General features: G+C 43.7%; 2 protein-coding genes and 1 non-coding gene across 5 annotated transcripts in view; 1 reads left to right on the forward strand and 2 right to left on the reverse strand.

Annotated features, from left to right (window-relative positions):
* Positions 1–22,625: 22,625 nt before the first annotated feature.
* gpc2 (glypican 2) lies at positions 22,626–37,340 on the reverse strand. Its single transcript, XM_031899532.1, has 10 exons — positions 37,061–37,340; positions 31,775–31,933; positions 30,666–30,979; positions 28,131–28,211; positions 27,127–27,292; positions 26,820–26,950; positions 26,590–26,724; positions 26,373–26,509; positions 25,106–25,281; positions 22,626–24,720 (listed from the first exon to the last, which is right to left on the reverse strand). The coding sequence occupies exons 1-10, from the start codon at positions 37,215–37,217 to the stop codon at positions 24,473–24,475; spliced, it is 1,704 nt and encodes a 567-aa protein (XP_031755392.1). The 5' UTR covers positions 37,218–37,340; the 3' UTR covers positions 22,626–24,472.
* Positions 37,341–39,986: 2,646 nt separating this feature from the next.
* The window catches only part of stag3 (stromal antigen 3), a 39,692-nt gene continuing 7,589 nt past the window's right edge, over positions 39,987–72,089 (forward strand). The window contains exons 1-24 of one of the 3 annotated variants that reach the window (XM_012953358.3): positions 39,987–40,103; positions 43,154–43,357; positions 43,586–43,688; positions 43,821–43,907; positions 44,299–44,395; positions 45,224–45,300; positions 45,725–45,929; positions 54,424–54,575; positions 55,445–55,518; positions 56,748–56,871; positions 59,870–59,968; positions 60,077–60,156; positions 61,494–61,601; positions 62,006–62,108; positions 63,130–63,235; positions 63,356–63,459; positions 63,678–63,764; positions 64,283–64,372; positions 64,804–65,004; positions 65,249–65,319; positions 68,985–69,072; positions 69,154–69,234; positions 70,248–70,340; positions 70,824–70,983. In XM_012953358.3, the coding sequence (XP_012808812.2) occupies positions 43,155–43,357; positions 43,586–43,688; positions 43,821–43,907; positions 44,299–44,395; positions 45,224–45,300; positions 45,725–45,929; positions 54,424–54,575; positions 55,445–55,518; positions 56,748–56,871; positions 59,870–59,968; positions 60,077–60,156; positions 61,494–61,601; positions 62,006–62,108; positions 63,130–63,235; positions 63,356–63,459; positions 63,678–63,764; positions 64,283–64,372; positions 64,804–65,004; positions 65,249–65,319; positions 68,985–69,072; positions 69,154–69,234; positions 70,248–70,340; positions 70,824–70,983 (2,593 nt within the window). In that variant the 5' untranslated portion in view covers positions 39,987–40,103; position 43,154. 3 annotated transcript variants of the gene reach the window in all.
* trnai-aau lies at positions 58,649–58,722 on the reverse strand. The gene has a single exon. It is a non-coding gene; the product is annotated as a tRNA-Ile (tRNA).

Consider the following 72,089-nt stretch of genomic DNA (forward strand, 5'->3'; position numbering starts at 1 on the left):
TGGGCACATAGGGGGAAATGGGGAGAGGGGAGATTGGCACAGGGAAGACAGGGCAAGTGGGCACATAGGGGGAAATGGGGAGAGGGGAGACTGGCACAGGGAAGACAGGGGAAGTGGGCACATAGGGGGAAATGGGGAGAGGGGAGACTGGCACAGGGAAGACAGGGCAAGTGGGCACATAGGGGGAAATGGGGAGAGGGGAGACTGGCACAGGGAAGACAGGGCAAGTGGGCACATAGGGGGAAATGGGGAGAGGGGAGATTGGCACAGGGAAGACAGGGCAAGTGGGCACATAGGGGGAAATGGGGAGAGGGAGACTGGCACAGGGAAGACAGGGCAAGTGGGCACATAGGGGGAAATGGGGAGAGGGGAGATTGGCACAGGGAAGACAGGGCAAGTGGGCACATAGGGGGAAATGGGGAGAGGGGAGACTGGCACAGGGAAGACAGGGCAAGTGGGCACATAGGGGGAAATGGGGAGAGGGGAGACTGGCACAGGGAAGACAGGGCAAGTGGGCACATAGGGGGAAATGGGGAGAGGGGAGACTGGCACAGGGAAGACAGGGCAAGTGGGCACATAGGGGGAAATGGGGAGAGGGGAGATTGGCACAGGGAAGACAGGGCAAGTGGGCACATAGGGGGAAATGGGGAGAGGGGAGACTGGCACAGGGAAGACAGGGCAAGTGGGGAAGACCAGAACATACAGAATATGAGGAGAAGGCGAGAGATTGGCAGATAGGGGGCTCGGTAGGATGTAGGGGTAACACCCTTGCATGCATTGAAGCCATTGTAGTTGAAAGCTTTAACCTTGTCTAAATCCAGTCATTTCCCGGCATGCTTGGGCTGTGCAAGTGTAAGCCATAATTATTATTGTTCTCAATGTCTTGGAGAAAGTCTAATTAATATAGACATAATATTGCTGGCTAATGGGGGGGGCTGGAGCAGCCGAGCAATTGCTTCATACGGTGATAACCCCCTGGGGTGGCTTGTCTGCTGGAACCTCACATCATAGGATCTATAGAATATTATTGTGTAAATGGCATTTGTGGTCCTGTTTGAAACTTCTGATATCAGTAGGTCTGGGTTCATTTGGGTCCAAGGGGATGGGATGATGAGAGGAAGAGTAATGAGAACCCTGGTTGGTCCAGTAAGGCCATTATTAATGAGCAATTTCATTATATCTCGGTACCATAGGTCAGTGTTTTGGAACCCTTTGCTGTGGGCCCAGTTACACCTAGTTATACCACTGATGAAATGACTGAGTAGAGATCATAGTAAGTCGTGATACCTACAAGGAAGGGCAGGGACAGTGGCATCGGAAATAAGTATTTTACTGCTGATAGACGTGCGGTTCCTTGGTAAGTTCTGTAAATATTAGCACTGATACAGCCGATCTAAAGAAACTGTTTGCTGAAGGGCTTAACGGGGGTTTAGGAAGGCAATTGTTGTGAATAAAGCTAATGTTACACGTGGCATATGGTCTGTAGCGTGTATTCTGCCTCCTGTCACTCAAAGCAATAACCCCCAACAAACAACGTCTATCATAAGACAGTAACCATAATAACCAATCAGACAACATCATTCGTTTCTGGAAAAAGGGGCGGTCGTTTATTAAAATTTTACTATAAATTCACCAAATATAAAATGCGGCCCCCCAAATCATTCCCATTTCAGGGAAAACCACCCGTTGTCATAGTAGACCTGGAAACAACACCAGTGCCAGTGAGCCCCTCAGTGTTTGCCACTCCGTTAAAATGGGCTCTGCTTGGTTTATCCCCGAGGCCAGAAAGCAAAATCTGTGCCAGGTGGGTTCCCAGCGGTTGCCCATATTGCCGCCTCTCTGCCTTTCAAAGTTTTTGAAGGCAGCTCTTTTGGGCAGGGCTCCCTTCACCTAAGCCCTCTTGTAGAGTGTAAGCTCTTTTGGGCAGGGCTCCCTTCCCCTAAGCTCTCTTGTAGATTGTAAGCTCTTTTGGGCAGGGCTCCCTTCACCTAAGCCCTCTTGTAGAGTGTAAGCTCTTTTGGGCAGGGCTCCCTTCCCCTAAGCTCTCTTGTAGATTGTAAGCTCTTTTGGGCAGGGCTCCCTTCACCTAAGCCCTCTTGTAGAGTGTAAGCTCTTTTGGGCAGGGCTCCCTTCCCCTAAGCTCTCTTGTAGATTGTAAGCTCTTTTGGGCAGGGCTCCCTTCCCCTAAGCTCTCTTGTAGATTGTAAGCTCTTTTGGGCAGGGCTCCCTTCCCCTAAGCTCTCTTGTAGATTGTAAGCTCTTTTGGGCAGGGCTCCCTTCCCCTAAGCTCTCTTGTAGATTGTAAGCTCTTTTGGGCAGGGCTCTCTTCCCCTAAGCTCTCTTGTAGATTGTAAGCTCTTTTGGGCAGGGCTCCCTTCCCCTAAGCTCTCTTGTAGATTGTAAGCTCTTTTGGGCAGGGCTCTCTTCCCCTAAGCTCTCTTGTAGATTGTAAGCTCTTTTGGGCAGGGCTCTCTTCCCCTAAGCTCTCTTGTAGATTGTAAGCTCTTTTGGGCAGGGCTCCCTTCCCCTAAGCCCTCTTGTAGAGTGTAAGCTCTTTTGGGCAGGGCTCTCTTCCCCTAAGCTCTCTTGTAGATTGTAAGCTCTTTTGGGCAGGGCTCCCTTCCCCTAAGCTCTCTTGTAGATTGTAAGCTCTTTTGGGCAGGGCTCCCTTCCCCTAAGCTCTCTTGTAGATTGTAAGCTCTTTTGGGCAGGGCTCCCTTCCCCTAAGCTCTCTTGTAGATTGTAAGCTCTTTTGGGCAGGGCTCCCTTCCCCTAAGCCCTCTTGTAGAGTGTAAGCTCTTTTGGGCAGGGCTCCCTTCCCCTAAGCTCTCTTGTAGATTGTAAGCTCTTTTGGGCAGGGCTCCCTTACCCTAAGCTCTCTTGTAGAGTGTAAGCTCTTTTGGGCAGGGCTCCCTTCCCCTAAGCTCTCTTGTAGATTGTAAGCTCTTTTGGGCAGGGCTCCCTCCATCTAAGCTCTCTTGTAGATTGCAAGCTCTTTTGGGCAGGGCTCCCTTCCCCTAAGCTCTCTTGTAGATTGTAAGCTCTTTTGGGCAGGGCTCCCTTCATCTAAGCTCTCTTGTAGATTGCAAGCTCTTTTGGGCAGGGCTCCCTTCCCCTAAGCTCTCTTGTAGATTGTAAGCTCTTTTGGGCAGGGCTCTCTTCACCTAAGCTCTCTTGTAGATTGTAAGCTCTTTTGGGCAGGGCTCCCTTACCCTAAGCTCTCTTGTAGAGTGTAAGCTCTTTTGGGCAGGGCTCCCTTCCCCTAAGCTCTCTTGTAGATTGTAAGCTCTTTTGGGCAGGGCTCCCTTACCCTAAGCTCTCTTGTAGATTGTAAGCTCTTTTGGGCAGGGCTCCCTTACCCTAAGCTCTCTTGTAGATTGTAAGCTCTTTTGGGCAGGGCTCCCTTACCCTAAGCTCTCTTGTAGATTGTAAGCTCTTTTGGGCAGGGCTCCCTTCATCTAAGCTCTCTTGTAGATTGCAAGCTCTTTTGGGCAGGGCTCTCTTCCCCTAAGCTCTCTTGTAGATTGTAAGCTCTTTTGGGCAGGGCTCCCTTCCCCTAAGCTCTCTTGTAGATTGTAAGCTCTTTTGGGCAGGGCTCCCTTCATCTAAGCTCTCTTGTAGATTGTAAGCTCTTTTGGGCAGGGCTCCCTTCCCCTAAGCTCTCTTGTAGATTGTAAGCTCTTTTGGGCAGGGCTCCCTTCCCCTAAGCTCTCTTGTAGAGTGTAAGCTCTTTTGGGCAGGGCTCCCTTCCCCTAAACTCTCTTGTAGATTGTAAGCTCTTTTGGGCAGGGCTCCCTTCCCCTGAGCTCTCTTGTAGATTGTAAGCTCTTTTGGGCAGGGCTCCCTTCCCCTAAGCTCTCTTGTAGATTGTAAGCTCTTTTGGGCAGGGCTCTCTTCCCCTAAGCTCTCTTGTAGAGTGTAAGCTCTTTTGGGCAGGGCTCTCTTCCCCTAAGCTCTCTTGTAGATTGTAAGCTCTTTTGGGCAGGGCTCTCTTCCCCTAAGCTCTCTTGTAGATTGTAAGCTCTTTTGGGCAGGGCTCCCTTCCCCTAAGCTCTCTTGTAGAGTGTAAGCTCTTTTGGGCAGGGCTCCCTTCCCCTCCTGTATCGGTTACTGATTGCTTTATATGTTACTCTGTATGCCCAATGTATGTAACCCACTTATTGTACAGCGCTGCGGGATATGTTGGCGCTTTATAAATAAATGTTAATAATAATAATAATAATAATAATAAATCCCAAACAAACCCCCCAGACTGATTTCATCCGCCCTATTACCCACACAGCCCTAATGGGGCTTCTTTTGTATTCACTGCACTCAGCCTCTTCTCTTTCTCCTCCAGTGCAAAAACGCCACAGAATAAAATGACACTTCTGTCCTTCCCCACCGACATCTACTCCCATTAAATCCCGTGGCCTCTGCCCGTAAGTGCAGATTTTAGCCTAAAAATTCTGATCTGAAACCTCCAATGTGCCCAGCTGCCTCTGTATCCCAGGCACCCAGGTATCCCAGTGTTGGATTGGGTACCAGAGGCCCTCAAGAAAACAGTAGACCTCAGGCCTCACTCTTAGCTTCTCACTTCAATTATCTTCTTTATTCAGGGCCCCTTTTAGGCACCAAAGGGCTCTGGGCAAAATTTCATTGGTGGGCCCCCACTGCCCCAATAACCCCTCAGACACATGAAGTTCAATACAGTAAGGTAGGCAGAGAAGAAAAGGTGTTTGCTTACTGAAGTAGACATGATGCCCGGGGGTGCCGCCCTGGCCCAACCGCCCTGGGAGCAATGACAAAATGGTGAAGCCGCAAAGAAAAGGGCAAAGGCATGAAAATCATACTGTTCCAGGTGATTAAAATGAGGGGTCTGCCATCTTTGCAGGACGCTTCTGCCAGACGTTATCCCCCAATCAGTTGACCCATCTATCCAGGTGAGCCCTGGGCAAATGCCCCTTTTGCCCATTTATTCATGGTACCTTAACAGATGTGAAACCTGCCTACCTGATTCTTGCTTCCCAGGAAGTCCTTGTCTGTTTTCTTAACTGGGGGAGCAGGAGGGCCCACTAACGCTGCAGGAATCCCCTGATCTGTTTGTGTTAGAGTATGGTAGCCAATAGAGAGCTTTCCAATGGAGACCTTATCATTCTAATTCAATTGATAGCATCTGGTCCCTTTTTGGGAGAGGTTAAGCCTTAAAGAGCAAGTAAAGTCGAAAACCATTGCACGACTTAGCAAAACTTAGTTTACATCCTGTGCATTCTAACACTGCGATGTTCTAATTTAAGTCCCCTGTAAGGAAATATCTACTTTAAAATCAACCATGTACCTCCGCTTCCTTGTATGGCACTGCTCTCCCAGCCTCCTCCCAAGCAGCGCTGTCCTGGACAGTTTCTGAAACGAAGCATGCGCAGTATGCGCTCCTGCACTCAGCATGAAGGGTCACGGGTCATGATCACGGGGTCAGTGGGTGGACGCGATGCTGGAGCATACGCATTTTGACGCTCGTCGTGAAGCCAGAAGCAGGGGGAAATAAAGATGGCGGCGCGTACCAGCAGAGCGAGTGAGGATGCATAAAAGCGATTTTACAACGAACGGTACATATTTTGCTGGTTTTGATTTAGCGTCCTACTCTGTCTGGGGTCTGTATAAGTGCACAATAAAGGATTTTAATCTGCTTGCCTTGCTCTTTAAGATTTTTTTCAGAAGATATTTCTGCCCTAATCTTGAATCTGTGCCAGGGATATCTGGGAGCCTGGAACAAGATGATGTGCAAATGAAATGGGGGGCATATTGATCTCACAAGACCAAAACATGGAGACTCTGTAATAATAAAACAGTACCTGTACTTGATCCCAACTAAGATATAATTACCCCTTATTGGGGCAGAACAGCCCTATTGGGTTTATTTAATGGTTAAATGATTCCCTTTTCTCTGTAATAATAAAACAGTACCTGTACTTGATCCCAACTAAGATATAATTACCCCTTATTGGGGGCAGAACAGCCCTATTGGGTTTATTTCATGGTTAAATGATTCCCTTTTCTCTGTAATAATAAAACAGTACCTGTACTTGATCCCAACTAAGATATAATTACCCCTTATTGGGGCAGAACAGCCCTATTGGGTTTATTTCATGGTTAAATGATTCCCTTTTCTCTGTAATAATAAAACAGTACCTGTACTTGATCCCAACTAAGATATAATTACCCCTTATTGGGGCAGAACAGCCCTATTGGGTTTATTTCATGGTTAAATGATTCCCTTTTCTCTGTAATAATAAAACAGTACCTGTACTTGATCCCAACTAAGATATAATTACCCCTTATTGGGGGCAGAACAGCCCTATTGGGTTTATTTAATGGTTAAATGATTCCCTTTTCTCTGTAATAATAAAACAGTACCTGTACTTGATCCCAACTAAGATATAATTACCCCTTATTGGGGGCAGAACAGCCCTATTGGGTTTATTTAATGGTTAAATGATTCCCTTTTCTCTGTAATAATAAAACAGTACCTGTAATTGATCCCAACTAAGATATAATTACCCCTTATTGGGGCAGAACAGCCCGATTGGGTTTATTTCATGGTTAAATGATTCCCTTTTCTCTGTAATAATAAAACAGTACCTGTACTTGATCCCAACTAAGATATAATTACCCCTTATTGGGGCAGAACAGCCCTATTGGGTTTATTTCATGGTTAACCCTTTTACTGCCAGCCATTTTGGTCAAAGCGGAACTTGTATTGCCAGACAGTTTTTGAACATTTTGCACTGTTTCACTTTAGGGGCCTTTCCTCGGGGGGACTTTTAGTTTACCAAGGAAAACAATATATCGTTTTTTTCAGAACAACCTAAGCTTTCAAAATATGGTAGAATTTTTGTGTAATTCCAATTCTGTAACAAGATATAGGCTTCTAAATGTCTAAAAATGCAAAAAAAATCAAATTTTCCATAATATAATCACACATACTAGAAACAAAAATTATTTTATGCACGAATATACAACTGATTTGGAAAGTCCCATGTCTCCTGAACGTGCCAATACCAAATATATATAGTTTTATGGAGATTTCTCACTTGTATAGGTCAAAACTCCCAGCAGTACACTACCAAATTCCCAAAGCACTGCTCCAAAAAAACTGCATACTTTGGATTTCAAGGCCAAAATTCCACTAACAGAAGGTTTATCCCAGAAAATTGTACATTTTTGGAAAGAACAGATTCTGGGGAATACAGAATAGGCACAACTGTCTGTCTACTCCAAACTATCAAGTTGCAATGCTTTCCTAAAGTTATTGGTTTTTATCAAAATTTGTGATTTTTTTTAAAAATCGCTTCAAAGCTTCTAGTCTATAGTATCTTATCTCCTACAGGTCATAAAGTAACCAAATAAAACACCCTAAATATGAATGCCTGGGGTCCACTGAACAGTTTGATGCCCAATATGTATAGGTTTACCTAAGTATGTGGCATGTAGGGGCCCCAATGTGAACATACCCCCATATGAACTGTCATTTCTGTCATTTCAGCTTCTGCAAAATCAACACATTTACATCATTATATGTGGGATGAAGCTAGTAAAAGTACGCTCACCCCAGAAAGTCATATATTTTTGGAAAGTACACATTCCCCCGAATCTAAAATGGGTACCCATGTCTTTCTACTCCAAAGTACCAAGCCGCACAGCTTTTCTAAAGTTAGCAATTTTGATGACATTTCCAAAAATCCCCTCAAAGCTTCCACTTTGAAGCATCTTATCTCCCACATAGCATTAGGTACCAAGATAAAACACCCTGAATTTGAACGCCAGGGGTCCACTGAACAGTTTGATGCCCAATATGTATAGGTTTACCTAAGTATGTGGCATGTAGGGGCCCCAATGTGAACATACCCCCATATGAAATGTCATTTCTGTCATTTCAGCTCCTGCAAAATCAACACATTTACATTATTATATGTGTGATAAAGCTACAAAAAAGTACGCTCACCCCAGAAAGTCATATATTTTTGGAAAGTACACATTCCCCCGAATCTAAAATGGGTACCCATGTCTTTCTACTCCAAAGTACCAAGCCGCACAGCTTTTCTAAAGTTAGCAATTTTGATGACATTTCCAAAAATCCCCTCAAAGCTTCCATTTTGAAGCATCTTATCTCCCACATAGCATTAGGTACCAAGATAAAACACCCTGAATTTGAACACCAGGGGTCCACTGAACAGTTTGATGCCCAATATGTATAGGTTTACCCAAGTATGTGGCATGTAGGGGCCCGAATGTGAACATACCCCCATATGAACTGTCATTTCTGTCATTTCAGCTCCTGCAAAATCAACACATTTACATCATTATATGTGGGATAAAGCTACAAAAAAGTACGCTCACCCCAGAAAGTCATATATTTTTGGAAAGTACACATTCCCCCGAATCTAAAATGGGTACCCATGTCTTTCTACTCCAAAGTACCAAGCCGCACAGCTTTTCTAAAGTTAGCAATTTTGATGACATTTCCAAAAATCCCCTCAAAGCTTCCACTTTGAAGCATCTTATCTCCCACATAGCATTAGGTACCAAGATAAAACACCCTGAATTTGAACACCAGGGGTCCACTGAACAGTTTGATGCCCAATATGTATAGGTTTACCCAAGTATGTGGCATGTAGGGGCCCGAATGTGAACATACCCCCATATATACTGTCATTTCTGTCATTTCAGCTCCTGCAAAATCAACACATTTACATCATTATATGTGAGATAAAGCTACAAAAAAGTACGCTCACCCCAGAAAGCCATATATTTTTGGAAAGTACACATTCCCCCGAATCTAAAATGGGTACCCATGTCTTTCTACTCCAAAGTACCAAGCCGCACAGCTTTTCTAAAGTTAGCAATTTTGATGACATTTCCAAAAATCCCCTCAAAGCTTCCATTTTGAAGCATCTTATCTCCCACACAGCATTAGGTACCAAGATAAAACACCCTGAATTTGAACGCCAGGGGTCCACTGAACAGTTTGATGCCCAATATGTATAGGTTTACCTAAGTATGTGGCATGTAGGGGCCCCAATGTGAACATACCCCCATATATACTGTCATTTCTGTCATTTCAGCTCCTGCAAAATCAACACATTTACATCATTATATGTGGGATAAAGCTACAAAAAAGTACGCTCACCCCAGAAAGTCATATATTTTTGGAAAGTACACATTCCCCCGAATCTAAAATGGGTACCCATGTCTTTCTACTCCAAAGTACCAAGCCGCACAGCTTTTCTAAAGTTAGCAATTTTGATGACATTTCCAAAAATCCCCTCAAAGCTTCCACTTTGCAGCATTTTATCTCCCACATAGCATTAGGTACCAAGATAAAACACCCTGAATTTGAACACCAGGGGTCCACTGAACAGTTTGATGCCCAATATGTATAGGTTTACCCAAGTATGTGGCATGTAGGGGCCCGAATGTGAACATACCCCCATATATACTGTCATTTCTGTCATTTCAGCTCCTGCAAAATCAACACATTTACATCATTATATGTGAGATAAAGCTACAAAAAAGTACGCTCACCCCAGAAAGCCATATATTTTTGGAAAGTACACATTCCCCCGAATCTAAAATGGGTACCCATGTCTTTCTACTCCAAAGTACCAAGCCGCACAGCTTTTCTAAAGTTAGCAATTTTGATGACATTTCCAAAAATCCCCTCAAAGCTTCCATTTTGAAGCATCTTATCTCCCACATAGCATTAGGTACCAAGATAAAACACCCTGAATTTGAACGCCAGGGGTCCACTGAACAGTTTGATGCCCAATATGTATAGGTTTACCTAAGTATGTGGCATGTAGGGGCCCCAATGTGAACATACCCCCATATATACTGTCATTTCTGTCATTTCAGCTCATGCAAAATCAACACATTTACATCATTATATGTGGGATAAAGCTACAAAAAAGTACGCTCACCCCAGAAAGTCATATATTTTTGGAAAGTACACATTCCCCCGAATCTAAAATGGGTACCCATGTCTTTCTACTCCAAAGTACCAAGCCGCACAGCTTTTCTAAAGTTAGCAATTTTGATGACATTTCCAAAAATCCCCTCAAAGCTTCCACTTTGCAGCATCTTATCTCCCACATAGTGTTAGGTACCAAGATAAAACACCCTAAATTTGAACGCCAGGGGTCCACTGAACAGTTTGATGCCCAATATGTATAGGTTTACCTAAGTATGTGGCATGTAGGGGCCCCAATGGGAACATACCCCCATATGATCTATCATTTCAGCTCCTGCAAAATCAACACATTTACATCCTTTATGTGGGATAATGCTACAAAAAAAGTACATTCACCCCAGAAAGCCATATATTTTTGGAAAATACACATCCCCCCGAATCTATAATGGGTAAATATTTCTTATTGCTACAAAGTACCAAGCTGTAAAGCTTTCCTAAGTTTGCAGATTTATATGACATTTTCGAAAATCGCATAAAAATGTTGCAATTTGCCGCATTTATCTCTCACAATTTCTTGATAAAGATCAGATAAAGACAAATCACCCCAAATAGGAACACCAGAGGCCTACTGAACAGTTTGATGCCCAATATGCATAGATATACCAAAGTCTGCGGTATGTACTGAACCCTAAATGAAAATAGCGCATAAGGATTTCTCGCCTGCCAGCTCAGCTTTTGCACACAGAGCCCCCTGTCAGTGTATTATGTGCCAAAACTTCCCCTAACCATACAGTGACCCCCACAAAACCATATATTTTTGGAAAGTACACATTCTGACAAATCCAACAAGGGTAAAGAGTCCTTTCTACACCAAAGTACCAATCTGCAGAGCTTTCCTAAAGTTATTGGTTTTTATGACATTTCAGAAAATCGCCTAAAAATGTTGCAATTTGCCGCATTTATCTCACACAATTTCTTGCGTACAAAGGCAAGTCACCCCAAATAGGAACACCAGAGGCCTACTGAACAGTTTGACGCCCAATATGCATAGATATACCAAAGTCTGCGGTATGTACTGAACCCTAAATGAAAATAGCGCATAAGGATTTCTCGCCTGCCAGCTCAGCTTTTGCACACAGAGCCCCCTGTCAGTGTATTATGTGCCAAAACTTCCCCTAACTATACAGAGACCCCCACAAAACCATATATTTTTGGAAAGTACACATTCTGACAAATCCAACAAAGGTAAAGAGTCCTTTCTACACCAAAGTACCAAGCCGCAAAGCTTTCCTAAAGTTATCAGTTTTTATGACATTTCAGAAAATCGCCTAAAAATGTTGCAATTTGCCGCATTTATCTCACACAATTTCTTGCGTACAAAGGCAAGTCACCCCAAATAGGAACACCAGAGGCCTACTGAACAGTTTGATGCCCAATATGCATAGATATACCAAAGTCTGCGGTATGTACTGAACCCTAAATGAAAATAGCGCATAAGGATTTCTCGCCTGCCAGCTCAGCTTTTGCACACAGAGCCCCCTGTCAGTGTATTATGTGCCAAAACTTCCCCTAACTATACAGATCCCCCACAAAACCATATATTTTTGGAAAGTACACATTCTGACATATCCAACAAGGGTAAAGAGTCCTTTCTACACCAAAGTACCAATCTGCAGAGCTTTCCTAAAGTTATTGGTTTTTATGACATTTCAGAAAATTGCCTAAAAATGTTGCAATTTGTCACATTTATCTCACACAATTTCTTGCGTACAAAGGCAAATCACCCCCAATAGGAACACCAGAGGCCTACTGAACAGTTTGATGCCCAATATGCATAGATATACCAAAGTCTGCGGTATGTACTGAACCCTAAATGAAAATAGCGCATAAGGATTTCTCGCCTGCCAGCTCAGCTTTTGCACACAGAGCCCCCTGTCAGTGTATTATGTGCCAAAACTTCCCCTAACTATAGAGATCCCCCACAAAACCATATATTTTTGGAAAGTACACATTCTGACAAATCCAACAAGGGTAAAGAGTCCTTTCTACACCAAAGTACCAATCTGCAGAGCTTTCCTAAAGTTATTGGTTTTTATGACATTTCAGAAAATTGCCTAAAAATGTTGCAATTTGTCGCATTTATCTCTCACAATTTCTTGCGTACAAAGTCAAGTCACCCCAAATAGGAACACCAGAGGCCTACTGAACAGTTTGATGCCCAATATGCATAGATATACCAAAGTCTGCAGTATGTACTGAACCCTAAATGAAAATAGCGCATAAGGATTTCTCGCCTGCCAGCTCAGCTTTTGCACACAGAGCCCCCTGTCAGTGTATTATGTGCCAAAACTTCCCCTAACTATACAGAGACCCCCACAAAACCATATATTTTTGGAAAGTACACATTCTGACAAATCCAACAAGGGTAAAGAGTCCTTTCTACACCAAAGTACCAAGCCGCAAAGCTTTCCTAAAGTTATCGGTTTTTATGAGATTTCAGAAAATCGCCTAAAAATGTTGCAATTTGCCGCATTTATCTCACACAATTTCTTGCGTACAAAGGCAAGTCACCCCAAATAGGAACACCAGAGGCCTACTGAACAGTTTGATGCCCAATATGCATAGATATACCAAAGTCTGCGGTATGTACTGAACCCAAAATGAAAATAGCGCATAAGGATTTCTCGCCTGCCAGCTCAGCTTTTGCACACAGAGCCCCCTGTCAGTGTATTATGTGCAGTAACCCCCCCTAACTATACAGTGACCCCCACAAAACCATATATTTTTGGAAAGTACACATTCTAATGAATTCAAAATAGGTAAAGTTATTTTTGTACACCAAAGTTACACCTGGCAAAGCTACGCTAAAAACAGATCAGGAATACTTATATAGGGATAAAATGTGATAAAACCACAAAAATTGTGCAAATCAGTGAAACAACAAAATAAGTTACATGACAGTGTAATTAGTGGCCAGAATATCTGATCCAATAGTTACGCTGTCAAAATAAACAGTTTTTAGGTAAAAGAAAATAAAACAAAGTGGTAAAATGAAAAAAAAAAAAAAAAAAAGCAAAACAAAAAAAACCAAAGTGTTTGTGTATACATGTGTGTACATGTGTAAAAGTTGTGTGATAGTGTGTAAGTGTGTATATGAGTGTAAATAAGTGTATAAAAGTGTGAAAAATGAAAAAAAAAAAAATAAAAAAAAAAAATAAAAAAATGCTAAAATGTGTGCTGTAAGTGTGTGTAAATGTATGTAAGTGTGTATAAATGTATGTAAATGTGTGTATAAGTGTGTAAATGCAATAAAAAAAAAAGTCCTTACCTGTTCCTGAAGACCGATCGCCTCCTTCGTCATTTGGGCCGGCGCTGGGGGAGAGGGAGGAAGCAGGAAGCAGCAGATGCGATGCGATCGCATCTGCTGCTTCCTGGAGGGTCCTGCGAGCGATCGGCTCGCAGGACCCTGATGACAGCCCCCCTGGCACATTGCCCAGGGGGGCTGTCATTGTTAGAAGCCCTCTGCAGCGGCGGCACATGCCGCCGCTGCAGAGGGCAGCGCTTAAACGCCAACGACGTATGAGACACGTCGTTGGCGTTTAAGCCCTTTTACTGCCAGCACGTATGCCATACGTGCTTGGCAGTAAAAGAGTTAAATGATTCCCTTTTCTCTGTAATAATAAAACAGTACCTGTACTTGATCCCAACTAAGATATAATTACCCCTTATTGGGGGCAGAACAGTCCTATTGGGTTTATTTCATGGTTAAATGATTCCCTTTTCTCTGTAATAATAAAACAGTACCTGTACTTGATCCCAACTAAGATATAATTACCCCTTATTGGGGCAGAACAGCCCTATTGGGTTTAATTACTGTTTAAATAATGTTTTTAGCAGACTTTAGGTAGGAGACTTGAATTACGGAAAGACCCCTTATCCATAAAACCCCAGGTCCCGAGCATTCTGGATAATGAGTCCAATACCTGTAAAATTCTATGGTTCCATCAGCTCTATTATCTCTACTATGGGTTTGTTTGCATAGCAACGTATGGCAGCAACTTATTTGCTCTGGAACTAAGGTCTGTAGGTCGGTGGAAAGACAAGCGGCTGACAGATTGTGTGCTGTGTGGCAGTTGAGTGACTTAGGCCCCAATGTACACATCCTACTCCCAACCCAACAATATCCGCCCAATGCTTCCTGGAACTCATATCAATGATCAAGCAAACCTAATATACTATGGAATATCCCATTATCTGCAACACAGTCATGAAATATGCCCCGTGGGATTGTGGGATTTAATCACAGTGACAGCCCCGCCCCCTTGAGAATACCCAACAGTAGGAAATAGGCAAAGCAAACCAGGCCTGGGCTGGGAATAAAAAAATTGGTTAAAGAGCCCCACACAGCACACAAACCCCCAATATCCCTATCCCTGTAATCTGTTCCTTCAGACAGTAGGAATAAATCCCATTTGTATATGCTGAAATCCAGCTGCAAAACAGTTTCCGGGCAGGGGAGGAGGGACTAAAACACTGATGTTACAAATTGTAACAACTTCCCCACAGCTTACAGACAGCATGCAGGGACTACATAACCCACAATGCATTGCACTGGAATGTTCCTTTCCTTATTGATATCACGTGGGCAGCAGGGGATTGTGGGATTGGGAGAATGCAGGCTGAGGGCAAACTGAGGACCGTTGGTAGGTTCTCCATTGGATATCAGTAGGAGTTACTTCAATTCAAGTTTAGTGATGGATCAATTCAAAGTCTTTGTGGTACGGCCCTTGGCAACCCTCGCTTCCAGTTTATGTACCTTACTATTACGACTAGGAATGATCTTTGTGATCTAACTGCTGATTGGTTGCTATGGGCAACATCACCGGTGATGGGGACTTTTTATGATTTTTTAGCCCCTGACTAAGACCCAATAAGTGGGTTGAAACATGTTGGGCTTAAGTATTTATTTGTTCTATGATTTTTTTGTGCTTAATAAACTTTTTTTTACCTTTACTAGTGGAGTGTGCAGTTACCTTGATTTATCTGAATACTCCTGGAGTAACTAAGAGGGTTGACTCCATGACCTAGCACCTCCATAGGGGCCAGTGGCATAACGAACAACAGATGTCAGACTTACAAGCCTATACCCACTAGGTTAAGACCATAATCCCTTTCTAGGCTGATGGCCCACAACCACCCCGCCCCCGTGGGCCATCAGCCTAGAAAGGGATTATGGTCTTAACCTAGTGGGTATAGGCTTGTAAGTCTGACATCTGCTGTAGGAAATAATGATGAATGGGCTGGCCCGAATCTTAATGGACCTGCAGATCTGGCAGGTTCGGGCTGATAAATGGGTCTGCAATTATTTACTAATTACCCTTTACATTGTGTGTATATCATATATGGGGGTGTGGGGGGCCCCTGTTGTGGAACCTGCACACCCCAGTCTGACCCTGTCACTCAATGGCATATTATTCTCTAAGCTTGAATGTCTTGAAAAGGCTTGCAATGGCAGTAGCCCACCTAGCCTTCTTCAGGGTTAACCAAGCAATGTGGTCCATCCTTCTTCACTTACTTTTCTCTGAATGGAAGGAAAAATGCATAAATTAGACAAGCAACCAATGAACGTATGGGTGTGGCCCTTAAACTGGTCATGGTTTATTAAAAAGTTTGCCACCACCCAATACACTTACCCATTACCCATTTTTGGGGTTTTAAAAATACAGCTGCCCCATATGATCACTATATAAAAAGAGAACCATACTCTAGCACAGTGGTTCTCGACCTTCCTAATGCCGCGACCCGTTAATACAGTTCCACATGTTGTGGTGACCCCCAATCATAAAATTATTCCTAAGACCATCGGAAATATGTGTTTTCCAATGGTCTTAGGCGACCCCTGTGATAGGGTCGTTCCACCCCCAAATGGGTTCCCGAGCCACAGGTTGAGAACCGCTGGTTTAGACTCTTATTCCCCTATAGATATTTCCAGAACACAGGAGAGCGGAGAAGTTGTGGGCGTCTTAAGTTTATTGAATGAACTCTAAGTACAAGGTTGATCCAGGGACTGGTCCCATTTCCCCATTGGAATCAGGAAGGAATTTTTTCCCCCTTTCTAAAGCAACTGGAAGATGGAGTGAAATGAGGTTTTCTATGCTTCGTCTGGATAAGAAGTACAGGTAAGGTGGCATCTAAAGGGGTCAATTGTTTTGATGGACATATATGTTTAGGTGGCATCTAAAGGGGTCAATTGTTTTGATGGACATGTATGTTTAGGTGGCATCTAAAGGGGTCAATTGTTTTGATGGACATGTATGTTTAGGTGGCATCTAAAGGGGTCAGTTGTTTTGATGGACATGTATGTTTAGGTGGCATCTAAAGGGGTCAATTGTTTTGATGGACATGTATGTTTAGGTGGCATCTAAAGGGGTCAGTTGTTTTGATGGACATGTATGTTTAGGTGGCATCTAAAGGGGTCAATTGTTTTGATGGACATGTATGTTTTTTTATCATTCTCTACAACCTATAAAAAAGTAAATGAAATTTAAAAAGAATAATTGGAATTTGTATGTGCTGCTCATCTTATTCCCAGTTTGCTACCTGATATTTTTGATGGTTTAAAGGAGAACTAAAACTCAGCAAAGAATTAGTCTAGACAAGTTACATCATATGCTTTGGTCTTCGGTTTGAGTCCTAGTGGAACGCACGGCCATTTTTATTTTTTCACAGTAAGTAAGCAGCGCAGGAGCCGGTGGCTGGGGGCGGAGCAGGGAGTGGTGGTGGAACATTGAGTTGGGTACCCAGTGGGCCCCGGGGATCCCAGTCCGACTCTGCTGCCCAGAGTTGGACTGGGGTGGCAGGACACTGTAAAAAACACCTAGTGGGCCAACCCAGGACTGCTCCCGATGGACATTGTGGGCACTCCTCTGGCTCTTCACAGCCACAAGCAGGGTCGGACTGGGCCGCTGGGACACAGGGAAAAATCTAGGTGGGCCCCGGTGGCCCAGACCCGACCCTTGCCGGCGCTTCCCCTGCCCGACCGTTCCTCCCCTGATAGTTAAACTTACGCACGCTCAGGGGAGGACGTCAGGCGGGATGGGGTTAGGGGACGCGGCCGGAGGAGGACCCCCGGTGGGCCCTGCACCCCTCAGTCCGACCCTGGCCACAAGTTAAGGGTAAGGAAAAAGGTAAAAGGCACCACCTTGCCGAGGAAGGTTGCTGGGAGGAGGCCCTTGAAGTTGCAGCCCCGGTGGACCCTGGACCCCACAGTCCAATGCTGGTACCCCCTGTAAGTAGCCAGTTAGGGAACAGTTAGGGGGCACACCTATGCACCAACCCCCTCCCACCATGGTAAATGAGCCCTAACGACTAAAACGATTCAATAAACGTATTTCAAAAGTATTTCCCAATATCTTAAAAATCCCTAGAAAACCTAATCTAGGAAGTGCTCTGTTCTTTCCTTTTGTGCGTGGCACTCTCCCCCCTTCCAACCGCGCCCTACAATATCCGCCAATCAGTAATAAGTTGAGTAATAGGTGCAGCATATAATGGGTGCAGCGTATAATGGGTGCAGTGTATAACCGACACTTGATATATGGGCCCAGAGTTTGTTTATCTTGCTTGGAAAATGCGGAAAGTTCAAGTGTATTTCTTTTGTGTTTATATCTGAGTCAACAGGAATGCTGACAAGCGAAACGCGCAAGCTGACATTCTAGATAGGCTTCTATTGTGCTTATGCTTTCATATTAGTTCCAATTCCGTGGCAACATGTCACATGTTATGATTTAATGACACAACCCAGTTTAGTATTTCTTTCTGCCTTTGTAGCGTTGCCTGTTTTGACCGTTTTGATTGAAATGCGTTGGGTAAAATATTTCCATGGACTTCTGATGCCTGAGTGGCCTGCGTACCCTAGGTATTTGTGCCATATTCCCAGTAGTGATGTGAAGGCCGGCCCACAGCCCATGGGACACGAGGGTTTACCCGCGGAATGGGCAGATTCAAGCCGACAGTGCAACATCAAGTTGAGGGTGGGTGCTGGTCAGTCTTCTGCCCCCCTCCCCGCCCGCAACCTAACTGAGCCCCACTTCCTGGGCTGAGTAAACCAGAGCGCCCACTGACACCAGGGCCCACTAGGGGTTTTCCTGGTATCCCTTTGTGCCTCAAGATGATTCTGAAACCCATAAAAGTCTCAACACCTCATATATATAAATGTATGCCTTGGAACTCACTGTCTAGGAGTCACATTTGACTCTGCTCTCTCATTCATTCCCCACATTCTCTCTAAATCCTGTTGGTTTTACCTCAAAAACATCGCTCTCATTCGACCCTTCCTCACTCACGAGACTGACAAAATTCTCATTGACTCCCCTCTACGTCATTTCTAGTTTCGACTACTGTAACTCACTGGCTCTGTGAGCTTCCCTTGTCTAAACTGACCCCACTCCATTATGAACAGTGCCGCTGCACTCATACACCTCTCCTTCCGCTCCCCAAGTGCTGCCCCTCTCTGCCTGTCGTGTATAAGATTCAATTTAAGGTTCTTCACTCACCTACAAAGCACTCACAGGTGCCGCACCCCTTTCTATACCCACCCTAATCCCCAAGTGCACCCCCAGACGTAACCTTTGCTCTATACACAACCTCCTTCTCTCCTCCTCACTCATCACCTCCTATCACTCTCGCACCCATCCTGGAATCCTCTCTGCCCCATCCCATTAGACACTCTCAGAGTTTCCAGCCTTTTAAACGGTCTCTTAAAAACTCACCTTTTCATTCAAGCCTATAACCTAAACCCTCAGCAACTTGATAACCAACTGAGCGCCCCTACTCCGTGCTCACTCACTCACTAAGCACTGGTGCCACCTCTTACTCTGCTTTACAAACCAACATGAACTCTCCTGCCCCACTGGTTACCCTCACCTTATGTCTCAACTGCTCTCCCCCTTAGAATGTAAGCCCTTGCGAACAGTACCCCTGCTGATGCTCCTGTTAGGAGGAACCCGCACCGGCCCGGGGGTCGATGTGAATGAGCCACCCTCTTCCTTCTTCTTGGCGCTGTGATTGTGGAGGGGAGTACCCCCTGTACATAACTGAGGATGGATCTGGGGTTTCTTTTAGCCCCTTTAGACCTTTGTTGAGTTCCAAGTCTTTAGCTGCACCTTATGGGAGCTACAACTTTGGAAACACATCTTGCCCTTCTATATCATCCTGTTTCTCTGAAATGCCATTGGTGGGCCCAAGGTAGATGCCTTGACTAGCCCTTGGCTAAAGATAGATGGAGCTTCAAGCATGGGTGCTCTGGATAGGCAGAATACTGTTAGCAGGGCTATCATCCGTAATGATGGGTCCCCATACTACCAAGTCTACTGTGCCCTCCTCCTTGAGCCCCCCAATTATTAGCCATCGTCACCTGGGTGGTAGGCCCTTCCAACAAGTAAAATGGAGCCCTAATTAAAAAAAGCTCCATGTCCATTCCCCAATTATTTCAAAACTGCATTTTGATCCAACAAGATCAAGCCTACTCCATAAGACCCACCCCTTCTCTATATTGGAGGCTACCTCTGCTATGCAGACCAAGACTGCGGTACCTCCTCTCCCCCCTGACAACTTGTGATAGGAGATTAGCACTCCTGGGGTTCAGCCCATTAAATGCCCTTGAGTGTATGGCTAAAACCTTATAGCCCCCCCAAGATCCCCCTTTAGATAAAGGTTTTTCGTAAATGTTCCCAATGACAATTCACGCCGATACACAAATTAAGGCAACTTTATTCAAAATGGTTCAATGACATACAAAAGTTGAATATACCCAAGAAATACAATATGTCTTCTTTCGAAATGGAATATTTATAGAAAAGCCAAGATATAAAAGAAAAAAGAGCGGAAAAAACAGGCACCAAGGCTGGAGAAAAGACAAGTGGGCGGAGAAATTAGTGGAATAAAACAAAAGGGGAGGAACCAGCGCCCCATGACGTATGCTTTGTGCCACTCAATGGTCAATTTATAGCAAATCAGCCCCTTACTAACGACAACAATGGCCATCGGGAGTCAGGCAGACAGGGCGGCCCCACATTCCACGGCCCTTACACATTCCACTTGACTTGTCGAGCTGATTTTATGGTGAAATATAGAAAGAATGGAAGAGCGTTATGGCCTTTAGCAACCACACCTAAATGTAAATCATATGGAACAAGAGACAAATAAAAAAAAAATGCACTTTTGCCATTGGATTTATAGTGACCCTAGCCGTTTTTATTGAACCGCCTCCTTGGCAGCAGGGTGTCTGTCGGGCACAAGGCCATAATCTAAGGGTGTCTGTCGGGCACAAGGCCATAATCTAAGGGTGTCTGTTGGGTAAACGGCCATAATCTAAGGGTGTCGGTCAGACACAAGGCCATAATCTAAGGGTGTTTGTCGGGCACAAGGCCATAATCTAAGGGTGTCTGTCGGGCACAAGGCCATAATCTAAGGGTGTCTGTTGGGTAAACGGCCATAATCTAAGGGTGTCTGTTGGGTAAACGGCCATAATCTAAGGGTGTCTGTTGGTCTAACAGCAATAATCTAAGGGTGTCTGTTGGGTAAGCGTAAACCATTTCAAATAACCAGAAGCTTCACAATGAAGATTGCCTACCCCACAGCCACGTAGATAGGGCCATTCTAATAGCCTCAAATAACTATAAATTAGAAGTATCAAACTTCAAAAATGACAGTTTCATATTGAAAAAATCTAAACGATTCAAACCAGAGTCCATAAAGAAACGGTAGAAAGGAAATCATAATACATTCAACTCTTTCCGGTTAACAAATATATATATAATAATAATATAAATATGTAAACATAAGTCCATTTTTTCGAACTAAAGCCATCTCAAAAACATCAAAATTATTCAAAGTTGCGACAAAAATATGTCTTTGTCAGAATGCAGCTAGGAGGGGCTTTCCATGCCACGCCTTAATACTTTCTTGGAAGATCATTTGTAGTTTGGATAGCTGGGCAGCCATAATGAGCCTACGGTGGCCATACTGGCACGTACACCATATAACTATGAGCAGAACATGTCCTGGGCAGCCATTACAAGCCTACGGTGGCCATACTGGCATGTACACCATATAACTATCAGCAGAACATAGGTGGTTATGGGTTTGAAGGAACATATCTGGATGGAGAGGACCTCAGCAGAAGAACTTACATCAAAACTGAAGTTCTTCTACACAATACACAAAAGGGGCAGTAATTCGGGATGCACCAAATCCAGGTTTTGGAATTCTAAAGGGTATATTCATCAAAAATCCTTGTATGTCCCTCAATCTTGAACTTTCTCAAATCTGACTGTATTTAGATGGTCTTCATCTCAACTGCGATTGATCAAAAAATAGACCCTCGAACGTTCGCAGTTGTTTTCTCAAATCCCAGCATTCAATCCAGTATCCGGCCATTTAAAGAGAAACCAAAGATCAATTATCCAAGTACCAAAGTTAGAATGTCCAGTTCTTGGTCATTTCAATGGTTTCTTGGAGTGATGAAGCTTCCAGTTGGTTCAAGTTCTCATATAATAATCACGATTCGGGAACACAAGGGTGACCCGACTGCCGTAACCTAAATATGAACTGCCAACCCCAGTCGAACCAATCAGAACCCTTAGTCATCATGTGACTTTAAAGCTCTAGCAACTAATTTTTTGCATTTGGCCACATTTTGGATTTGGTGCACCCCTAGTACTGGTGGTATCCCACTGACGCCACGTATCTTTTCTCCGATGAAAACCTGGTACATCTTTGGATTATTAAACAAGTGAATAATTGGAAGCTCTGAGAAATTCCAGTCCATGATATAGAAACACGGGTGTGTTAGCAGCATGGATATAACACCACAAGTCACCACTACCAACAGTCGCCATGTTGATCTTTGCACGTTTCGGTCACTAGAAGTTTCTAATACAGTAACACAAGCTCTTCCAATCGGGAGTTAGCTTCTATTGATTTAGTGCTGTTAGAACAATGAATGCACGCATTTGATTGGTCGATATGGGTTACACATTACAGAAAACTTTGCTTTTGCTAAACATGATTCTTTTGGGAGTCGGTGTGCAATCTCTTCACGGCAACAGTCCGGTGGGCTCTAATACTGCATGGCACTTGGCCACGGACATATATTACACGGATGGGCAAGTACATGGGAAGGCCCTCTGGCTGATCATGCCAGAGGTACAACATGGAAGACATTCTGTGTTTCTCCAGCTCTCACATTGCTCCTAAATAAAACAGCCTTTGGCTAAAAAAAGATAAAATCCCTGACATTGAACTGCCACTAAGCAAACCTTGGAAGGGGGAAAAATAACATCTCAGGGTGTAAATCAGCCATGTGTTCTGGGAGTTTGACCCATCCATCCCTATCTTATCCCAATAGTGGAAAACAGCTGGTTTATATGGTAGGGATGCACCGAATCTAGTTCTTTTGGATTCGGCCGAACCAACCAGGAGAGTGGATTTGCTGCAGAGAAAGGCTGAATCTTGGCCAAATACCCAATCCTGGATTGGGCGCATCCCTAATATATGGACATGGGCTGGTTGGATCTCTTGTCTGGCCTAAAGGTGCCCATACATGTTAAGATCCGCTCGCTTGGCGAGGTCATAAATCTTTGAACCTGCCTGATCAATATCTGGCCAATTGCAGGCCAGATATCGGTCGGACAGGCCCATCGTTAGTGCCCCTACACGGGCCGATAAGCTGCCGAATCGGTCTAAGATATTCGGCCAAATACCAAACCTATGGAAGAGTTTACGTGACCAAAAGCCGCAAGGATTCGGATTCGGTTCAACCAGGAGAGTGGATTTGCTGCCGAAAAAGGCTGAATCTTGGCCGAATACCCAATCCTGGATTGGGCGCATCCCTAATATATGGACATGGGCTGGTTGGATCTCTTGTCTGGCCTAAAGGTGCCCATACACGTTAAGATCCGCTGGCACAGTCGGTTCAGGGAACGCATCAACGAGCCGATGTGGTCCCCAATCCGACCTAAGCTTTTAACCTGCCCGATCGATATCTGCCCAATTTCAGGCCAGATATCGGTCGGGCATTGCCCCTCGTTCCTGCCCGTACACGGGCCAATAAGCTGCCCAATCGGTCTAAGGGATTGATATCGGCAGCTACAAACGGCCCCTGTATGGCCACCTTAAGTTCCTCCAACTGGAAACCTTCCATCTAATGGGCAGTAGGTGTAACATTCCTGCTTTACTAATATTCCCAGAAATCAGCATTTCAATTTAGTAAAACTTTTTTTTTTTGTTTTTTTCCCAATTTTTTTTATATTAAAGATCTACGTAAAACTACCGTATGGTACACAAAACCCCATGATCGACAGCCAAGTGTTTCTATCAAACACAAGAAGAAATTTAGAACATTTTTTTTTAAAAAACTGCAACTTTAGTTAATGGCGCCCGGCCCGCCACTGCCATCCGGCAGAGAGAAGCGGCAGTAGTAAGGCCCACATTCACCCGACGCTGCTACTAATACTAGTGAATGAAAGGTTCTCTACTGGACACACCTAGAACCTTGGCAGGTAGACGTGGCCACCAAGATCCTCAAGTTCCAGACGGGGCATTAACAGTTTGGGGAATTACAACATCGAAAATTCCCTAAGATAACCAATCCCTGCTGTACATTGTGCTACTAACTACCTACTCAGCCCATACTGGAACACAAAGCCGTGCCACTGGTACAGATTGTGCTAATACACAAACAAGTGTTTGGCAGTGTATAGATATACACAGATACGACAATCACACATTCATTCGCTCACACACTCACTCATTCATTTCTGAACTGCTGACCTGATAAGGGAAGAGCTTGCTCCTCTCCTACAGCTGCCAGAAAGTGGGCGGGTTGTGGATGAGAAAGGGCGTGGCTTGACAAGAAAGGGAATGGTCTGAAATACCCTATCTGCCATGTTGGGACATCTGATATTGTGGGGTTGAGCCATTCCAGGCACATTAACTCTTGAGACCAAGTACACCTTGTAACATCTTAAACTGCTAATTTCATAAAAACAAAATGGCCAAAGTGCTCAGAAGAGCAATTTCACATAAAGTTGTTTGGGTGGGTGTAGCTCCCCATTAAGCACCAACAGGAAACAAGCTGGGATGGTAATACGTTGATGCAGCAGTTCCACTGAAGGCCACGGACAATGGCTCAGCTGTGGCTACTAATTTGGCAGTCCCCTATAGAGTAGGCTCCCCTGTGTAGACAATGAGCCATGAACTACTGTCTATCTTAGGGTGGGACACTAACCACTATGTCTAATTAGGTTATATAGACCGGTACCATGTGACCTGTATCTACCGAGAATTCCCAACATAAAAATGTGAACATTTTGGGCCACACCCTTTATCCGTCCAGACCACTCCCCTTATCCTGCCCAAATGCCACATATATCTCTGTCCTTCAACCCTGGGACAAGTGCGATTGTACACTGTACTCTTTAAGCACACACACACACACGCACACACTATACATTCTCTATTCCAAGGTCACACCCTTATCAGGGCCCCAAGAAGCAAAGTCAGGGTAAGAGCAAGTCCACTGGGTGTGATAGGACCTTCAGCACTGCTGAACCCACTTCCACCTCTTTTGCCTCCTCGCCCACCTCCGCTGTTATTCTGCTTCTTATTCTTCCCTGGGCGGTCTTTGCGCTGGGTCCCACCGGCCACGGTCCTTGTCACTGGCTTATCTGTAGCAATGTCCCCATCTCCAGATCCACCACTGCCATCATCATCATCTAGCGTTCAAAAGAGAATCGAGAGGGTATTACTATAAAGGTCAAAGAGGCCGGTTCTAGAGCCTTAAGTGGGGTGCTCACAGGGGTTCCAATACATCTCACAGGCATCCACTTGGGTTAAGATCAGGACTCTTCCATTCCCATCTTAGCAAACCCATTCTCCATGGGACATTATAGTCTCTATTTCAAAAGGGAAGAACCTTCCCCAATACGTTGCCACAGGTAGGAAGCATGGAGTTATCACAATGTCATCCTTAAGGTTTGTTGAACCTTAGGAACCAGGGAAACCATGGAAAACAGTCACCAAAGTGATTCCTGGCGGAAAATATATTTGTTCCATGTCATGAAAGGGGTCGCTAAGACCAGGAAGAGAATTCTCACTTACAGACATCCTGTGTGTCGCTGTCGTGCCCGCTGTACGCTGCCCGCAGTTTCATTCTTGCCAGGCGGAGCTGAGGGCCCAGACTACGTGTCCTGGGGTCGGCTGGAGACATCTGCAGTTCCACCTCAGGGTTATTGATCTGATTGATTAGCCCATCTCCTGCCACCTGGGGGAGGTACCTTAGGGAAAGAGATTGAATTCATTGGGGCAAAGTCATTCATCAGGGGGTTCTCAAACCTGCTCTAAAAACCTTTGCACTGTAGGTGGGTCACCAGGACACCACTGAGAACCTTGGTACTGTAGGTGGGTCATCCGGGTAACACAGAGAAGCTTTGTACTGTAGGTGGGTCACCAAAATAAAACTGAGAACCTTTACACTGTAGGTGAGTCACCAGTCCAACACTGAGAACCTTTGCACTGTAGGTGAGTCACCAGTCCAACACTGAGAACCTTTGCACTGTAGGTGGGTCACCAGGCTAACACTGAGAACCTTTGCACTGTAGGTAGGTCACCAGGCTAACACTGAGAACCTTTGCACTGTAGGTGGGTCACCAAGCTAACACTGAGAACCTTTGCACTTTGGGTCACCAAGACACCACTGAGAACCTTGGTACTGTAGGTGGGTCACCAGGCTAACACTGAGAACCTTTGCACTTTAGGTGGGTCACCAAGACAACACTGAGAACCTCAGCACTGTAGGTGGGTCACCAGCCTAACACTGGGAACCTTTGCACTATTGGGTCACCAGGCTAATACTGAGAACCTTTGTTCTGTAGGTGGGTCACCAAGACACCACTGAGAACCTTTGCACTGTAGGTGGGTCACCAAGACACCACTGAGAACCTTAGTGTTAGGCTGGTGACCCACCTACAAAACAAAGGTTCTCAGTATTAGCCTGGTGACCCAATAGTGCAAAGGTTCTCAGTGTTAGGCTGGTGACCCACCTACAGTGCAGAGAACCTTTGCACTATTGGGTCACCAGGCTAATACTGAGAACCTTTGTTCTGTAGGTGGGTCACAAGGACACCACTGAGAACCTCTGTACTATAGGTGGGTCACCAGGCTAAAACTGAGAATCTTTGCACTGTTGGTGGGTCACCAAGATAAAACTGAGAACCTTTGCACTATGGGTCACCAAGACACCACTGAGAACCATTGCATTGTCGGTGGATCCCAAAAAAATGAAGAACTGAGAAGATGCAGATGAAATGAACAGATCCAATTAGACAGACAGATAGCTCAGCCGTCTGTAGGACAACATAGCCCTCACCTCCCGCGGTTTTGCCCATTCCAGCACTTCTCTTGGTTGCTGAGCCCAGCGGAAACTCTATTATCAGAACAGAGGGAGCGAGGAAGAAGCTTCCAGAGACCTCGCAGTGGGCGGAGCTTGCCCACAATTTCTGAAACCTGGGGCGAAAGAGGTTAAATGTTGAGGAAGAGCAACAAACACAGGGACTTTATAATGAAGCCACTCATTGGCTGCTCACCAGTCGGTCTATGTTGGTGCCATCCGCTGAGGTGGGCTTCTCATCATTGTTATAGGCACGAAACCTCTGCCTGGGGTCCTCACCCGGTGAGCGTCTGCTTCGGGCAGGGGGTGGGGTTCCACATGTCTGAAATATCTACAGGACATAAACACACCAGGTAAAGTGACAGCAAGGTAAACAAAATGGCCGTATTGAGTTATGTAATGCTTACTAGTGGGTGGGGTTTGTACCTGGGCGGTGAGCTGCACACTCTCCTCCTGCAGGGACATGATTGCCTCCGATATCTTCACCGCAATGGATTCCATAGCCAGCTCTATATTAAAGGACCCCGCCAGTCGCTCGGCTACTTCCTGGAGGCCATCTTGAAAGGGAAAAGAGTTGATTTACTACAGGAACTGATTTACTAACATGGTACAAAACTGTGCCAGCGCCATAACTTTGACATTTTTGGTTCAAGCTTCAGTTTGAGGTTCATTTCCCCCTCTTAGCATTTAATATAATTGATAACAGGAACCACCGCCCCCCCCCCATTCTTACCTATTAAACTGTTCCAGTCGTCGTCCATGTCAGCCTGGTAGGCAAGACACCCTTTCAAGACATTGAGACAGAGGCCATGGCAAGGGTGCAGGTTAGTGTGACCCCGGCACAGGGGGCAGTACCACATACGCATGACAGCCCGGAGACAGTCGGGGGGCGGTGCCGCCTACAGAGACAGGAAATAGCACTTTTATTCTAGGGATTTGTCTCACTTTGGAGGCATGTATATGTAGATATGTAGCAATTCAGTAAAGTCTTCCATATAGATGAATGTAATGAATTTTGTAACGACAACGCCACCTGCTGGTCAGTTCCAGCAACTGTAAAGTCAGAGAGATAAACCTTCAGTAGGAAGAGAACAGAGAAGGGTTCTGATGTTGCTTTTCGCAGGAAAGAGATCAGAAGCCTCAGATGCCCCTTCCTCCTTCCTGAGCAGAGCAACATAAAAACAATTCTCTGTTTTCCTTCTAAAGATACATCTCTCTGACTGTGTAGTTACATCAACTGACCAGCAGGTGGACAAAAATCATTATTTTGGCAGTTAATAAAAACGTTGAAACCGAGAAAATAAATAATGAACGTAAATTGAAATATGACACTTTTTTTAAGGTTGACTTATCCTTGAACTGCTTAGGGGGGCAGGTGTGGTTCTTTGCAGCCCCTGCAGAAACGCAGACTGGGGTTCATTTTCAACACCCGGCCAGTAACCCACGGCAACGAATTACCTTATTCATTTTCAGTGTTCTACCTGGTAGAAAAATGCTACTCGCTGATTGGTTGTTATTGGTAACCGCCCAGTGTTGGAAAATGCAGACCCCTGGGTTCCAATTTACCTTACTTTCCACCCAAACCCCTCCTCCAAAGCTTCCGAAAAGGTTTGCTCATCTGTTACATCACAGCGGGGATATTTCCCCATACATGAGGGACGAGAGAGTTATAGTTCTGCTATCTAGTTTCCCTACTATAGCGCCATTACACACCTTCTAGTTTCCAAAATCCCTTACCTTAGCGGCTCCGCTGACAATATCGCTCCCTGTCCCCAGCCCCTCCACCAGTGTCCTTGCAGCCCCCAGTGCTCGAGTGATCTGCATGGAGAAAATGTACATTGTCTATTAAACCCAAAGAAACAAAATTATAAATAAATGGGAGTAGACGTTAGACATATACATTATACATAGATAATATACAGTCGGGTCATTTCCCTATGGGACCAAACTGTAAATGATATCCTTATAAACGGCGCTTAGTGATGTCATCGGTTATAATCGGAGCTTAGTGATGTCATTTCTGTCACATGACTCACTGAAACTTATATTATAATAAAAAAAATACCCCCTGTTGTGAAATATGAGGATATTAGGAGTCACAGAGGAGTTCCATGACCTGTATAAAAGCACGAAGCCGAAGGAACTCCTCGGGGGCTTATAATATCCCTATATGTTACAATAGGGGGTACTTTATTCACTATATATTATATGGAACTCCTCGGGAGCTTATAATATCCCTATATGTTACAATAGGGGGCACTTTATTCACTATATATTATAAGGAACTCCTCGGGGGCTTATAATATCCCTATATGTTACAATAGGGGGTACTTTATTCACTATATATTATATGGAACTCCTCGGGAGCTTATAATATCCCTATATGTTACAATAGGGGGCACTTTATTCACTATATATTATAAGGAACTCCTCGGGGGCTTATAATATCCCTATATGTTACAATAGGGGGCACTTTATTCACTATATATTATAAGGAACTCCTCAGGGGCTTATAATATCCCTATATGTTACAATAGGGGGTACTTTATTCACTATATATTATAAGGAACCCCTCGGGAGCTTATAATATCCCTATATGTTACAATAGGGGGTACTTTATTCACTATATATTATAAGGAACTCCTCGGGGGCTTATAATATCCCTATATGTTACAATAGGGGGCACTTTATTCACTATATATTATAAGGAACTCCTCGGGGGCTTATAATATCCCTATATGTTACAATAGGGGGCACTTTATTCACTATATATTATAAGGAACTCCTCGGGGACTTATAATATCCCTATATGTTACAATAGGGGGCACTTTATTCACTATATATTATAAGGAACTCCTCGGGGACTTATAATATCCCTATATGTTACAATAGGGGGCACTTTATTCACTATATATTATAAGGAACCCCTCGGGGGCTTATAATATCCCTATATGTTACAATAGGGGGCACTTTATTCACTATATATTATAAGGAACTCCTCGGGGGCTTATAATATCCATATATGTTACAATAGGGGGCACTTTATTCACTATATATTATAAGGAACTCCTCGGGGACTTATAACATCCCTATATGTTACAATAGGGGGTACTTTATTCACTATATATTATAAGGAACTCCTCGGGGGCTTATAATATCCCTATATGTTACAATAGGGGGTACTTTATTCACTATATATTATAAGGAACTCCTCGGGGGCTTATAATATCCCTATATGTTACAATAGGGGGTACTTTATTCACTATATATTATAAGGAATCCCTCTGTGACTTATAATATCCCTATATGTTACAATAGGGGGCACTTTATTCACTATATATTATAAGGAATCCCTCTGTGACTTATAATATCCCTATATGTTACAATAGGGGGTACTTTATTCACTATATATTATAAGGAACTCCTCGGGGACTTATAATATCCCTATATGTTACAATAGGGGGCACTTTATTCACTATATATTATAAGGAACTCCTCAGGGGCTTATAATATCCCTATATGTTACAATAGGGGGCACTTTATTCACTATATATTATAAGGAACTCCTCGGGGACTTATAATATCCCTATATGTTACAATAGGGGGTACTTTATTCACTATATATTATAAGGAACTCCTCGGGGGCTTATAATATCCCTATATGTTACAATAGGGGGTACTTTATTCACTATATAATACACAAGAGTCATGAATATCCTGTAAATGATATCCTTATAATCAGTGCTTAGTGATGTCATCAGTTATTATCAGAGCTTAGTGATGTCATTTTTGTCACATGACTTACTTAAACATGTATATAATAATAAATAAAGTTCCCCCTGTTGTAAAATATGAGGCTATTAGAAGTCACTTCAGAGTTCCATGACCTGTATAAAAGCACTCGGCCTTTGGCCTTGTACCTTTATATGGTCATGGATCTCCTGGGTGACTTATAATATCCTTATATTTTACAATAGGGGGTACTTGATTCGCTGTATAATACACCTATGGGGGTTGTTATCCATGGCAAGGCTAGTGCCATCTTGTGGCAATTTATCAGTAGCACAAGTCTAATGGGGATTCTAATCAGCTACATTCAGACCCAGTGATGCCAGAAAGTGCCTGGAAATATCTGTGTGCGCCCAGAGAAATATTGCACCCCTGAACTATTGCATCTCTGCATCTATACATGAGTGTGAGCTTCCATACTGGTTCCCTCAGCTGAAGCCCAGGCTATTTCCAAAGATTAGTTTATTTTGTTTAAACTCAAACCTGAAGCCTCAGCCGCCGTGGGGAGTCTCCAAACGGCCTCAGCTCCTCTGCCCGACGCGCCGCACACTCCATGTAGTCTGCACCGAGCTGGTACTGTGGGAGGAGGAGGCGGAGCGTGCGTTCCAGAAGCCCCGCCCAAAATTCAGAAAGAGCGTCAGCCACCCTGGAGGCCCCACCCCCCATGTAATAAGCCCGGAGTTCGGAAAACAGGGTGCTGAAGAGAGCAGCATTCTGGGAGTACAAGCGCCCGTAGGAGAGCACAAACATGGAGTTGAGGGAGTGTTCGGCAGCATCGAGGAGGGCAAGAAAAAATTCTGCACAGAAGGGAAAAAATGATACATTTTATACAAAGATAGGCAGATAATAGATAGATAGATAGATAGATAGATAGATAGATAGATAGATTGATTAGATAGATAGATTGATTAGATAGATAGATAGATGATAGATAGATAGATAGATAGATAGATAGATAGATAGATAGATAGATAGTTAGATAGATAGACAGGCAGGTAGAGCGACAGATAGATGATGATAGATAGATAAATAGATAGACAGATAGATAGACACATAGATAGATGATAGATAGATAGATAGATAGATAATAGATAGATAGATAGATAGATGATAGAGATAGATAGATAGATAGATAGATAGATAGATAGATACACAGATAGACAGACACGCAGATAGATGATAGATAGATAGATAGATAGATAGACACACAGATAGATGATAGATAGATAGATAGATAGATAGATAGATAGATGATAGAGATAGATGATAGATAGATAGATAGATAGATAGATAGATAGATAGATAGATGGATAGATAGATAGATAGATGATTGATAGAGATGATAGATAGATAATAGATAGATGGATGGGTAGGTAGAGATAGAGAGATAGATAGATAGATAGACAGACAGACAGACAGACAGACAGACAGATAGATAGACAGACAGAGATAGAGAGATATATAGATACATAGATAGACAGACAGACAGACAGATAGACAGAGATAGATAGACAGAGATAGATAGAGAGAGATAGACAGATAAATAGATAGACAGACAGACAGACAGAGATAAATCCTGGGTGCAGCCTTACTATGGAACTTCTTTTTCCCGGAGGTTAATGCTCCCAAGGGGAAGCTGAGACTCTCGTTGACAATCCGAACCAGGTCGCGCATACTCTCCTCGCTCAGCCGGATCTCGGTCTCGCTGGTGCAGCAGGTGTACTCCTGGGGGCAGATACGTAGGTGCTCCCCTGGGGGGCGAGAGTGAGTAACTAGTCAGGCACAGGGGGTACAAACTCACAGTCAGGGCCTGACTAACCCAGGATATATCCCCATTGGGCTTTGAATTGAGCTGCAGCCCTGGGGCCTATGGGCCTGAAAGCTCCGAGTACCGGACTGGTCTCTGAGTCTGGGCACAGAAATCACTTTAGTTCACCTTTAAATTATCCGTTGGAATGATGTAGACATTGATATTCTGAGACAATTTGCAATTGGTCTTCATTTTTTATTTCTTATGGCTTTTCAGTTATTTAGATTTTTGTTTAAAGGCTCCCCAGTTTGGTAATTCAGCAGCTATCTGGTTGCTAGGGTCTTATTTACCTTAGAAACCAGGCAATTGTTTGAATGAGGGACTGGTAGATAAATAGGTGAGGATAAAAAGTAACTATAACAATAAAATTGTAGCCTCAAAGAGCAATAATTTTTGACTGCCGGGGTCAGTGACCCCCATCTGAAAGTTGGAAAGAGTCAGAAGAAGAAGGCAAATAATTCAAGAACTATAAAACATAAATAAAGAAGATCAATTGCAAATGTAAATGTAGCTGTATTCTGCTTTCCTGCTGCTAATTCCCCTGCAGATCAGCACTGGGGGAGCCTACGGAATGGATAGAATACAGGTGAGTGAGACACATGGGTTAATGGGACACTGGGGTATAACACAGGTGAGACAATGGGTTAATGGGACACTGGGGGGTATAACACAGGTGAGACAATGGGTTAATGGGACACTGAGGGGTATAACACAGGTGAGACAATGGGTTAATGGGACACTGGGGGGTATAACACAGGTGAGACAATGGGTTAATGGGACACTGGGGGGTTATAACACAGGTGAGACAATGGGTTAATGGGACACTGGGGGGTATAACACAGGTGAGACAATGGGTTAATGGGACACTGGGGGGTATAACACAGGTGAGACAATGGGTTAATGGGACACTGGGGGTATAACACAGGTGAGACAATGGGTTAATGGGACACTGGGGGGGTATAACACAGGTGAGACAATGGGTTAATGGGACACTGGGGGGTATAACACAGGTGAGACAATGGGTTAATGGGACACTGGGGGGTATAACACAGGTGAGACAATGGGTTAATGGGACACTGGGGGTATAACACAGGTGAGACAGTGGGTTAATTGGACACTGGGGGTATAACACAGGTGAGACAATGGGTTAATGGGACACTGGGGGTATAACACAGGTGAGACAATGGGTTAATTGGACACTGGGGGTATAACACAGGTGAGACAATGGGTTAATTGGACACTGGGGGTATAACACAGGTGAGACAATGGGTTAATGGGACACTGGGGGTATAACACAGGTGAGACAATGGGTTATTGGGACACTGGGGGTATAACACAGGTGAGACAATGGGTTAATGGGACACTGGGGGGTATAACACAGGTGGGACAATGGGTTAATGGGACACTGGGGGGTATAACACAGGTGAGACAATGGGTTAATGGGACACTGGGGGGTATAACACAGGTGAGACAATGGGTTAATGGGACACTGGGGGGTATAACACAGGTGGGACAATGGGTTAATGGGACACTGGGGGGTATAACACAGGTGAGACAATGGGTTAATGGGACACTGGGGGTATAACACAGGTGAGACAATGGGTTAATGGGACACTGGGGGTATAACACAGGTGGGACAATGGGTTAATGGGACACTGGGGGTATAACACAGGTGGGACAATGGGTTAATGGGACACTGGGGGTATAACACAGGTGGTACAATGGGTTAATGGGACACTGGGGGTATAACACAGGTGGGACAATGGGTTAATGGGACACTGGGGGTATAACACAGGTGGGACAATGGGTTAATGGGACACTGGGGGTATAACACAGGTGGGACAATGGGTTAATGGGACACTGGAGGGTATAACACAGGTGAGACAATGGGTTAATGGGACACTGGGGGTATAACACAGGTGGGACAATGGGTTAATGGGACACTGGAGGGTATAACACAGGTGAGACAATGGGTTAATGGGACACTGGGGGGGTATAACACAGGTGAGACAATGGGTTAATGGGACACTGGGGGTATAACACAGGTGAGACAATGGGTTAATGGGACACTGGGGGGTATAACACAGGTGAGACAATGGGTTAATGGGACACTGGGGGTATAACACAGGTGAGACAATGGGTTAATGGTACACTGGGGGTATAACACAGGTGAGACAATGGGTTAATGGGACACTGGGGGTATAACACAGGTGAGACAATGGGTTGGGGTATAACACAGGTGAGACAATGGGTTAATGGCAGGGGGTATAACACAGGTGAGACAATGGGTTAATGGGAGGGGGTATAACACAGGTGAGACAATGGGTTAATGGGACACTGGGGGGGGTATAACACAGGTGAGACAATGGGTTAATGGGAGGGAGTATAACACAGGTGAGACAATGGGTTAATGGGACACTGGGGGGTATAACACAGGTGAGACAATGGGTTAATGGGACACTGGGGGGGTATAACACAGGTGAGACAATGGGTGAATGGGACACTGGGGGGTATAACACAGGTGAGACAATGGGTTAATGGGACACTGGGGGTATAACACAGGTGAGACAATGGGTTAATGGTACACTGGGGGTATAACACAGGTGAGACAATGGGTTAATGGGACACTGGGGGTATAACACAGGTGAGACAATGGGTTGGGGTATAACAGAGGTGAGACAATGGGTTAATGGCAGGGGGTATAACACAGGTGAGACAATGGGTTAATGGGAGGGGGTATAACACAGGTGAGACAATGGGTTAATGGGACACTGGGGGGGGTATAACACAGGTGAGACAATGGGTTAATGGGAGGGAGTATAACACAGGTGAGACAATGGGTTAATGGGACACTGGGGGGTATAACACAGGTGAGACAATGGGTTAATGGGACACTGGGGGGGGGTATAACACAGGTGAGACAATGGGTGAATGGGACACTGGGGGTATAACACAGGTGAGACAATGGGTTAATGGAACACTGGGGGTATAACACAGGTGAGACAATGGGTTAATGGGAGGGAGTATAACACAGGTGAGACAATGGGTTAATGGGACACTGGGGGGTATAACACAGGTGAGACAATGGGTTAATGGGACACTGGGGGGGGTATAACACAGGTGAGACAATGGGTTAATGGGAGGGAGTATAACACAGGTGAGACAATGGGTTAATGGGACACTGGGGGGTATAACACAGGTGAGACAATGGGTTATTGGGACACTGGGGAGTATAACACAGGTGAGACAATGGGTTAATGGGACACTGGGGGTATAACACAGGTGAGACAATGGGTTAATGGGACACTGGGGGTATAACACAGGTGAGACAATGGGTTATTGGGACACTGGAGGGTATAACATAGGCGAGACAATGGGTTAATGGGACACTGGGGGTATAACACAGGTGAGACAATGGGTTAATGGGACACTGGAGGGTATAACACAGGTGAGACAATGGGTTATTGGGACACTGGGGGTATAACACAGGTAAGACAATGGGTTAATGGGACACTGGGGGTATAACACAGGTGAGACAATGGGTTAATGGGACACTGGGGGGTATAACACAGGTGAGACAATGGGTTAATGGGACACTGGGGGTATAACACAGGTGAGACAATGGGTTAATGGGACACTGGGGGTATAACACAGGTGAGACAATGGGTTAATGGGACACTGGGGGGGAGGGTATAACACAGGTGAGACAATGGGTTAATGGGACACTGGGGGTATAACACAGGTGAGACAATGGGTTAATGGGACACTGGGGGGTATAACACAGGTGAGACAATGGGTTAATGGGACACTGGGGGGGAGGGTATAACACAGGTGAGACAATGGGTTAATGGGACACGGGGGTATAACACAGGTGAGACAATGGGTTAATGGGACACTGGGGGTATAACACAGGTGAGACAATGGGTTAATGGGACACTGGGGGGTATAACACAGTGAGACAATGGGTTAATGGGACACTGGGGGGGAGGGTATAACACAGGTGAGACAATGGGTTAATGGGACACGGGGGGTATAACACAGGTGAGACAATGGGTTAATGGGACACTGGGGGTATAACACAGGTGAGACAATGGGTTAATGGGACACTGGGGGTATAACACAGGTGAGACAATGGGTTAATGGGACACTGGGGGTATAACACAGGTGAGACAATGGGTTAATGGACACTGGGGGGAGGGTATAACACAGGTGAGACAATGGGTTAATGGGACACTGGGGGGTATAACACAGGTGAGACAATGGGTTAATGGGACACTGGGGGTATAACACAGGTGAGACAATGGGTTAATGGGACACTGGGGGGTATAACACAGGTGAGACAATGGGTTAATGGGACACTGGGGGGGGAGGGTATAAACACAGGTGAGACAATGGGTTAATGGGACACTGGGGTATAACACAGGTGAGACAATGGGTTAATGGGACAACTGGGGGTATAACACAGGTGAGACAATGGGTTAATGGGACACTGGGGGGAGGGTATAACACAGGTGAGACAATGGGTTAATGGGACACGGGGGGTATAACACAGGTGAGACAATGGGTTAATGGGACACTGGGGGGTATAACACAGGTGAGACAATGGGTTAATGGGACACTGGGGGGTATAACACAGGTGAGACAATGGGTTAATGGGACACTGGGGGGGAGGGTATAACACAGGTGAGACAATGGGTTAATGGGACACGGGGGGGTATAACACAGGTGAGACAATGGGTTAATGGGACACTGGGGTATAACACAGGTGAGACAATGGGTTAATGGACACTGGGGTATAACACAGGTGAGACAATGGGTTAATGGGACACTGGGGGGTATAACACAGGTGAGACAATGGGTTAATGGGACACTGGGGGGTATAACACAGGTGAGACAATGGGTTAATGGGACACTGGGGGGGAGGGTATAACACAGGTGAGACAATGGGTTAATGGGAGGGGGTATAACACAGGTGAGACAATGGGTTAATGGTACACTGGGGGTATAACACAGGTGGGGGGGTGCCATAGGGATGAGTTACATTACACACACAGGGGGGAGACCTTACCCGATATGGGGGCCCGGACCCCCGCTGTCCCACCCAGGCCTCTCTCCCGGAGTTCCCGGTCAGTGTTGGAGCAGCTCCGGGTGTCGGTGAGGGAGGAGGGGGCTGCCGGGGCGATGAGGGGCAGCAGGAGCAGCGGGTACAGGCGGGGCAGTGCCATTGCGGATGCGGGGGCACAGGGAGACTGGCGGATCTGGGTACCGGCACCACCGACTGACAGGACAAAGGAGCCGGGCGGGGGAGCCGAGCGGTCCTACCGCCGCCTGCTGTACCTCTGGGGAGAAGGGGATTGGCCGGAGCTTGACAGGGCTCAGCTATTCACTCATATCTATCTGTGTATCCTGCTCCTATACATGTCTTTATGGGATATACTTATATGTGTGTGTATATAGATATATATATATAATGTATTTTACACATATTTCCTATACATATCATTGGTGTGTTTTTGTCCTATATATATATATGTATTATATACCTAAATCCCCTATACATATAATATGTGTGTTTATTTGATATACATGTATAAAACACTTTAAATTTCAATCAATATTATAGTTTTGTTGTGTGCTAATTTGTATTATACACTATATTTCCTTTACCTATGTATGTGCTATATACCTGTATATATCTATCTGTATACAGTCAGGCCTCTGCAACTCCCAGCCCTCCATATATTGATGGACTACAGCTCCCAGAACTCCCGCAAAAGCCAAAGTCTGTCAGGGTTGTGGGAGTTGTAGTCCAACCATATCTGCCCAACCTATAGGAAGGGGGAGAGGTGGATGGCACAGCAATGCGTGGGTCTGGTTGGACAGACCTACACTCACTGACCCTCATTTTGCCCCACACAGACCCACAGGGGGTTTATAGACAATAACCTTGGCATGCCCAGACGTTAGGTGCCCACACCCACCCACTCCCTGTGCCAGGTGCCCCCACACTGCATGGTCAGGATTTACCCCAGGTATTCCCCACACCTGAACTGGCCCAGGACTAGTAAATGGGGCTATTAGGTCACTTCTTTTTTTATGCCCCCTATACCATAGAGCATACAGGGAAATGGGGCAGTTATACTCTGTAGCACTATGAGGCTATTGTCCCCTATAGAGAGAGGTTTGGTATATAGCCTCCAGCTATTTTAGATTCCCCCCCCCCCGCCATTTACATCTGGTGCCCCATCTGTCACTGTCTGGCCAATAGCCCACAGGAGTGGCAAGCATCCTCACACAGTCACTGGCCAGAGGTCTGTCTTGTCATTGTCGCAGAGCCTCAGTAGCCCAAGGCACATGAGTTTTGCTCAGTGGCCAGGCAGTTCTAGTTTGTACACCCCTCATACACAAACATGGCTAGGAGATGTTGCCCACGGCTAGGAGATGTTGCCCACGGCTAGGAGATGTTGCCCACGGCTAGGAGATGTTGCCCACGGCTAGGAGATGTTGCCCACAGCTGGGAGATGTTGCCCACGGCTAGAAGATGTTGCCCACGGCTAGGAGATGTTGCCCACGGCTAGGAGATGTTGCCCACGGCTGGGAGATGTTGCCCACGGCTAGGAGATGTTGCCCACGGCTGGGAGATGTTGCCCACGGCTGGGAGATGTTGCCCATGGCTAGGAGATGTTGCCCACAGCTAGGAGATGTTGCCCACGGCTGGGAGATGTTGCCCACAGCTAGGAGATGTTGTCCACGGCTAGGAGATGTTTCCCACGGCTAGGAGATGTTGCCCACGGCTAGGAGATGTTGTCCATGGCCTTTTAGCCTCTTGCCATTCAAATAAATGTGGGTGATTTTACCCCCATGTGTCACTGTCCTTACAGAAATACTCACGACAACCCATATGCTTTCATCCTCAAGCCCTGCTTCGGTAGCCCCCCCTTTCCACTGCACAGGGACCCCCTGTTTGGGAACCACTGCCATATTCATTAACACATGGTTAATAATAGCCCCAATATGTCCATCTGAAACCACTGGCCCAGTCCCCCCCAAACCCCCCATTAAACATGCTGATGACAGGTTGAAACCTCCTAGGAAGGGGTGTGAGGGGTTGAACCCCCCCATCTAGGGTTGCCACCTACCTGGGCAGTAAAATGAGGCAAGATACCAAGGTTATTTAAGGGGTATTTTACCTTTAAACTTTTATTAGTAAAGTATTACAAAGATGGCCGATAAAAACTACAGATTAGTTCCCTTCAGATTAAATTGGCAGTTTATTGGCCTGTGTGTGGGCTAAGGAGCACATTGGCACATAGATGCAGTCCTTGTCCCAGAATGCCCCTCTGCATGATCTGTCAGCCCAAACATGGGTGGCCAAACTGGCAACCTTGACAAACAAGCGGATCTGCCTATGTACAGTTTTAGACAGTCTGCATGTTTTGAAGTTTTTTGACTACTTTTTTTTTTTTACTCTATGGCTTCAATTTTCAACTGCTTTATGGTTGCTAGGGATTAATTACCCTAGTAACCAAGCATAAGATGAATTTTGGTTTGAAGTAAACCGGTAAAATGGTGGCATTTTTTTTCATCTACCCTCATATCTCCACCATCACGCCCACTGCGGATTGCTCACTATAGGGTCATAGGGCAAACGTTGCATGTGGTAATGTTTAACTGTATAACAGATAGGGTTAAAACAAACTAGACAATATGATATTGTCAATTTTCCAAGCTATTTTTTCCACAGTAACCGTAAAATAAACGGGTGTTATTTAATATAGACACCAGCAACCCCAGACTTAAGCCCATGGAGACAGAATTTAATGATCATCACGTAAAATGGAGTCCCCAGCTGCCAATAGCTTGGCCTTTCTAATAAAGGATTTGCCCTAAGTAATATGGCGGCCTCATCACCTCCAATCCTTTACTGCCGACTGTGTTCCTGTTCCGATTGGCTCAGGCTATACCGCGCAGGCGGGACTTCCTGTATAAGGTAGGCCGCCGGTTTAACGGTGGGCGGTGCGTTTATGTTGACGTCGTAAAAGTCGGTAAAAGGGAACGTTGTTGCGGAACAATTATACGCTTGTGAAGTCGGGACGCATTTACGTGTTCAGGTGACAGCGTTAATCCCACTAAACGTACCACAGACTGCCTTATACAAAGGCGGTCGAAGCTTTTGGCGCCATTTAATTGAGACGTACCGCGGTGTATTCTGGGATTCCCCTGGAATGGCTTCTGTGAGGCGTTTAGAGTAGAAAAAACACCTGACAGGTTCTATAATAGGGGCCTTGTCATTCCCACACAGCCCAGTTATGCTGGGATTCTGGGAATGAATGGATGTAGAGAGTAGTAGGCCCACAGGTTGGCAACCCTAAGGGGTGGTTGGGTCAGTCATGGCTGTAATTTGCTCCATGTATTATGGGTGTAGTGTTCTGCCCCCAATAAGGGGTAATTATATCTTAGTTGGGATCAAGTACAGGTACTGTTTTATTATTACAGAGAAAAGGGAATCATTTAACCATTAAATAAACCCAATAGGGCTGTTCTGCCCCAATAAGGGGTAATTATATCTTAGTTGGGATCAAGTACAGGTACTGTTTTATTATTACAGAGAAAAGGGAATCATTTAACCATTAAATAAACCCAATAGGGCTGTTCTGCCCCAATAAGGGGTAATTATATCTTAGTTGGGATCAAGTACAGGTACTGTTTTATTATTACAGAGAAAAGGGAATCATTTAACCATGAAATAAACCCAATAGGGCTGTTCTGCCCCAATAAGGGGTAATTATATCTTAGTTGGGATCAAGTACAGGTACTGTTTTATTATTACAGAGAAAAGGGAATCATTTAACCATTAAATAAACCCAATAGGGCTGTTCTGCCCCAATAAGGGGTAATTATATCTTAGTTGGGATCAAGTACAGGTACTGTTTTATTATTACAGAGAAAAGGGAATCATTTAACCATTAAATAAACCCAATAGGGCTGTTCTGCCCCCAATAAGGGGTAATTATATCTTAGTTGGGATCAAGTACAGGTACTGTTTTATTATTACAGAGAAAAGGGAATCATTTAACCATTAAATAAACCCAATAGGGCTGTTCTGCCCCCAATAAGGGGTAATTATATCTTAGTTGGGATCAAGTACAGGTACTGTTTTATTATTACAGAGAAAAGGGAATCATTTAACCATGAAATAAACCCAATAGGGTTGTTCTGCCCCAATAAGGGGTAATTATATCTTAGTTGGGATCAAGTACAGGTACTGTTTTATTATTACAGAGAAAAGGGAATCATTTAACCATTAAATAAACCCAATAGGGCTGTTCTGCCCCAATAAGGGGTAATTATATCTTAGTTGGGATCAAGTACAGGTACTGTTTTATTATTACAGAGAAAAGGGAATCATTTAACCATGAAATAAACCCAATAGGGCTGTTCTGCCCCAATAAGGGGTAATTATATCTTAGTTGGGATCAAGTACAGGTACTGTTTTATTATTACAGAGAAAAGGGAATCATTTAACCATGAAATAAACCCAATAGGGCTGTTCTGCCCCCAATAAGGGGTAATTATATCTTAGTTGGGACCAAGTACAGGTACTGTTTTATTATTACAGAGAAAAGGGAATCATTTAACCATGAAATAAACCCAATAGGGCTGTTCTGCCCCCAATAAGGGGTAATTATATCTTAGTTGGGATCAAGTACAGGTACTGTTTTATTATTACAGAGAGAAAAGAAATCAGTTTTAAAATCTAAATTATTTGATTAAAATGGAGTCTATGGGAGACGGGCTTTCCATAATTTATGGATAACTGGTTTCTAGATAATGGATCCCATTCGTGTACTAGTGGGTGCAAGTTTTCATATATAGAGGGTGCTTACTGCCTGGGGCACTTCCATGCCATAGCCCTAAAGTCCACAGCACATAGAGTGACTCAGGCAGGAAATATAAGTTGTCAAAATGCCCCTGCCTGTCACTGCTTCCCTTAGATGTAGGGGAGACATCTTTTTTTTTTTTTTTAATTATACCGGCCTTTGCATCGGGGGAGCCCGTGGGGTGGGTAAGTGGGCAGGCTATAGTCAGGTCTGGCCTTTTGAGAGGTAATCCGTCAACAGAGAGGGTCAGGGAAGGGAGGGATCAGTAGGGTATTACCAATTTACATTGCCAGAATATTTGTAATTCTGGGTAGAGCCGTAGGCTTTTACATTTAGTTTCCCATAAGCAGCACAGAGTAAAGGTCCAGGGTGGATCCTTACTGCCATACTGCTGCTGAAGCTTTGGGACGGTATAGTAAAATATACAGAATTTATATTTTTTTTTTTAAGCTTTAGTTCCAAGTCCAAAAGAGGTAGCTTGTAAGGTTCCACACTTTAGATGTCCCCCTTGGAACCTTTATTTGGTGTCTCTGTTGCTTTCACAGCAATGAGGGAAACATTATTCCATAGATCACAGCACTGTGCACTAAACACCGAACATTCAAATTACATACGAATATTAATCGATACATATTTCGGGGCCCTGGAAGAATGGAAAGGAAACAATTTTGCATTATTTGGATGTGGTAAAGTCTCCCTCACTTTAGTGTGGATTGCACTCCCCCTATCTGGAAATGGATTCCCTTTTTGAGTCTCAAGCACCCTTTTGGGCCACCAAGTTTCATGGTTTTTTTATTTGTCTGGAAACAATCTTTAATAGCTCTTTGCCAAAAAGATAATAGAAATAAATATAGTTTCTAGCTAATTAGTGCAGATATATGTTTCGGGATGTAGGGGTATTAAAACCTATATTCCTAATGGTTAAACCTCTAGAGCAGTGATCCCCAACCAGTGGCTCAGGGGCAACATGTTGCTCTCAGTGCCCCCAAACCAGGGAGTTATATTTGAATTCCTGACTTGGGGGCAAGTTTTGGTTGAATAAAAACAAGATTTCCTACCAAATAAAGCCCCCTGTAAGCTGATAGGGTGCATAGAGGCTGCCTAATAGCCAATCACAGCCCTTATTTGGCTCCTCCATGAACTTTTATGGTGCTTGTGTTGCTCCCCAAGTCTTTTTACATTTGACTGTGGCTCATGAGTAAGAAAGGTTGGGGACCCCTGCTCTAGAGAATGGACACTGTAGGCAAAGTATCATGTCTGTGTGCTTATTTTCTTCCCAGGATGCATCACTCACACCAGAAATCCTCCTCAGTTATGTCTGCTCATGGCTCCTCTTCAATAGAGAATTCTCCGCACCCCAAATACAGCGGTTCCTCTCCTGAAGGCGGAGCACCTTACCTGACACCCTCCAGTGTCGCTTCCGAAGGGCCTGTGTCTCAGTTGGCATCAGAACAAAGAGGCCTCGACGAGACACCGACAGTACTGTGAGGAAATATTGATTATGTATATTTGAGTGTGCGTTTTAATACTCAAGGTAGCTTATACAAGTATATTTGTTTTCCAGCATAACTCATAAGTTTTAGCCCCTTGCTAATGAATATGGTGGGAATGGCTCTTTCAGACCAGTACACAACAGACCACTTGGGGAAACTGGGACATTGTTTTGATAAGTTTCGTTTCTGAGAAACCTATTGGTAACCTATTGTTCCTAGGGATATAGTCACCGAGACTGATGAGTCCATATCCGACGAAGGAAGCGATTTTGAGGAAACTTTGAGTAAAAGACCCCGGAGAGCATCACCGGGAGAAACTGTGGTGAGTGATACGAATATTTATATTGGGTTTTGTTTGTGTTTTATTTATGTCAGGGTTGCCATGTTCTGTATTTTGCTTATTACCCAGCACGCACTGAAGGATTCATTTGTCTCTGTTTCTTTGTATCTGCAGGCAGCTAAACGTCCCAGGATTGCAGAGGAAACGGTGTGCGCCAAGGACTTGTTTGAGGCAATTAGAATGGGCAGGAGTGCCATGCACGTAAGATATAGTAATGTTATAATAATGTGGTTCGTTCATAGTAAGGACAAATAAATCTCAGATAGAAGTATCTAATAGAAAAGTCTAAAGCAAGTGGACTTCCTGAGGAGTCTGGGTATTCTTGTCTACGAGCTGCTTCTTCTGAATTACCCAACCTCTACACCTTCAACAAGCTCCTGCTTTATTCTAACCATAACATCTCTACTCTAAAGCAACTGGAATTGCTGAGCCATCTTGAAAACATTTCCCCTCATTCAAGTTGCATAAGTTGAGCCACTTGATTACTCAGCAGGTCCCGTTGCTTTGGCATTACTGGATGCTAAGTATCATGGCCTGGGTGAATGAAAATCTTTAAAGATATCTTAGTTGTGTCTCTGCTTGCCCATTGCAGGTACTGGTTGACGATTGGTTGGATAGTTACAAACAGGATCGTGAGGCGGCTCTGTTAGAACTGATCAATTTCCTCATGCTGGCGTGTGGCTGTAATGGTGAGTGCAGAGAGTGGTTGGTGGTTGTTTTCTGCGTGGTTATCTATATTATAGCATTATTAACTGATGTGGGAAAACATGATTTTTTTCAAAACCCATCATTTAATAGAGCTTCTCCAGCAGAATCCTGCATTGTAATGTTTTTCCCATGGGGCTAGCCATGTTCTTCATTTCCCAGGGTGCCACAGCCATGTGACCTGTGCTCTGATAAACTTCACTCACACTTTACTGCTGCGCTGCAAGTTGGAGTGATATCCCCCCCAGCAGCCGATCAGCAGAACAATGGGAAGGGAGCAAGATAGCAGCTCCCAGTAGGTATCAGAATAGCACTCAATAGTAAGAAATCCAAGTCCGCTTGGGACTCCTCCAGTTACATGGGAGTAGGAGAAACAATAGGTTAGCTGACAGCAGTTCTAATATGTAGCGCTGGCTCCTTCTGAAAGCTCAGACTCAGGCACACTTTACTGCTGCGCTGCAAGTTGGAGTGATATCCCCCCCTCAACAATAGGTTAGCTGAAAGCAGTTCTAATGTGTAGCGCTGGCTGAAAGCTCAGACTCAGGCACAATGCACTGAGATGGCGCCTACACACCAATATTACAGTTACAAATACATTTGTTGGTTCAAGAATAAAAGATTAAATGGCAGAGGGAATTATTTGCTGTGTAACAGTGTTATTTAGAAATAAAAAGTACCCCACATATCGTGACAGAATCCCTTTAATGTCCCTGTAATTCCCAGTAGCCTCACAGCGGGAGGTAAGGAATGATTTCCTTTATTGCCAAACACACTGTAACAAAATCTCACATTTTATTTCTCCCCCATGCCAGGTGTGGTCACTCTGGAAATGCTGGAAAACATGCAGAATTCTGACATCATTCGCAAGATGACAATGGAGTTTAACGAGGTCAGAATGAAAGATCACCCTGAAGAGGAGGATTTAATTGCTTTTTTGCTGCTAATAAGCTCGGTTGCAGCTGGGCTCTGCTACTGCTGGGGGGGCAGGACCGGCTCTCTGCTCCCTTCTGTCTGGCACCCTGCGCTGAAATAGACAAACCTGTCACCCTGATGGATATTTAGTCAATAAAATGATGAACTTCTGCGTGCCTTTTAGCTGCTGGCTTGCCTTATGCCCTCATTATGTGCACATTTGTATGTTACCCATTGACCCTGCATAAATGTATAATCTTCTGCCTATGTAAACCTGCAAGCTCACTTCTGCAGTGACAGTTGTTTCCATTGCCCCATAGTCCTTTTCTATTTCTAATCTCTGTTTAACAATGCACATATTCTGTGTGTGTCTTTATGGTTTTCCTTTCTTCTGCCTGCAGGAAACCCCAGATTACCCGTTGCTCTTAAGCACCAAGCCTTGGAAGAAATTTCATGCTAATTTTGGGGATTTCTTTAAAGTTCTGGTAAACAGATGTCAGTACAACATCATATATGATGAGCTTCTTATGGACGCACTCATCTCTCTGCTCACGGGGCTGTCGGATTCTCAAGTCCGTGCATTTCGCCATACCAGCACATTTGCAGGTAAAAGTCCCACCTGAGTACAGGTGTGGGATCCAAAATATGGGAAGACCATCTCCCATAGACTCCATCATAAGCAAATAATTCAAATTTTTTAAATTGATTTCCTTTTTCTGTAATAATAAAACAGTACCTGTACTTGATCCCAACTAAGATATAATTACCCCTTATTGGGGCAGAACAGCCCTATTGGGTTTATTTAATGGTTAAATGATTCCCTTTTCTCTGTAATAATAAAACAGTACCTGTACTTGATCCCAACTAAGATATAATTACCCCTTATTGGGGCAGAACAGCCCTATTGGGTTTATTTCATGGTTAAATGATTCCCTTTTCTCTGTAATAATAAAAAAACTGCACCTGTACTTGATCCCACCTAAGATATAATTACCCCTTATTGGGGCAGAACAGCCCTATTGGGTTTATTTCATGGTTGAATGATTCCCTTTTCTCTGTAATAATAAAACAGTACCTGTACTTGATCCCAACTAAGATATAATTACCCCTTATTGGGGGCAGAACAGCCCTATTGGGTTTATTTAATGGTTAAATGAATCCCTTTTCTCTGTAATAATAAAACAGTACCTGTACTTGATCCCAACTAAGATATAATTACCCCTTATTGGGGCAGAACAGCCCTATTGGGTTTATTTCATGGTTAAATGATTCCCTTTTCTCTGTAATAATAAAACAGTACCTGTACTTGATCCCAACTAAGATATAATTACCCCTTATTGGGGGCAGAACAGCCCTATTGGGTTTATTTCATGGTTAAATGATTCCCTTTTCTCTGTAATAATAAAACAGTACCTGTACTTGATCCCAACTAAGATATAATTACCCCTTATTGGGGGCAGAACAGCCCTATTGGGTTTATTTCATGGTTAAATGATTCCCTTTTCTCTGTAATAATAAAACAGTACCTGTACTTGATCCCAACTAAGATATAATTACCCCTTATTGGGGCAGAACAGCCCTATTGGGTTTATTTCATGGTTAAATGATTCCCTTTTCTCTGTAATAATAAAACAGTACCTGTACTTGATCCCAACTAAGATACAATTACCCCTTATTGGGGGCAGAACAGCCCTATTGGGTTTATTTCATGGTTAAATTTCCCACACCTTGTGTCTCAACCCTTTCTCCTTGTAGATTGTAAGCTCTTTTGGGCAGGGCTCCCTTCCCCTAAGCTCTCTTGTAGATTGTAAGCTCTTTTGGGCAGGGCTTTCTTCACCTAAGCTCTCTTGTAGATTGTAAGCTCTTTTGGGCAGGGCTCCCTTCCCCTAAACTCTCTTGTAGATTGTAAGCTCTTTTGGGCAGGGCTCTCTTCACCTAAGCTCTCTTGTAGATTGTAAGCTCTTTTGGGCAGGGCTCCCTTCCCCTAAGCTCTCTTGTAGATTGTAAGCTCTTTTGGGCAGGGCTCTCTTCCCCTAAGCTCTCTTGTAGATTGTAAGCTCTTTTGGGCAGGGCTCCCTTCCCCTAAGCTCTCTTGTAGAGTGTAAGCTCTTTTGGGCAGGGCCCTCTTCACCTCTTGTATCGGTTATTGATTGCTTTATATGTTACTCTGTATGTCCAATGTATGAAACCCACTTATTGTACAGCGCTGCGGAATTTGTTGGCGCTTTATAAATAAATGATAATAATAATAAATGATTCCCTTTTCTCTGTAATAATAAAACAGTACCTGTACTTGATCCCAACTAAGATATAATTACCCCTTATTGGGGGCAGAACAGCCCTATTGGGTTTATTTCATGGTTAAATGATTCCCTTTTCTCTGTAATAATAAAACAGTACCTGTACTTGATCCCAACTAAGATATAATTACCCCTTATTGGGGGCAGAACAGCCCTATTGGGTTTATTTCATGGTTAAATGATTCCCTTTTCTCTGTAATAATAAAACAGTACCTGTACTTGATCCCAACTAAGATATAATTACCCCTTATTGGGGGCAGAACAGCCCTATTGGGTTTATTTCATGGTTAAATGATTCCCTTTTCTCTGTAATAATAAAACAGTACCTGTACTTGATCCCAACTAAGATATAATTACCCCTTATTGGGGCAGAACAGCCCTATTGGGTTTATTTCATGGTTAAATGATTCCCTTTTCTCTGTAATAATAAAACAGTACCTGTACTTGATCCCAACTAAGATACAATTACCCCTTATTGGGGGCAGAACAGCCCTATTGGGTTTATTTCATGGTTAAATTTCCCACACCTTGTGTCTCAACCCTTTCTCCTTGTAGATTGTAAGCTCTTTTGGGCAGGGCTCCCTTCCCCTAAGCTCTCTTGTAGATTGTAAGCTCTTTTGGGCAGGGCTTTCTTCACCTAAGCTCTCTTGTAGATTGTAAGCTCTTTTGGGCAGGGCTCCCTTCCCCTAAGCTCTCTTGTAGATTGTAAGCTCTTTTGGGCAGGGCTCCCTTCCCCTAAGCTCTCTTGTAGATTGTAAGCTCTTTTGGGCAGGGCTCTCTTCACCTAAGCTCTCTTGTAGATTGTAAGCTCTTTTGGGCAGGGCTCCCTTCCCCTAAGCTCTCTTGTAGATTGTAAGCTCTTTTGGGCAGGGCTCCCTTCCCCTAAGCTCTCTTGTAGAGTGTAAGCTCTTTTGGGCAGGGCCCTCTTCACCTCTTGTATCGGTTATTGATTGCTTTATATGTTACTCTGTATGTCCAATGTATGAAACCCACTTATTGTACAGCGCTGCGGAATTTGTTGGCGCTTTATAAATAAATGATAATAATAATAAATGATTCCCTTTTCTCTGTAATAATAAAACAGTACCTGTACTTGATCCCAACTAAGATATAATTACCCCTTATTGGGGGCAGAACAGCCCTATTGGGTTTATTTCATGGTTAAATGATTCCCTTTTCTCTGTAATAATAAAACAGTACCTGTACTTGATCCCAACTAAGATATAATTACCCCTTATTGGGGGCAGAACAGCCCTATTGGGTTTATTTCATGGTTAAATGATTCCCTTTTCTCTGTAATAATAAAAACAGTACCTGTACTTGATCCCAACTAAGATATAATTACCCCTTATTGGGGGCAGAACAGCCCTATTGGGTTTATTTCATGGTTAAATGATTCCCTTTTCTCTGTAATAATAAAACAGTACCTGTACTTGATCCCAACTAAGATATAATTACCCCTTATTGGGCAGAACAGCCCTATTGGGTTTATTTAATGGTTAAATGATTCCCTTTTCTCTGTAATAATAAAACAGTACCTGTACTTGATCCCAACTAAGATATAATTACCCCTTATTGGGGGCAGAACAGCCCTATTAGGTTTATTTAATGGTTAAATGATTCCCTTTTCTCTGTAATAATAAAACAGTACCTGTACTTGATCCCAACTAAGATATAATTACCCCTTATTGGGGCAGAACAGCCCTATTGGGTTTATTTAATGGTTAAATGATTCCCTTTTCTCTGTAATAATAAAACAGTACCTGTACTTGATCCCAACTAAGATATAATTACCCCTTATTGGGCCAGAACAGCCCTATTGGGTTTATTTAATGGTTAAATGATTCCCTTTTCTCTGTAATAATAAAACAGTACCTGTACTTGATCCCAACTAAGATATAATTACCCCTTATTGGGGCAGAACAGTCCTATTGGGTTAATTTAATGGGTTTTTTTGGAGATCCAAATTACGGAAAGATCCCTTATCCGGAAAACCCCTGGTCCCGAGCTTTCTGGATAATAGATCCTATACCTGTACTGTGAACATTAAACTAAAATATCCCACGGTAACCATTTAAAGGCTTTCAAACCAAAATTTGTTAAAAGGGTGGTCTACCTTCACATTAACTTTTAGTATGTTATAGAATGAGCAATTCTTAGCAACCTTACAAAGGGTCTTACCTTCTTCTTTCAACTCTTTGCAGCTTTCAAATGGAGGTCACTGACCCCAGAAGCCGAAAATCTGTTGCTCTGTGAGGCTACAATTTTATTGTTATTGTTATATTTTATTACTTATCTTTTTATTCAGACCCTCTCCTATTCATATTCTAATGACTCACACAACTGCTTGATTGCTAGTGTCATTTGGCCCATAGCAACCAGATAGCTGCTAAAATAGATCAGCAGGGGGCGGGGCTTAGGGGACTGTTTCAAAGCATATTATTACATTAAAAATCATGAAAAGGCTGCACATTTGTTAACTGATGTATATGGCAAAGTTGCTTGAAATTATGTTTACTTTTCAAAAAGCTTAATATGGGTTGTGTTCCCCTTTAATTACTTGGTTGTATCATATTGTTCTGCCACGTGCTGCAGATACAGACTGACATAACGTCATTTGAACCAATCAATAGGCCACTGCTGTTTCCTATGCTCTTATTAATCAATGCCTTTTCATTTGCCCGGGGCAGTCAGACTTTGTAGCAATAACATGCATGATATATTGAATAAATTGCAGCGTTGTATGTGATCAGGATCTAAATCCATGTTTCTTTGATCTTGAGGGTGGCACGTCAGATTAAAAAAATGGGCCAGCATGGATGAGAGAGAGAAAATTTTCTAGATCTAGGTTTATATAGTAGAAACAGAAGAATGTTAAGTGCTTGAAAGTTAAAATAAAGTAGCCCAGAAATTCATTGCAGGGCTGCCAATCTGTTAGGCACCGCCCCCCGGATACAATGGCTAAGCTTGGGCCCCTGGCCTGGGGCTAGTCTGCACTAAAACACTTTGCCTCTGCTTTATGGCTTTCACTTTACTTGCCCTTTAATAAATCATAAACAATGGCAAAATTCTTGAACATTAATCAATAAGCTCCTTCTTTAACTCTTTTACTGCCAAGCACGTATGGCATACGTGCTGGCAGTAAAAGGCCTTAAACGCCAACGACGTGTCCCATACGTCGTTGGTGTTTAAGGTCTTCTCTCTGCAGCGGCGGCATGTGCCGCCGCTGCAGAGTGTTTCTATCGATGACAGTCCCCCTGGGCAACATGCCAGGGGGGCTGTCATCAGGGTCCTGCGAGCCGATCGCTCGCAGGACCCTCCAGGAAGCAGCAGACGCGATCGCATCGCGTCTGCTGCTTCCTCCTTCTCCCCCAGCACCGGCGCGACTGAAGAGGAGGCGATCGGTCTTCAAGGACAGGTAAGGAGTATTTTTTTTTTTTGCATTTACACACTTACACACACACTTACATACATTTATACACACTTACATACATTTACACACACTTACAGCACACATTTTAGCATTTTTTTTGTTTGTTTGTTTGATTTTTATTTTTTTTTTCATTTTTCACACTTTTATACACTTATTTACACTCATATACACACTTACACACTATCACACAACTTTTACACATGTACACACATGTATACACAAACACTTTTTTTTTTTTTTTTTTTTTTTCATTTTACCACTTTGTTTTTAGTTTCTTTTACCTAAAAACTGTTTATTTTGACAGCGTGACTATTGGATCAGATATTCTGACCACTAATTACACTGTCATGTGACTTATTTTGTTGTTTCACTGATTTGCACAATTTTTGTGGTTTTATTGCATTTTTATCCCTGTATATGTGTTCCTAATCTGTTTTTAGCGTAGCTTTGCCAGGTGTAACTTTGGTGTACAAAAATAACTTTACCTATTTTGAATTCATCAGAATGTGTACTTTCCAAAAATATATGGTTTTCTGGGGGTCTCTGTATAGTTAGGGGAGGTTACTGCACATAATACACTGACAGGGGGCTCTGTGTGCAAAAGCTGAGCTGGCAGGCGAGAAATCCTTATGCGCTATTTTCATTTTGGGTTCAGTACATACCGCAGACTTTGGTATATATATGCGTATTGGGCATCAAACTGTTCAGTAGGCCTCTGTTGTTCCTATTTGGGGTGAGTTGCCTTTGTACGCAAGAAATTATGTGAGATAAATGTGGCAAATTGCAACATTTTTTGGCGATTTTCTGAAATGTCATAAAAACCAAAAACTTTAGGAAAGCTTTGCAGATTGGTACTTTGGTGTAGAAAGGACTCTTTACCCTTGTTGGATTTGTCAGGATGTGTACTTTCCAAAAATATATGGTTTTGTGGGGGTCACTGTATAGTTAGGGGAAGTTTTGGCACATAATACACTGACAGGGGGCTTTGTGTGCAAAAGCTGAGCTGGCAGGCGAGAAATCCTTATGCGCTATTTTCATTTTGGGTTCAGTATATACCGCAGACTTTGGTATATCTATGCGTATTGGGCATCAAACTGTTCAGTAGACCATAGGTGTTCCTATTTGGGGTGATTTGCCTTTATCTGATCTTTATCAAGAAATTGTGAGAGATAAATGCGGCAAATTACAACATTTTTATGCGATTTTCGAAATGTCATATAAATCTGCAAACTTAGGAAAGCTTTACAGCTTGGTAATTTGAAGCAAGAAGAAATGTTTACCCATTATAGATTCGGGGGGATGTGTACTTTCCAAAAATATATGGCTTTCTGGGGTGAGCGTACTTTTTTGTAGCATTATCCCACATAAAGGATATAAATGTGTTGATTTTGCTGGAGCTGAAATGATAGATCATATGGGGGTATGTTCCCATTGGGGCCCCTACATGCCACATACTTAGGTAAACCTATACATATTGGGCATCAAACTGTTCAGTGGACCCCTGGGGTTCATATTTAGGGTGTTTTATCTTGGTACCTAATGCTATGTGGGAGATAAGATGCTGCAAAGTGGAAGCTTTGAGGGGATTTTTGGAAATGTCATCAAAATTGCTAACTTTAGAAAAGCTGTGCGGCTTGGTACTTTGGAGTAGAAAGACACGGGTACCCATTATAGATTCGGGGGAATGTGTACTTTCCAAAAATATATGACTTTCTGGGGTGAGTGTACTTTTTACTAGCATTATCCCACATATAATGATGTAAATGTGTTGATTTTGCAGGAGCTGAAATGACAGAAATGACAGTTCATATGGGGTATGTTCACATTGGGGCCCCTACAGGCCACATACTTAGGTAAACCTATACATATTGGGCATCAAACTGTTCAGTGGACCCCTGGCGTTTATATTTAGGGGGGTTTATGTGGTTACTTTATGACCTGTAGGAGATAAGATACTATAGACTGGAAGCTTTGAAGCGATTTTTTAAAAAAATCACAAATTTTGATAAAAACCAATAACTTTAGGAAAGCATTGCGACTTGATAGTTTGGAGTAGACAGACAGTTGTGTATTCCCCAGAATCTGTTCTTTCCAAAAATGTACAATTTTCTGGGATAAACCTTCTGTTAGTGTAATTGTTGCCCTTGAAATCTAAAGTATGCAGCTTTCTGGAGCAGTGCTTTGGGAATTTGGTAGGTACTGCTGGGAGTTTGTGATCTATACAAGTGACAAATCTCCATAAAACTATATATATTTGGTACTGGCACGTTCAGGAGACATGGGACTTTCCAAATCAGGTGTATATTCGTGCATAAAATAATTTTTGTTTCTAGTATATGTGATTATATTATGGAAAATTTGTTTTTTTTTGCATTTTTAGAAATTTAGAAGTCTATATCTTGTTACAGAATTGGAATTACACAAAAATTCTACCATATTTTGAAAGCTTAGGTTGTTCTGAAAAAAACGATATATTGTTTTCCTGGGTAAACTAAAAGTCCCCCCGAGGAAAGGCCCCTAAAGTGAAACAGTGCAAAATGTTCAAAAACTGTCTTGCAATACAAGTTCCGCTTTGACCAAAACAGCTGGCAGTAAAAGGGTTAATGTTCTTCCCTGTACCCCCATTTTTATATCAAAGCTCTTGCTAAGGAATGAGTGGCCCTTACGAGTCCTGTACCCACCTTTTTAGTTTCTAAACTACATTTTTCAAGGCTTGTTTCTTCCATGCGTACTTCTGCTTCTCTCCTACCGATCTTCTTTACATGCCCTGTACTATCTTACCTTCTAAACCCTGCCTTTCTTCTCCTTTAAAGGGGAAAGGAAACATAATTTCAAGCAATTAATACATCAGTTAAAAAAATATGCTGCCTTTTCATGATGTTTAATGTAATATTATGGTTTGGAACAGTTCCCTAGGCCCCGCCCCCTGTTCCCCTGCTGGTCTGGCTGACTACTTTGTAACAGTAGTTGACTCCCCTCAGCCTGCCTTCAGCCTGCATCCTCCCAATCCCACAATTCCCTGCTGCACACGTGATGTCAATAAGGAAAGGAACATCGCAGTGCATTGTGGGTTATGTAGTTCCTGCATGCTGCCTGTAAACTGTGGAGAAGTTGTTACAATTTGTAGTGTTTTAGTCCCTCCTCCCCTGCCAGGATTTCAAATGATGCAGAAAGAGAAGAACTGTTTTGCAGCTGGATTTCATCATATAAAAATTCTATTTATTCATACTTTTTGAAGTGATAAGCATATTAGGGGTTTCTGTGTTGTGTGGACAAATGTAGGTTCAGAAGCTGCAGTTCCCTTTTAAAACAATTAATATATTTTCTATGTAGTGGTTTTCTGCATGTTTTCTTTTTTCCTCCTTAGCCGTGAAGCTAATGAGCGGCCTGGTGAAGGTGGCATGGGATGTCAGTCATCATCTAAACACGACCAAGCGCCAGTTTGTTGTGGAACATGCAAAGAGCCCAGAGACGAGATCTCCAGAGAGACTGGAGGCCCTGTTGGCCAAGCAGAGAGGGGTGAGTGGTTTGTGGCAAAAAGGGCCACAGATTAGGTGGGCACACCTCCTTTCTTTATCTATGGGACCCATTCTTCGCTTTTCCTTCCTGCGAAAGCCGTAGCACCTTATTGGTTTATTTCATTCTTTTGTTAAAGAAACAGGGTCTTTCCACTCACTAGGATCTGTAATATATCATCTTTAAAAGGGTTGTTCACTTTTCAATTAACTTTTAATAAGACATAGGCATTGATATTGTAAGGCAATTTGCAATTGGTTTTCATTCTTTATTTTTGTGGCTTTTCAGTTATTTAGCACCAATCCAGTTTGGCATTTCAGCAGCTATCTGGTTGCTAGTGTCTTGTTTACCTTAACAACCAGGCCAACCAAGACTGGAATATGAATAGGAGAGGGACTGAATAGAACAATAGGGAATAAAAGCAAACTGTAACCTCACAAAGCAATCGTTTTGTGGCTGCCTGGGTCCGTGACCCCTATTTCACAGCTGGAAGGATGTAAAAGAGGAAGGCAAATGATTAAAAAACTATAAAATACAGACCAATTGCCGAGTTGCTAGGAATAGGAATAACTTAAAGTTAACTTAAAGGTGAACCACCCCTTTAAAGCAGAGATGGGCAACAGGCACCAGTTTACATGCTATTTAACCACAACTGCCAGTTTCTTCGAATTATAGTTCAACAACATCCCCTATGTGGAGTGCAAGCTCTGTTAGCAAGCACTTCTGGTGATAGGGGTGATAGGTGCCCTTTAACATGCCTACCCTCAACCAAACATGGCACCTCTACCTTTAGTACTAAGTGCCATCTTGTCATGTAAGCAGTGCTGTGTAGGAACCACATACCCATTCTGATTTCTTTCCCTCTCCCACAGCTTCAGGGGAATCTGGAAGAGGTCGTGGATATGATGAATGGGATTTTTAAAGGAGTTTTTGTGCATCGTTACTGGTGAGTGTAAAACTCAAGCGCCGACACTTCACGGTAAGATCCACAACTGAATTAGCCCCATATCGCCCACCCGTAGTTGGGCATATCGGGAGAAGATCGCCAAGTGAGTGGATCTACTCCCGATATGCCCACCCATGGATGGGCAATTTGGGGCTAATTCAAATTAAAATGGTGGGTTTAGGCGTTGGTTAGGGAACCACATCAGCGAGCCAATACGGTCCCCGATCCGAAGGAGAAATCAAACCTGCCCGATTGAGATCTTCCCAGTTTCAGGCCAGATATTGGTCGGGGAGGCCCATCGGCGGTGCCCATACACGGGCAGATAAGCTGCTAATTCGGTCTAAAGAACTGATATCGGCAGATAAGAGCGGCCCGTATATGGCCACCTTTATTACAATGCCCATCTAACTGTTGCAAAATCATATTAGCTTCCTGGCTTTTCTAGTAGTAAGGGTGAAGACACACAGAGCTACTAGTAGCAGCTACTTGTCGTGGCTACTAAAATAGACAATGCTGATCGTTTACTGATAATTGTCTCTACTTGTGTTTTAGCAGAGGCAATTTTCAGTTTTGTCTATGGCAGGGGATTTTCTGGAGTTTAGTAGCCGTGAAAAAGTAGCTGCTACTAGTAGCCCAGTGTGTCTTCACCCTAATGTATAGTATTGCCTTGAACTCTATCTGATGAAGGCATTGTCTGTATCTACCTACATAAATACATACATAGGAAGTTAGGCAGAAATAAAACCCATATCAACAGCAGAACAATCCTTGTGGCATTTTTAATGTTTCAAATGGGTTGTTCACCTTTAAGTTTGATGTAGAAAATACTACTTTGGTTTTCATTTTTTATTATGTGAGGTTTTTAAATTATTTAGCACCTCTCCAGTTAGGAATTTCGACAGCTGTCTGGTTGCTAGGGTCCAGTTTACCCTAGCAACCAGGCAGTCATTTGACAGAGAGACAGGAACATGATTAGAGTAGGGCCTAAATAGAGAGATAAGTCTCAAAAAGTAACAGTTATAAAATTGTAGCCTCACAGAGCAATAGCTTTTTGGCTGCCGGAGTCAGTGACCCCCATGCAAAAAACTGGAAAGAGAAGAGGAAGGAAGATAATTAAAAAACAAAAATAAAGACCAATAAAGTCATAAAGTTTGTTGTATCCTTGCTCCCCCCCGTACAGCCCGTGTTATTGTTTGCTCTACTCTCTGATTTTTGTCTTCTTATGTTAGTGACACGTCTGCAGACATCCGAGCCATCTGTATGGAAGAGATCGGGGTTTGGATGAGAACATACAGCCAATCATTTCTGAGCGACAGCTGCCTCAAATATGTCGGATGGACTCTCTATGACAAGGTTAGAAGGGAACCAACAGGCAGAGAGTTAGAGGAGACATATAGGATAAACAAAAAAAACCTCTAATCCTGTAGGCAATAATGAATTTGGGGAAACGATTAACCCTATCTGTAAAAATGGCCCCTTTATTGGAGCTCCCTATAGATCCTCTCAGGTCCCTGTCTGGGTTTCAAATGTTTAGTGAGCGTGTCCTAACGGTCATTGGTATGTAAATATTTTGTAAATGTCTGTTTGAAAATCTTTTAACCTTAAAGGTCACTGTCATGATATTTATGGGGCACTTTTTATTTCTAAATGACACTGTTACACAGCAAATAATTCCCTCTGCCATTTAACCTTTTATTCTTGAACCAACAAATGTATTTGTAACTGTAATATTGGTGTGTAGGCGCCATCTCAGTGCCTTGTGCCTGAGTCTGAGCTTTCAGCCAGCGCTACACATTAGAACTGCTTTCAGCTAACCTATTGTTTCTCCTACTCCCATGTAACTGGAGGAGTCCCAAGCCGGACTTGGATTTCTTACTATTGAGTGCTATTCTGATACCTACTGGGAGCTGCTATCTTGCTCCCTTCCCATTGTTCTGCTGATCGGCTGCTGGGGGTGAGGGGGGGATATCACTCCAACTTGCAGCGCAGCAGTAAAGTGTGCCTGAGTCTGAGCTTTCAGCCAGCGCTACACATTAGAACTGCTTTCAGCTAACCTATTGTTTCTCCTACTCCCATGTAACTGGAGGAGTCCCAAGCCGGACTTGGATTTCTTACTATTGAGTGCTATTCTGATACCTACTGGGAGCTGCTATCTTGCTCCCTTCCCATTGTTCTGCTGATTGGCTGCTGGGGGTGAGGGGGGGAGATATCACTCCAACTTGCAGCGCAACAGTAAAGTGTGACTTTTAGTATGTTATAGAAGGGCCTATTCTAAGTAACTTTTTTAATTGATCTTCATTATTTATTTGTTTTATAGTTTTCAAATTATTTGCCTTCTTCTTCTAACTCTTTGCAGTTTTTTAATGCGGGTCACTGACCCCGGCAGCCAAAAAGCTATTGCTCTGTGAGGCTACAGATTTATTGTTATTGTTACTTTTTGTAACTATCTTTTCTATTCAGCCCCTCTCCTATTCATATACCAGTCTCTCATCCGAAACCACCCCCTGGTTGCCAACGTAACTTGAACCCTAGCAACCAAATAGCTTCTGAAACGCTTCTGAAACGAAAAGTGGAGGGATCCTGAACTGAAAATGAAATAACTAAAAAACTACAAATAATAAAAAATGAAGACCAATTGCAAATTGTCTCAGAATACATACTGAATGTTAACTCAAAGGTGAACAACACCTTTAATGTAAATATATGGGTGGCACTGCTGCATTAGTTATTGCTCAGTATCAAACATTCTCTATAGCAGTGTCTGTGTTTTGCCACTAGGTGGCGAATGCAGAGAAAACTTTCTAATAGCGTCTGAATTTAGAATAACAGATGAGTTAACCCTGTAAGTGCCAGTAAGCCCATGAGAGATACCGTTATAGGGATTACTCCTGCCCTGAGCACGTACAGGCTGAAATCAATGAATTGCTCCGGTAAAGGGAAACTGCAATAATTCACATCCAACTCACGTCAGCTTACCTGGCCCTATAAACCAATCACATTCCTCCGTGTACTTACACACTGCAGCCTATCCATATTGTAAAATACCGGTTATGGGGGCGCCCGTGTGTAATGAGCTGCCGACAGGTAAGTGTAAAGTGCTTGTGGGACATTCTGTAATGAAAAGAACACGTGGCCCGTACGGGGATCGAACCCGCGACCTTGGCGTTATTAGCACCACGCTCTAACCAACTGAGCTAACCGGCCAGCTGATATAATTTGAAAGTTGGCCTTTTTTTGTTTTGGGTTTTATTTAATTTTTTTTTGTACAGATAGCAGTAACTGCGCTATTGCATCTGATAACACGTAACACGATAACACGCAACTGATAGAATCAAATCAGAAGCATGCAGGGTTTAAACCCTATTATCCTTTAAAATTTTAAATTCAAAAGGTTTGCAGTAGTGTAACAGAGTATGTTTCAAGTAGTGTACCCCCTACTGTAAATGATAAGGATATTCGCAATCACTGAGAGGTTCTGTGCCCATATAAAGGCACAAGGCTGCAGGCTGAGTTATACAGGGAACTCTGAGTATCACTCATGTATTATAAGGGATAATGTACCCCCTACTGTAAATGATAAGGATATTAGCAGTCACTGAGGGGTTCTGTGCCCATATAAAGGCACAAGGCTGCAGGCTGAGTTATACAGGGAACTCTGAGTATCACTCATGTATTATAAGGGATAATGTACCCCCTACTGTAAATGATAAGGATATTAGCAGTCACTGAGGGGTTCTGTGCCCATATAAAGGCACAAGGCTGCAGGCTGAGTTATACAGGGAACTCTGAGTATCACTCATGTATTATAAGGGATAATGTACCCCCTACTGTAAATGATAAGGACATTAGACTGGGCCCTCTACTCTCCCAGCCCCTCCTGCAACTACAGGGTCTGCTCCCTCTGTAGTTACGCCCTTACATAGCAACCAGATCGCTGCTGAAACTCCAAACTGGAGAGCCGCTGAATGGAAATTGAAGTAATTAAACGACTCCAAATAATAAAAATTAAAAAACAATTACAAATTGTTACAGAATATTACTCTCTACATCATACTACACGTACTTAACCCCTTTAAGATTTCAAACCCAAGCTTGCAGCCAATCAGAGCGTCTGACTGCATAGGGATAGATCAGGCTACAGCCAATCAGAGCATGGCAGCATTCGCAGGGCTAAACCTGCCAGTGGGGGGGGTCATTTAAACATGCTGGGCAAATTTCGCACCTGGGCAGTAACCCATGCAACCAATGACAAAAGTTAATCACTGATTGGTTGCTATGGGATATTGCCCAGTGTCTTTAAATGACCCCCAGTGCCTTTATCAGTACATGTGTGTGCTCTTTGTCTCTCCAGCAGGGGGCGGTGAGGCTGCAGTGCATCCGGACATTGCACAGTTTATACAGTGTCCCAGAGATGGCCCCAAAGCTGGAACTTTTCACTAGCAGATTCAAGGTGAATTCCACGTATTCCCACGCTTTCCCTCCTCAGTCTGTACATATACATATTGTACTAGTGTGTGTACGCCGTGTAAACTTCTGTCACCCCCCCCCCCTTTTACAGAACCGTATGGTATTCATGGTGTTAGATAAAGAGCAGCAGGTTGCTGTAGAGGCAATTAAACTGATTGGACTCATTTCACAGTGAGTATCAACAACTAGTTAGTAGTGGTTAGTAGTTAGTTTCCCAAACTGGGTGCCCCTGGAACTATAGCAGGGTGACTGTTACCCCAATGTTTCTATATATCTGTAACCTTGTTATGGGCTAAGGGGGCCCAGCCTGAAGGCCAGTTAGGGGGGGATTTGGGGTGAGTGTTTATTTGTGCCCTGAGTACCCCTGGAACTATAGCAGGGTGACTGTTACCCCAATGTTTCTATATATCTGTAACCTTGTTATGGGCTAAGGGGGCCCAGCCTGAAGGCCAGTTAGGGGGGGATTTGGGGTGAGTGCTTATTTGTGCCCTGGGTACCCCTGGAACTATAGCGGGGTGACTGTTACCCCAATGTTTCTATATATCTGTAACCTTGTTATGGGCTAAGGGGGCCCAGCCTGAAGGCCAGTTAGGGGGGGATTTGGGGTGAGTGCTTATTTGTGCCCTGGGTACCCCTGGAACTATAGCGGGGTGACTGTTACCCCAATGTTTCTATATATCTGTAACCTTGTTATGGGCTAAGGGGGCCCAGCCTGAAGGCCAGTTAGGGGGGGATTTGGGGTGAGTGCTTATTTGTGCCCTGGGTACCCCTGGAACTATAGCGGGGTGACTGTTACCCCAATGTTTCTATATATCTGTAACCTTTATATGGGCTAAGGGGGCCCAGCCTGAAGGCCAGTTAGGGGGGGATTTGGGGTGAGGGCTTATTTGTGCCCTGGGTACCCCTGGAACTATAGCAGGGTGACTGTTACCCCAATGTTTCTATATATCTGTAACCTTGTTATGGGCTAAGGGGGCCCAGCCTGAAGGCCAGTTAGGGGGGGATTTGGGGTGAGTGCTTATTTGTGCCCTGGGTACCCCTGGAATTATAGCGGGGTGACTGTTACCCCAATGTTTCTATATATCTGTAACCTTGTTATGGGCTAAGGGGGCCCAGCCTGAAGGCCAGTTAGGGGGGGATTTGGGGTGAGTGCTTATTTTTGCCCTGGGTACCCCTGGAACTATAGCGGGGTGACTGTTACCCCAATGTTTCTATATATCTGTAACCTTGTTATGGGCTAAGGGGGCCCAGCCTGAAGGCCAGTTAGGGGGGGATTTGGGGTGAGTGCTTATTTGTGCCCTGGGTACCCCTGGAACTTTATCGGGGTGACTGTTACCCCAATGTTTCTATATATCTGTAACCTTGTTATGGGCTAAGGGGGCCCAGCCTGAAGGTCAGTTAGGGGGGGATTTGGGGTGAGTGCTTATTTGTGCCCTGGGTACCCCTGGAACTATAGCAGGGTGACTGTTACCCCAATGTTTCTATATATCTGATTGTCTCTCATACAGGAACATGGAGGATATGCTGAGTAAGAAGGACTGTGACACTATTTACCCCTTCGTGTTTGTATCCAGTCGAGCAGTTTCATCTGCAGCAGGGGCATTTCTGTATCAGAGGTCAGTGGCAGAGACTGCACTATATATATATATATATATATATATATATATATATATATATATATATATATATATATATATATATATATATATATATATAAATAGTCTTTACCTTCCACTTTGTACTCACTCACCTTATGGACAGAACATTTTATGAATCTCCACTTTTAATTGGTTTATTCAGAAGTTGCTGATACTTAGCAGCACATTCAGACGTGAAGTAAAGGGGCAACTGATACAAGTGAACATGTTGCACTCATCTACTTTTCATTAGTTTATTATGTCTTGGATCCAGTTCCGCAGAAAGCGCTTTAGTCCCATTATTTCTTATTGTATGATAACCTATAGAGAGGAAGTTTATTCTCATCTCTGCCATGTTTCACGCCGTTTATATCTGCTGGCAGGGTTCTAGCTCACACAGTAGCTGAAACAAGTCCCAAAGGCAGAAATCGGCTCGGAAATGTATCCTTCTTTCGACTGCTGATGTCATTCTTCATAAAGAGTAAGGTAGGCCATATTAGTTCCTTTCATCAGTTAGATTTCCTTTATACTAGGGCTCTCTCTCTCTTGTAGAACTTTTTTAAAACCATTTATTTTATAGCCCCCGGTCTGATTTGGGTCTCCATAGACTTAACTGCATGACACCATCATTTTTATATACTTAAACATGAATTATTTGGCCCACTACATGAAATAAGTTGGACAGCAGTGCTTTATGTCTTCCCAGTCATGTAGTGAGGTCCTTCTAAGAATACAAACAGTGGACTTGAGCTGAGGCCAGGCACGGACTGGGAATCAAAATAGGCCCTGGCATTTAAGGCACACAGAGGCCCAAACAGCCCCCCACTGGCCCAATAAATAATGACTGGCTATGGCATCTTACAGCAGCCCCTCTGGCATTTGCCTGAACCTACAGATTGCCAGTCCGGGCCTGATTTTCAGTACACAGAGGCCCAAACAGCCCCCCCCCCCTCATAGGCCCAATAAATAGTGACTGTCTATGGCACCTTACAGCAGCCTCTCTGGCATTTGCCTGAACCTACAGATTGCCAGTCCGGGCCTGATTTTCAGTACACAGAGGCCCAAACAGCCCCCCCATAGGCCCAATAAATAGTGAGTGTCTATGGCACCTTACAGCAGCCCCTCTGGCATTTGCCTGAACCCACAGATTGCCAGTCCGGGCCTGATTTTCAGTACACAGAGGCCCAAACAGCCCCGCCCTCATAGGCCCAATAAATAATGAGTGTCTATGGCACCTTACAGCAGCCCCCCTGGCATTTACCACAACCCACAGATTGCCAGTCTGGGCCTGATTTTCAGTACACAGAGGCCCAAACAGCCCCCCCATAGGCCCAATAAATAGTGAGTGACTATGGCACCTTACAGCAGCCCCTCTGGCATTTACCACAACCCACAGATTGCCGGACTTAGGCACAAAAATATATACATGCATAGAAGTGTACAATAACTAGTAGCTATCATCCGGCGGCCGTAACATAGGCCCTTACTGTCCATCTGTTCCCTCAAGCTCCCTGAACATGCTGCGTATCTGGTAGACAGTTTGTGGGAATGCGCTGGGGCCCCCCTGCAAGACTGGGTGTGCCAGACTGATCTGCTGCTGCTGGAAGAGGAGGGTAAGACTAGACCCAACCTTTATAATCCAATTAACTCGCAATATCTTTCTTTTTCAGTTTTGATTTCCCAGACTCTTTCTCACAGCCATTATGTGTAACATTTCCATTTCTACCCCCCAGGCTTGGATGACACGGATGAAAGTGCTCTGATAGAAATCTTAGTGGCGTCTATGAGACAGGCAGTCGAGGGGACGTCTCCTGTGGGTAGAGTGCCCGCTAGAAGGGTATGTACGTTCTAGAAGATCAATGTAGCTTAAGTTCAGTATCCAGCTGAATCTTTTGCAAAGGATTCTGGGTTCTGCCAGTGGCTTTGGTGCATCCCTAGTTCTGGTTTTCATTTACTAACCTGTGCAAAAGGCAGGACAGTTTGCTCATGTGTGTGCACCTATTATTGTTTGCACAGTAGCAAATAAGCCATCTTTTACTTGGTGTTTTCTCCCAGGCTTTTGCATTAAAGGACAGGAAGGCTGAAGACAAAAGCCGATTGACCCGTCATATGATTCTTGCACTTCCCCCTCTCTTGGCGAAGGTACATTTATGGCAATTTATTTATAAAAAGGGCACCTTTATTTAGTAGCTCAGAATGGGCCACTGAAGAGCAGGTTTGCTTGCCCTGTATGTCTTCCAAACAACATCATCTTCAAGGCTGTCCTCTCTGCCCAGTCTGTGGAGCTGGTTGAGGGACAGGAAGGCAGAGGAGTGTGGGAATCGAACCTTTGAGTTAACTTTTAGCACAATGTAGAGAGTAATATTCTGAGATAATTTTCCATTGGTCTTCATTTTTTTATTATTTTTTAGTTTTTAAATTATTTTACATTTTGTTCACCAGCTCTCCAGTTAGGAGTTTCATCAGCTATCTGGTTGCTAGGGTCCAACCAGGGAATGGTTAGAAGAAAAGACTAGTACACTATTTAAATAGGAGAGGACCTGAATAAAAAAAAGAATATATATATGCCCATACCACACAGAACTATATATACACTGACACATACACCTATTTCATAGGTTTTTTTAAGAACTTCCCTTGAGAGTATTCTCTTCCCTCAGTTTTCAGCTGATAGCAAGAAGGTGAGAACTCTTCTGAAGATCACTTCCTTTATGGAGCTGGAGATTTACTGTACAGACAGAATGGAAAAGGTAAGGGAGTGGACAAAGAGACGCGACTACCAGGCAATGGAAGATAGGGCCAAGCCTGGACTGGCAATCTGTGGCCAGAGGGGCTCCGGTAAGATGCCATAGACAGTTACTATTTACTGGGCTGATGGGGGGCTGTTTGGGCCTCCCTGCACTTGAGAGACAGGGATTATTTTGATATAATATACAGATGTTAAATCCTGCCTCTAGATGGTGCTAGAGTGCAAAGACTTGCCAGCAAACTCAAAAGAAAATGCCATAAACCATGTACCACCTGGTGGCAGATTTGGGTTTTTTTTTTTCCTTGTCATAGCTGGAAGAGACATGGGAATGAGCTTGGCTGCCTCTGTACATTTCTCCTTGTGTCTCTCTCCCATTCCATACTCCAGGTATAGGAAAAGCGACTCGCTTCTTTTTATGTTTATTCCCCCTAGTTTCTAGATACACTGTTGGCTGAGGTTCAGGAGATCTTGGAGAAGCATACAGAGGAAGATGTTTTAGAGTCCTGCTCTCGGGCTCTGTACATCTTGTGTGACCGCAAGCAGGCCTTGTACCAGCGCGCAGACATTGCACGCAGCACCTTAATGGACCGGCTCACTGGCCGCTTTTTGCAGCAGGTTCCGGAAATCATGCAGGTATCTGTTAATGCCTCTCAGCCTGGATATACTTTCAACCAACCTCCTTCCATGCCGGTGGCATTGCATCCATACCTTTATGCCCCCATAGATATGTTTCATAAATTATCACCTTTCTAAATACATAGGCTATGTCAGGGTGCCTTTACCCACTGCAACAAATACTTCATGAATCTCTCGCTATAATGAACATGTTCTGAGTTGTGCTTTTATACTTACCCATCCTCCATCTTGTCCTCTCCAGGAGACTGAGCCAGATGAAGATGCCGTTTATAATATCGCTGCAACAATGAAAAGGATATCACCATTGTACAGGTAACAGCTGGCAGCTTTCCCTTGGGAGACTAAAGGGATTCTGTCACGGAAAATGTCTTTTTTTCAAAATGTGTTAAAGGGAAACTATACCCCCAGAATGAATACGTAACCAACAGATAGTTTTTACCTTTCTTTCTCCTTTAACATAATATAAACTAAGTAAGCCTTATCAGAAAGGTCTATGTAAATACAGCCATAAGCACTCACAGAAACGCTGCACTGAGTTCTAATGTGTAGCACTGGCTCCTTTTGATAGCTCAGACTCAGGCACACTTTACTGCTGCGCTGCAAGTTGGAGTGATTTCCCCCCCCCCCCCTCACCCCCAGCAGCCGATCTGCAGAACAATGGGAAGGGAGCAAGATAGCAGCTCCCAGTAGGTATCAGAATAGCACTCAATAGTAAGAAATCCAAGTCCGGCTTGGGACTCCTCCAGTTACATGGGAGTAGGAGAAACAATAGGTTAGCTGAAAGCAGTTCTAATGTGTAGCGCTGGCTGAAAGCTCAGACTCAGGCACACTTTACTGCTGCGCTGCAAGTTGGAGTGATATCCCCCCCCCCCTCACCCCCAGCAGCCGATCAGCAGAACAATGGGAAGGGAGCAAGATAGCAGCTCCCAGTAGGTATCAGAATAGCCCTCAATAGTAAGAAATCCAAGTCTGGCTTGGGACTCCTCCAGTTACATGGGAGAAGGAGAAACAATAGGTCAGCTGAAAGCAGTTCTAATGTGTAGCACTGGCTCCTTCTGAAAGCTCAGACTCAGGCACACTTTACTGTTGTGCTGCAAGTTGGAGTGATACCCCCCCCACCCCCAGCAGCCGATCAGCAGAACAATGGGAAGGGAGCAAGATAGCAGCTCCCAGTAGGTATCCGAATAGCACTCAATACTAAGAAATCCAAGTCTGGCTTGGGACTCCTCCAGTTACATGGGAGAAGGAGAAACAATGGGTCAGCTGAAAGCAGTTCTAATGTGTAGCTCTGGCTGAAAGCTCAGACTCAGGCACACTTTACTGCTGCGCTGCAAGTTGGAGTGATATTCCCCCCCCCTCCCCCCCAGCAGCCGATCAGCAGAACAATGGGAAGGGAGCAAGATAGCAGCTCCCAGTAGGTATCAGAATAGCACTCAATAGTAAGAAATCCAAGTCCGGCTTGGGACTCCTCCAGTTACATGGGAGTAGGAGAAACAATAGGTTAGCTGAAAGCAGTTCTAATGTGTAGCGCTGGCTGAAAGCTCAGACTCAGGCACAATGCACTGAGATGGCGCCTACACACCAATATTACAGCTACAAATACATTTGTTGGTTCAAGAATAAAAGGTTAAATGGCAGAGGGAATTATTTGCTGTGTAACCGTGTCATTTAGAGATAAAAAGTGCCCCATGAACTACCTCTGGGAAGTGCTCCACAGATTTGGCCTGGGCACCAAATTTATCCAATGGGTTAAACTGCTCTACAAATCCCCAGTTGCTAAGGTTAGGGTTAATAATTTCATCTCCCCCCCTTTCCAACTCCGCAGGGGAACCAGACAAGGGTGCCCCCTATCACCAATCCTCTTTGCACTAGCGATAGAACCCTTAGCTATTACAATAAGGGAGTGTGCTTCCATTAAAGGGCTCCAGTTTGCCAACATAACGGAGAAAGTGTCCCTCTTTGCGGACGATATTTTAATATACTTAGCAGACCCCTTAGAATCCCTCTCCACCATGCTAACTGTTGTCCAAGAATTTGGCAAATACTCGGGACTTCGTGTTAACTGGGATAAATCACAACTATTTAGCATTGACCCTACCCCCCATATCCCTCCTCCCCAGCAGACACAATTGAAATGGGTCACATCCTTTAAATACCTGGGGATATGGATAAACCCAGACCCCCAACTCTTTCTACAACTCAATCTAGACCCTATAATGGACTCCCTGTCACAAGTTCTTAAGACCTGGGCCAAACTACCACTTACACTTTGGGGAAGAGTGAATATCATCAAGATGATATATTTGCCTAAATTCCTGTATATATTCCACAACACCCCATTTACAATCCCTCGATCCTTTTTCAAAAAACTAAACAGAACTATAACTTCATTTATTTGGGCCAATGGTACCCCCCGTATTTCCTGGGAGAGGCTAACAGCAACCGTCGAAAATGGAGGCCTAGCCTTGCCACACTTCTACTTCTACTACTTAGCCTCCCAAATCTACTACATACACTGGTGCCTTGCTCCCAATCCATATAATCCCAATACACAACTTCAAGCGTCCATCCTCCACTCAATAGAAGGCCTAAGCACCTATCCTTATAGACACCACACAGATATGACCAACCTACCACATACGCTACTGACTCCACATAAAGCATGGACCACAGCCTTGAAAAATATGCACCATCCTTGGCCACTCCTCTCACCCCAACTTCCACTCTGGGCCAACTCGCTCCTACCCGACCTACAGGAACTACAGGACTACACCTATTGGCCACGACTGGGTTTTAAGAAACTTGGAGACCTAACACTTGGTCCTCAGTTTCCCACATACCAAGACCTACAAGACAGAGCTCTGGGAAAGCAGATACAATTTTATAGATACCTCCAACTTAGGCACGCCTTTCACGCACAATTCCACACCCTTCCTCCCACAATAACCACAGTAACCCTAGAGGACATCCTGCTCTCTCCATCTCCAGCCAAACTACTATCTAGGCTATACAAAGAGATTATGACAACAATTAAGCCACCCTTTGATCGAGCCTACCGTCTTTGGACGCAAGACATCCCAGAACTAGCACAAGACCAATGGGAGGAAGCCACAGAAAATGCCTATGATTTCCTAATCCCAATAAAGGATAGGCTCATACAGTACAAATTTCTGCACCAAACCTACATAACACCCCTCAAACTGATGAGATTTGGGAGAAGACAGGATGACCTCTGCCCAAGATGTAAATCCCCCGGGGCCAATTTCTTCCACATGATTTGGTCCTGTCCCCCCATACACGAATTCTGGTCCAAAATAATGGAAACACTAGCAAGTGAACTGGGTACACCGCAGATAGTAGACCCAATAACTTGCCTACTAGGAGTCATAGATGGAATAATATGCACTAACGTGGCCAGAGTCAGACTGCGTACGCTCATGTTCTACGCCAAAAAAACAATAATTATGCACTGGATGGGAGACACCCTCCCCTCCCAAACATTCTGGAGAAGGCTGGTGGATGGAGCTCTCCCCCTTATCAAATTAACCTATGAAACAAGGGGTGCTTATGACAAGTTTGACAAGATCTGGGAAAATTGGTATAATCAAGACAATCTGGACACATAACCTACCCCTTCACACTAAATGTGACTGATCCGACAGAACTAAACACACTCACCTACACTGTGATAACTACAACGCCTAGTAATAGCACCCTTGACTGTATTGGCCTAAACCTGACTCGACACCATTTCAATCTTAATGTCAATATATTATACACTGTTTTGTATTTTTGTTTTGTGATGTTGTAAAACCAATAAAAAATTTACCTATAAAAAAAAAAAAAGTGCCCCATAATCATCATGACAGAGTCCCTTTAAACTTTATGCATGTGGGAGGGGTTATAGATACAAAAAACAAATGCTGACTTAACTCTTATGTAGAAAAGGTTGGTTAATTTACTGTTTCTGGTCACAGTGGCCATGATCTGTCTCACTGGGAGCTGTTTGGTCCATGCAGCCAAATACTGCTCAAGGGGATGGACACTGGAGAGGTTCCAGAACAGGTACAGCTCCGACATTTCCACTCTACACCACTTCCTTCCGACCCTATTCCATTAACTAAGGACTCCATATTTATCTTGCAGATAGTAATGGCTGCTCTTACCTGCTGCCACTTCTCTCTCTTGTGGGAGCTTTTCCATATCTCCAACTCCAAAGGCCCACAGGTAGGGTTTCTCAGTGAAGGTTGTAAAGTTAACATATATACTTAGCCTTATCCGCGCTTGCCCAATATCGCTACCCACTGTGTAGATTAAACAAAAACACCTCACCAATACTGTGAAATAAGTAAATGATTAAATAAATAGATATTAATGAGCAGCTGCCTACCTCCAAACTAATCCCAAATCACATCAAAAACTATCTTAACGCAGAGTTGGCGCTCTCATAAAACAAATTACCAAGTTATGTGATTCAAACAATTTGTATTTATTAGTGAATTGTAATAAAATCATATATACATAGTAATATCTTATAATTAAAATCCAAATAAATTATATCAGTGCAACAGATAATCCAGTATTTATTAGAGGAACTAAGGAAAATCAATAATAACCAGCATGATAGTTCATCAAATAGTTAAAAAATATATATAATTTTGGGAATCAGTATAGAGTCAGCACAATCAGATTGAAAATTGAGTATATATAGAATGCATCTGAGTAAAAAATTGGAGATAAATAGTAAAATTGCACACATGCAATGGATAGGGCAAGATATTACTATGTATATATGATTTTATTACAATTCACTAATAAATACAAATTGTTTGAATCACATAACTTGGTAATTTGTTTTATGAGAGCGCCAACTCTGCGTTAAGATAAAGTTAACATATACCTAGCTGTTTAGCAAGTGAGGGAATACAGGGATATGGGAGATAGCTCTCAGTACAAGTTGCCCCAGGGACTGGTGCCATTGCCATCTTGGAGTCAGGAAGGAATTTTTCCCCCCCTGGGGCAAATTAGAGAGGCTTCAGATGGGGTTTTCGCCTTCCTCTGGATCAACTGGCAGTTAGGCAGGTTATATACTGTATAAGCATTAGGGTTAAACGTGATGGATGGGTGTAACATATGTTAATATATAAATGAGGCACAGAAAGAAGAAATATTGCTCACTTTCCACCTCTGCTAACCTTCCCTTCTCATTATTCCCTCCCTTATCCTTACTGTGTAATCAGAATCAGATTTCCCCTCTGAAGCAGAAGCTCAGGCAGTTTTGTGACATTTGCCAAGGCTGTCTCTCTGATCTCAACGCTGCCATCAGGAAGCAGGTAATTTGGCTTTTCCTGTGTTAGGCTTCTAGTAGGAGCTTCCATATCTTACCTTCCCTATCACTGCATCCCTTACTTTTGCCATTTTTAAAGGGAAACTACACCCCAAGAATGAATACGTAACCAATAGACAGTTTATATTATGTTAAGTGGCCTATTAAAGAATCTCCCCAAACTGGAATATATATATCAGTAAATATTGCCCTTTTACATCCTTTCCCTTGAGCCGCCATTTTGTTATAGGCTGTGTGCTCCCTCAGAGATCAGCTGACAGGAAGTGATGCAGCTCTAACTGTAACAGGAAGAAGTGTGGGAGCAAAAGGCAGAACTCTGCCCATTCATTGGCTGATGGGGCCTAGCATGTATGTGTGCCTTGGCTTACATTGTTTGGGGTATAGTTTCCCTTTAAGCAGGTTCACTGCACCCCTTTTCTTCTATTACTGTGTCGTGCTGATTATTTATTGCTCTCTCTTTGTCCTGCAGGCATTTGTCCTCCTCAGTGATTTGCTGGTTATATTTGGCAGTCCCATAGCCCAGGAGCAGAGATTTTACCTGCAGCCTCTTGCGTATCGTCCTAGTCTGTCTCTGCAGGCTGAGCTGGCTGGATTTCTGTTGGATAATGTATTCACTGACCCTGAAGAAGGTTGTAAAATATCCAAAAATACCAAATATAAATCAAAGAAAGGCCTAAGGGAAAGTTCACAGGGGTGTATTAGTTAAAGGGTGCAGGGTATGGTTAACTTAAGAATAAGGTGGCCATACACGGTAAGATTTGGCTAGATTGCCAAACCAGAAAATTTTTCCCTGATATGCCCACCTCATGGTTATCGTTTGGCCCTAGGACCGATGCGGTCCCCGATTCAATAGAAAATTAAGCCTGTCTGATCAACATCTGGCCAGTTTTTGGCTACATATTGTTGGGGAGGGCTGTCGGAGGGCCCCATACACGGGCAGATAAGCTGCTGAGTGGTTCTTAAGGACCCAAATCAGGAGCTGAAATCTGCAATTGGCTGACAGAACCCCTGGGCCACTGCCTGGTTGGGAGGTGTTTCAGTAGGATCAGATTTCCCATAGAAATAAACCAACTATGATTGGCTGGCATTAGCCTACACAATATGGAGTCTCTGCGCATTGATAAATGTGCCCCTTTAGATAAGGCAGTGGGTACTAAAGTAGTACAGGTATTTGATCCGTTGTCCGGAAACCCATTATCCAGAAAGCTCAGAATTATGGAAAGCCCATCTTCCATAGACTCCATTTTAAGCAATAATTATTTACATTTTTAGAAATGATTCCCTTTTTCTCTGCAATAATAAAACAATACCTGTACTTGATCCCAACTAAGGTATAATTACCCCTTATTGGGGCAGAACAGCCCTATTGGGTTTATTTAATGGTTAAATGATTCCCTTTTCTCTGTAATAATAAAACAATACCTGTACTTGATCCCAACTAAGGTATAATTACCCCTTATTGGGGCAGAACAGCCCTATTGGGTTTATTTAATGGTTAAATGATTCCCTTTTCTCTGTAATAATAAAACAGTACCTGTACTTGATCCCAACTAAGATATAATTACCCCTTATTGGGGCAGAACAGCCCTATTGGGTTTATTTAATGGTTAAATGATTCTCTTTTCTCTGTAATAATAAAACAGTACCTGTACTTGATCCCAACTAAGATATAATTACCCCTTATTGGGGGCAGAACAGCCCTATTGGGTTTATTTAATGGTTAAATGATTCCCTT

Source organism: Xenopus tropicalis, chromosome 3, assembly GCF_000004195.4.
Source record: "Xenopus tropicalis strain Nigerian chromosome 3, UCB_Xtro_10.0, whole genome shotgun sequence".
In the NCBI taxonomy this organism is placed as follows: domain Eukaryota; kingdom Metazoa; phylum Chordata; class Amphibia; order Anura; family Pipidae; genus Xenopus; species Xenopus tropicalis.

Excerpts from the sequence above, each read along its gene's own strand:
- gpc2 (XM_031899532.1), bottom strand. The coding sequence starts at position 37,217 with ATGGCACTGCCCCGCCTGTACCCGCTGCTCCTGCTGCCCCTCATCGCC. Across the intron at positions 31,934-37,060 it reads GGTCCGGGCCCCCATATCGG|GGGAGCACCTACGTATCTGC; the intron begins GTAAGGTCTCCC and ends CTCGCCCCCCAG. Across the intron at positions 25,282-26,372 it reads AATGGGCAAAACCGCGGGAG|GTACCTCCCCCAGGTGGCAG; the intron begins GTGAGGGCTATG and ends TCTTTCCCTAAG.